General features: G+C 44.2%; 1 protein-coding gene and 1 pseudogene across 4 annotated transcripts in view; both read right to left on the reverse strand.

Annotated features, from left to right (window-relative positions):
• Positions 1–15717: 15717 nt before the first annotated feature.
• On the reverse strand, positions 15718–37481 carry PARP16 (poly(ADP-ribose) polymerase family member 16). 3 transcript variants are annotated; one of them, XM_080808461.1, is made up of 7 exons: positions 37422–37481; positions 36619–36925; positions 25613–25693; positions 23119–23325; positions 20306–20477; positions 18529–18670; positions 15718–17171 (listed from the first exon to the last, which is right to left on the reverse strand). In XM_080808461.1, the coding sequence occupies exons 2-7, from the start codon at positions 36790–36792 to the stop codon at positions 17036–17038; spliced, it is 912 nt and encodes a 303-aa protein (XP_080664587.1). In that variant the 5' UTR covers positions 36793–36925; positions 37422–37481; the 3' UTR covers positions 15718–17035. The 3 variants fall into 3 exon arrangements, with proteins under 3 accessions (XP_080664587.1, XP_080664586.1, XP_080664588.1); XM_080808460.1 differs by having other exon boundaries at positions 25556–25693; positions 37422–37459; XM_080808462.1 differs by lacking the exon at positions 37422–37481 and having other exon boundaries at positions 36619–37278.
• A 28099-nt stretch (positions 37482–65580) lies between these two features.
• Positions 65581–71518, reverse strand: part of LOC308346608 (prefoldin subunit 5-like) — a 10747-nt pseudogene continuing 4809 nt past the window's right edge. Inside the window, exon 2 of the transcript in view lies at positions 65581–66063. The product of the transcript in view is annotated as a prefoldin subunit 5-like (transcript). The remainder of the gene's footprint in view (positions 66064–71518) is intronic.

Raw genomic sequence — 71518 nt, forward strand, 5'->3', positions numbered from 1 at the left:
AAGCTGTAAACGTCAGGGAACGGATTGTCCTCTGAAGCCTTCAGAAGGAGTGTGGCCCTCATGACACCTTGATTTCAGCTGAGTGATCTGGTTTTTGAACTTCTGACTTCCAACACTGTGGAAGAATAAATTTCTGCCTATTTTAAGCCACACTTTGTGGTAACTTGTTACAACAGCCATAGGAAATGAATACAGTTGGGTACTTCTCTAGTTGTTCCTTCCTGACAGGCTTTACTGACTCCTTCAGGGATTTCCAAATGTTGAAATGCCCCAGGCTCAGTCCTCAGAGCTTTCTTTGTCTACTCTCTCTCCCTGTTTGATCTCATCCATTCACTTGACATCAAAATACCCCTTATTTGCTAAGACCCTCCAAATTTGATCTCTACCCATACCCTTCTTATGGAACCCAGCCATCTTCACAGGTAGAGGAAAAGAGAACTCTTGTTCTCTACCCTCTCCACTTTCCCACCCACAGATCTTCCTAGCCAGGTGTCCTCAGCCACTCAGTGCTCAAGATGGAAATGTCTAGCCATCCTAGATTTCTCCATTTCCCTCATGTCTTACATACAACTGCTAGCAAGTTAGTAAGTCTTGTTATTTAGGTCTCAAATGCTTCTTAAATCTGTCCACTCTCCTCCATTTCCACGATAAACACAGCTACCAGCATCTCTTACCCAGATGACTACCCCAGGCTTCTACACTTCTACACTTCTAAAGACTGCAGGCTTCTACACTTACCCCACACAGTCCCTTTTCACAGCAGGCAGAGTCAGTTTAAAAACAAATAGATGGGGGCACCTGGCTGGTTCAGTTAAACATTGGGCTCTTGATCTCAGCTCAGATCTTGATCTCGGGGTCTTGAGTTCAAGCCCCATGCTGGGCATGGAGCCTACTTAAAACACACACACACACACACACACACACACACAAACACACACAAATTAGACTGGATTGCAGAAGGTTTTTTTTGTTTTTTTGTTTTTTTAAAGATTTTATTTATTTATTTGACAGACAGAGATCACAAGTAGGCAGAGAGGCAGGCAGAGTAAGAGGGGGGGAAGCATGCTCCCTGCTAAGCAGAGAACCCGATATGGGGCTTGGTCCCAGGACCCTGGGATCATGACCTGAGCCAAAGGTAGAGGCTTTAACCCACTGAGCCACCCAGGTGCCCTTGGACTGCAGTTTTGAAAAGCAATTTTATTGAGGTATTGTTAACATAATTTTATTGCACATTTTCTTTGTCTATTCTCTCTCCCTATGTGACCTCATCCTTTCATTTGACAAGTATACACTTGGATAAGTTTGACATATGTATATACCCATGAAATTATCAGTACAAGAAACATAAAGCACATATTTATCGTCCCAAAAATTTTGTGCTTCTTAGAAATACAACCCTCCCTCCCCCACCTCCCATCCCCAGGCAACCACTGATCTGCTTTCCATCACTATAGACTAGTTGGCATTTTCTAGAATTTTATATAAATGGAATAATATAGTATATACTCTTTTTATATGTGGTTTAATGATTTTGACATTCATCCATGTTGTTCACTGTATCAATAATTTGTTTCTTTTTGTTGTTGAATAGTATTCCATGATATGGAATACAATTAACCATTTACCACAATTTAACCATTCACCTGATGATGGACATTTTGGTTGTTTCCAGTTTTCAGCTGTCATATATAAAGCTGCTATAAACATTCACATGTGGACTTAACAGTAAATACCTAGGGAAGGAATGACTGGATCATACAGGAGGTGTATGTTTAACTTTTTGAGAAATGGCCAAACTGTTTTCTGAAGTGTTTATACTATTTACATTCCCACAAGCAGTGTAAAAGAGTTACAGCTGCTCCACATGCTTGCCAGCACTTGGTATGGTCAGTCTCTTCATTGTAGCTTTTCTGACTAGTGTGTAATGCTATCTCATTGTGTTTTAATTCACATTTCCCTGATAACCAAGAAAACATCTTTTCCTGTGCTTATTTGCCATTTGTATATCTTCCTTGGAGAAATGTCTGTCCACAATTTTTGCTGAGCTGCATATACTTTTAAAATATATTTTAGATACAAATCCTTTGTTCTTTATATATTCTAGGAATATAAAGAGGTTTTTAAAAAGTATATTCTGGATACAAGTCCTTTGTTGAATATATGTTTTGCAAATATTTTCTCCTACTCGTGACTGTGTTTTCACTTTCCTAATGGTATCTTCTAGAAAGCAAAACTTTTAAATTTCAATGGATTTCGTTTGTCAACTTTTTCTTTTATTGCTAGCTTTTTTATGTGTGTCACATCTAAGAATTCTTTGCCCATCCCAAATTTATAAATATGTTTTCTTCTGGAAGTTTTATAGATTTGCTCTTACACTTAGGTTTGTGATCTGTTTTGAATTCGTTTTTGTGTGTGGTGTGAGGTAAGGGTGGAGGTTCCCCCACCCGGCCACAAACAGATACCCAGTTGTTCCAATGCCATTTGTTGAAAGGACGATCTTTTCCCCGAACTATTCAACCTTTTACCATTAACTACGGTGTTAGCCTTAAGTTTTTCACAGATATCAGGTTGAGGGTATTCAAATTGAGGGAGTCCCCTTCTTTTCCTACTTTGCTGAGGGTTTTTATCAAGAATAAATGTTGGAGGGTTGCCTGGGTGGCTCAGTGGGTTAAGCCGCTGCCTTCGGCTCAGGTCATGTTCCCAGGGTCCTGGGATCGAGTCCCACATCGGGTTCCTTGCTCAGCGGGGAACCTGCTTCTCCCTCTGCCTCTGCCTGCCACCTTGCCTGCTTGTGCTCTCTATCTGACAAATAAATAAATAATAAAAAATAAAATCTTTAAAAAAAAAGAATAAATGTTGGATTTTGTCAAATCCTTTTCCAGCATCTACTGAGGTGATCATATTTTTTTTTCGTTTTAAATTTGTTAATATGGTGAATTACATTACTTGATTTTCAAATTTTTCTCCAACCTGGCCTTTCTCAATAAGTCCCACTTATTTGATAAAAAATTTTTTTTGGCATTTGTGTTCATAAAGTGTATTATTCTGTAATTTTCTTTTCTTGGAATGTTTTTGTCTGATTTGCATTCTTAATTATCCAGTTATCATTAGTTGTCATGTGTATCAGAGTAATGTTGGCCTCATAGAATAACTTGGGAAGTATTCATTCCTCTTCACTTTTCTGGAAGATTTTATATAAAATTGGTATTTTTTTTTCTTCCTTAAATGTTTGGTAGAATTCACCAGTAAAGGCATCTAGGCCTGGAGTTTTCCCTGTGGAAAGATTTTTAGATTATTTATTTATTTACAGAGAGAGAGAGAGACAGCACAAGCAGGGGGAGCAGCAGGCAGAGAGAGAGGGAGAGGCAAACTCCCCACTGAGCAGGGCGCCCGACATGGGGCTCAATCCCAGGACCCAAGATCATGACCTGAGCCAAAGGCAGACACTTAGCAAACTGAGCTACCCAGGTGCCCCTATGGGAAGATTTTTAACTATAAATTTAATTTCTTTATTGGATATAGGGTTTTCATCTTATCTATTTCTTCCTGAATATGTGTCACACTTTTGCTTAAAGCCCTGGGTTTTACCCTGTACACCTACCTAAACTCTGGCTGTAGCTTATGAGGCTCTGTCTGGTCTGTCCCTGCCCTCCTTCCCAGCCTCATCTACAACAGTGGCTTCCCCTCACTCACCATGTTTCAGTCACGTTGGGTCTTCTGGGTATTCCAAGATTATGTCAAACTCTTCCTCAGCTCAAGGCCTTGGCATTGCTTTTCCCTCTCTGGAAAGCTCTTCTACAGGCTCTTCATTCTCAACCCTTAGGTCTCAGATTATGTGTCAAGGAGGTCTTCCCTGACTATTACATTCATGGTAGGGCCTGCTGGATACTCTGTCACACAGAATCCTGTTAACTTCCCATCCATAATATATTTATCACATTCTGTCACCATTCTTTGTGTTTGCTTATTGTTAGCTAAGAGCAGGGATTTTCCCTGTCTTGTTCACCACTGCATCCTCTGCACCCAGCATGAGATCTGACACAAGTGAGGTGGTCAATTACCATTTTTTGTATAGGCGGGCTCACTTAGAGGGTCGGTCAGGCAGTGAGGCAGGCAGTAAGTCTTCTGTGAGCCTGCCTATCAGGCTGAGGTCAGCCTGGAGTAGGTCAGGCAGGCACTGAGTGGGCCGTTTACTCTATGGAGAGGATCTGTGTGACTGATGAGCCACGCTGTGAAGTCAGGTCACGGTTCTGGGGTACACAAAAAAGTGAAAGGCCAAGGCCCACCCTCAAGAAGCTTCTGGCCCACCTGTCTAATTGGAGGCTCCCTGCTCCCTATTGCCCAACGAGAAGGTGAAATGGGGATGAGACAGGGCAAGTCAGGGAAGGCTGCAGAGTCTGGCCAGGCCACTGGCAGCTCCTCAGCTGCCCAGCCACAGGCCTTTCAAAGCCATAAAAATCTCACCTGGCGACTGCTGTGCTCAGGAAGAGCCTGTGCGGGAGACACAGAGAGACCTTTGTGGCTTCTTTCCCACCCCACCTCCCAACCTCCCCTGACCTGGGCCCTCTGGTCATGGAAAGTGCCCCACTGGACCTGGCCGCCTGGTCCCAGGAGACTGGTCATGGTGCATACTGGCCCTGCCTGCTCTCCACGGGGGCAGGACATTGGCCTGTACCTAGCTCCAGGGGCCACTCCTTGCAACTGAACCCATCCTTGGTGCCCCTCTTCATAGACCAGAGGAGGCTCAGCTCTCTGGGCGAGGAAGAGACCTTGCATGGAAGCTAGTGACTTCACAGTTAATCCAAATTTCCCAAAGAATATCCCCAGCTCTGGGTCATGGGTGGGGCTGGAATCCCATCGTTGATGAGTTTGTGTAGGAGGGAGAAGCAGCTGCTTGCAATAATTAGGCAGCAGCACCCAGGCTGCCAGGGATCACCGAGATTCACTCCTGCTCACCGACAAACTCCATGACTAGGAGGTCCTGCTCCGGTGACATCATCCTCCTCGCATACTGCTGAGGGAAATGAGCTCAGGGCGGCCATCAGAGGCAGTCTGTTTACTTACAGGGACCCTGGCTGTCAGCAGTGCTTTGACCAGACAGTCCCTGGCCTAGCCAGCATGAAGCAGAAATTTCCTTAAACATATTATTTTGGCCTCAACCCACCACTTGCTCCCTTGCTTTCAGTTTTTTGGTTTTTGTTTTTTTCAAGAGGAAAATTCCCAAGTCTAGCCCCAAATTGAGCAGCCCAGGAGTAGTGGGGGGGAGATCACAATGACCCCCAGAAGACCTTTTGGAGGTTAAGTTGCTCCCACCTCCCCAGTAATCCCTGGAGCTGGGAGAGCACCAAACCAATTCTCAGTCACCCATGTGTGCATGGGATCAGGGGGATGGCCAACATGACCTCCAGGGCAGACCCTCTCTTTCAGGCCTCCCTCATGGCCTCAGCCACCCTGAGCTCATACACAAAGCATTTCCCAACTCAGCAACCCTGGCTAGGCCCTAGACCCCTCCCTCATTCCCTTCGGGTCAGAGATATTTCAGGAGAGTCCAAGAGCCGCCAGTTTTCACAGGCTCCAGAGGATTCCCAAGATGGTCACCCCCCAGCCCTGGCTGAGAGGCACTGTCACTTGTCCCATCCCAACTCTCTTCATGTTGTTCCTGCTGGAACTTAGCCATTCTAGGGGCCTTGAGAGGACAGGGGTCACACAAAGGGCTCCTCAGTCTCCCCACTGCTCCAGGATCCTCAGGCTACCTGTGCCAGGCAGAGCCATGCCCTCTCAGGAGTATCAATCATGAGGAACAGGTGCCCTCTGCCTAGCTGGATCTGCCCACTGCTGGGGCTGGTCAGGCAGGCCCAGACATGTCGGGGAGCCTGAGGCCTTTCCTGACCCAGCTCTGTCGTGTGGCTTGATCCTACTTAGCTCGGCATCCTACAGCACCAGGGAGGGGCTCACGGGCAGAAAGGTCAGAAGAGGGCATTGAACCTGTACTTCATAGTGCTTTACCTAAAAGTGAGAAAATGTCAAGGGTCCATGTTAGAGAATGGGATAGAGGGCATGGCTCACACCCAGATCTGACTGGCAGCTTCTTAGAATACACTGATTTTTTCACCCAGCTGTCCTTTTCCCCCCAACAAGGCCAGAACTCTCTGAACATGTGGTCCCAATCATTGCCGTTAGTCAACATGTCTACTGAACCCAGAATTTATAAGGTATGGAAGCTGGAAAGAGCCTTGGTAAGGACAGAAGCTAGTATTTGTTGAACATCTATCGTGAGCCTGACAGTATTCAACACTCCACACACATTATTTTATTACTCTTCATAAATCTAAGGGAGATTAACTAACTCTAAAGGAGATACAGTGGGACCTCTGGGTGGCTCAGTTGGTTAATTCAGTTCAGGTCATGATCCTGGGGTCGTGGGCTGGAGCCCTGCGTAGGGCTCCACACTCAGCAGGGAGTCTGCTTCTCTCCTTCTCCCTCATCAACTCCCCCTCAAATAAATAAATAAATCTTTTTTAAAAATGAAGGAGATTCAGCTTGTATACAGCAGAGCTGGGATTCAAACCCAATTCTGTCTGAACCCACAGATTCTACACTTAGGCATTCCTCCATTTGACTTCTAGAAAATAATTAATTCAGGAAATCAGTCACACTCCTTCTCTAAACCAAGCAAGCAAGAGCTGTAAGTTAAAGATGTGGTCATGTAGCCCCTCCATTCTGTAGATGAGGAAAATGAGGCCAGACCATGGAGTGAGTCTTCAGTTGAGTCTAGGACAGTGGCTCAAACTCAGATCACTGCTCCTTGTTCTGTGTTGCTGAATTCCAGCAAAAAGTCAGAGGAGTTGGGAATTCAAAATCAAATCCACGCCTCTGTCTTACTGGGATTAAATATTTTATTTAGCAGTTTGTTGTTGTGACTTACAACATTTTAAATATTTTAGACCTATGAATTTAAGTCTTCATTTGTACTCTTGCCCTGGTTCTTGCAAACATTAGTAGCTGCCCTGGAAACCTCTCTAAACTCCCCCTGCCTGGTGCTCACAAAGTGCAAGCACTTTAAAGATGGCTGTTAGCAAATGAGAAAATCATTTTATGAATGAGTGAATAAAGTCTTCTGCACAAATGTAAATAGACAGGCATATACATGCTTTCAGGCACTCACCAACACATTATTGACAAAGATCTACCCAGAGACACACATGCCTAAACTTAAACCTAGAAGGAGTGGTATGTGTTATACCAAAGTAACCTAAATGCTCATATGCATACTCCCACAGAAGCATGTAGGCAGGTGTAGACCCACTCACCTAGGCAGAGGCCCCCATGTTCCCTTGAACATACCCACATACATGAGCTTGCACAGAGATGTGGACTCCTAGATAGGCTAGCTAGCAAACACACAAGTACATGCTTTCCCGCCAAGGAAGCCAGCTCCAACCAGAAATGCCGCCAGCCAGACATACAAACACGGAACAGTCCCATCAATTCATACTGATACACGCAGCTAGACAAAGACAAGGCTGTGGGCCTGAGACAGACTGGGAGGGAGACACCTGTCCACAGAGACCCCTGGGCTGCCCTGGGCTCCCACACTGTCTGCCTCCCTCCCCCTTCTGTCTACGGCCAGAGGGGGCTCCTAGAGGAATTCCTTTTGCAGACTTGCTGAGAAAGGCTGCTCTCTCTCCTCCCCCGCAATCCCAGGCCAGAGTCCTACAGGCAGAGAAGCAGATGGTGTGTGCTGGGGGTGCTCCCCTTTGCCAAGGACTCTGCCCTCCACAGATGGTGTGTGCTGGGGGTACTGCCCCTTGCCAAGGACTCTGCCCTCTGTCCCCTGGCACCACCCATAGCCTGCCAAGCCCAGGCTGGACAGTGGCCTCTAGACAGTAACAGAGCCCCACTCAGGTCCTGCTGCCCCAGCTCTGCTCCCAAAAGCATGATTGAGGAGGGGCTGGTGAACAGCGCTTTTCCAGAGGCCTTACTTCCTCAGGAAATGGCTCGGCCACAAGCCTGATCTCCAAAACAGGCGTAGGATGAAAACACCTCTGCTCCTCTCCAAAAACACGGACCGCCCCTCTCACTCAGAGCCCCTATGTCATTCCAGCCACAGCAGCCACGGCATCCCAAGGCAGTGCAGGGCAGTGAAAGGTCCAGCGTCTGGTCCTGCTTCTGCTGCTGACTTGCTATGTCCACCTCCGCATAACGAGCCATTTGGGCGTGATGCTTCGGGCGTAGCTAGAGTGATACAGGCGTCTCAGATTTCCTCGGGCAGTCTCTGGGTAAGGGTGAGGGGCTCCAGCCCTGGGGACAATGGCCTGGTGTGGGCCTCCTCTTAAGTCACAGGGTCATTATTACAAGCACAGAGCTTGTGCTAGGAGTGGCCTGAAACGGAGGTGCCTACGGTGAGGCAAAATGAGGACTCTGGCAGGGGAATGTCCTGTGTGGCCCAGAGACAGTGACCTCTCCTCCCCTTTTCCACCCTCCTGCCAGGTTCCTTAGGCCTCTGCTGGAGGTGGACACAGGGCTGCAGCCCCACCCAGCCGGGTGGGCCGAGAGACAGGAATGCTGCTCAGCACAGCTGGCCGGACAGGGGAGACTGTTTATTCTCTGCTGTCGGGAACATCCCAGACAATCAGGGGGATTTGGCTGCTGGCAGCCCCTGGATTGGAGGACTCCAAGTAGTCAGCTTAATCAGAGCAGGCTGGTGGCACCAGCTCTGAGAAGGCAGTGGAGGTGGAAGGGAGGGGCCACCCCTCCCTGCCCCACATTCCATGCCCTGTGTTTCTGAGCTCATCTCCTGGGTCTGCAGTGATGGGGTGGAAAGGTGAATGGAGCTGAACCCAGAGCTCTTGTTAATAGTGTGGCTGTCGGGAAGGACTTTCCATGGTCCCACGCCCAGCATCCCAGGTACCCCCTGATTAGGAGACACGGCAGAGCTCATGGCCTTAGCCCAGGAAGGGAGCTCATTTTGCATCCCCCAGACCCAGTATTGCCGGTTCCAACCTCCATACACCACCAGCCCAGATCCTTTTTGCTCTGGCAGCCCCTTGAGCTGCAGCCTTATGCTTGTCTGACTTATCATTACTCCAGCTTTAGGTTCAGCTTTGGCACTGTCTCTTTCAGGACTTTTCACCTTGGGCAAGTCACTTCTCCAGTATGTGTGTGTATATATATATATATATATATATATATATATATATATGTGTGTGTGTGTGTGTGTGTATGTATATATATATAATATTATAGTAATATATTATATTTATATATAATATAAAAATTATAGTGCCTGACTCACGAGGATATTATGAAGACTAAATCATTCTTTCAATATGCCCACAATGCAGGAAGCATGGAGAGATGGTTGTGCTTTTCTCTCCCAGCCTTTCTTTCTATTGGTGCAGAACCAACCTCTGGTCTGCCTAAGGGCCAGGCCTCTCCAGTGTAGCTTGTTACACCTGCCCTAGTCACATCTACCTATTTCTGCTCCCAGATCTCAGAGCACCTTGGGGCTCTATAGGTTGGAAGCCTTTCTTTCTTTCTTTCTTTCTTTTTTCTTTTTTAAGATTTTATTTATTTGACAGGCAGAGATCACAAGTAGGCAGAGAGCCAGGCAGAGAGAGAGGAGGAAGCAGGCTCCCTGCCGAGCAGAAAGCCCGATGTGGGGCTCGATCCCAGGACCCTGGGATCATGACCTGAGCTGAAGGCAGAGGCTTTAACCCACTGATCCACCCAGGCACCCCAGGTTGGAAGCCTTTCTGGAGAAGAATCCAAGTTCACCCAAGGAAGCCTTTGATGCTGAGGCTATAGAAGGCCCAGAACATGGTGGGGGTTTTGGTGTGTTTTACCCATTTCTCATTCTGCACAGGTTTGAGTGCCTTGTCCAAGGAGGGTGGGAGCCAGGAAAAACTCATCAATCCTGATTCATTTGTTTGGAATTCATCTTTCTATATATTTAATAAAGGGCTTACACCAAAAATAATTAAGTTCCAGGATGGCAAAGTGTATTAGTTAAGGACCCCTCCCCACTGTATCCCCACAAGATCCAATTTAAACTCTGTTAAATAAAAAGGAATTTCTTATGGCTTTAGGCATGACCGAACTTAGTCCTCAAACATCATCATCAAGACTCTGTTTCTCTTCCTCTTGTAAGGGCCTATTTAGCCAGAGCGATTCCATCTTGGATTAAACAGCCATTTTGTTGTTTATGCAGTAAAAACGTAAACTGTCCCTACCCCCCCTTACCCCCAGGGGACTTACTTAGAAACAAGTCCCAGAAACCAGTCCCAGGTAACAAAGCCCAAATACAAGGGTGGATCAGGCCAGGTGGAGACATCCAATCAGTGGGGGCTCGCGGGGCGCGGGGGGGGGGGGGACGCATACTGTCTCCCTAGCTACCAAGGAGTATGGGCCCCGCATTTTGGGCGCCAATTCTGACCAAGGTGATAGGCTAGTTCAAATGTCTACTATAGGGTAAATTGTAATTCAATTGGTCACTTATGTGTGACCTAGCATGACTGTGTAGCTTTCTCTGTGTGTTAACAATCTCATTGGACACCTGTGTGTGGCCAGGCCCAACCACATGGCCTTTGCCCTTAAAGGCTAGTCTGTGGGGCAGAGAGGGGTTGCGCTCTCTGTAAGAGGCACGGCCCCAGCCGGTCGGTTTGATTCTTGATGCTTGGCGCGGAATAAAGCTTTGCTTGACCTTCGCTTTGTATCAGTCTCGCTCCTTTAATCACGGACCCATTAGTGGGGGACCTTTCACTCTCTTGGCTCTGCTCTCCACTGTGATGTTTAACACCAGGACCAGTCTCCCACGCTGAGGACTTGGCGGGGTTGGGGGGGGGGCAGTGGGGATGAATGCAAGCACCTCTTTCCCAACAGTACTGGCGAAAACCTTATAGTCTCCTATTGGATCACATGTTAGTATCTCAACCAGTCATTAAGGTCAGCAGAATGCAGCTTGCTGATTGGCTCAGGCCTGAGCCACTGCTCTGCCCCTAGAGTGTGTGGGTAGAAGGGACGTCTGCCTTACCCAGAACCAATGAGGGTGGCAAAGAGGTCGGTGTCCCAGAGGGAAGGTGGGGTATGGGACCAGGAGGGTAAATGGATCGTGGGCTACGAGAACAACAGCTGTCATCCAAAGGTTCAAAGAGCTAACAAGACTAGTACTTTTCAAGCACTCCCAAGCCCTCTAAGAATAGATTGCCAGTTTTAAATCCCTACAGATCTCTGATAGGCAATGTGTTACTGGGCCCATTTGGGATAGCCTATATTTGCCTAGGATCAGTAAAACTACATTTTTTTTTAAGATTTTATTTATTTATTTGAGAGAGAGAGAGCATGAGAAATGGGAGGGTCAGAGGGAGAAGCAGACTCCCCGCCGAGCAGGAAACCTGATGCGGGACTCGATCCCCGGACTCCAGGATCATGACTGGAGCCGAAGGCAGTTGCCCAACCAACTGAGACACCCAGGCCTCCCAGTAAAACTACATCTTTAAGCCAATCTGTAATCCATACATCCCAGGAATCAGATTGGCCATGTCTTCTTCCTGCCCCCACTAGCAGGCAGTTTGACTGACCTGTCCAATGCTGTGGGGGCTGGAAGGCCCTGTCGGCCCCACAGACTGTTTGCACACGGGTATTCCCTTGGCTAAGTGGGCATTGAAAAAAGTTTGATGCTAACTGGGCATTGAAGGAAGTTTGATTCCAGTGGCCCCAGCCTTCCGTTTCTCCCCCTACCCCCTCAAATCTCTTGCCCTTTAATGTCCCATGGTTGCTTTTTCTCTACCACCACTCTCCCCAGCTTATTTCTAAAACCTGTTCTTAGAAAGGACTTTATCTTACGTGTGTATGAATAAGCATCATATAAATAGCTTAACCTTTCACTGGACAATTTGCATTTTAATTCAGCCTTTCCAGTGAAACAAAAGGCCCTGTCCTGCCCACCCCTGACTACTTGCAAAAGGTACAGAGAGCAAACGGGACTCTGAAACCAAGCATCAAATATCCACAACCTTCCCAGAAACCCTCACCCATGCACATGGCCTTGCCAATGGGTTTTTTCTCAAGTCTAACTTCAGTCATCTTTGCTGACATTCAGTCATTACTCTCTGCTATGGCAGGGAAGTTTCTTGCATGTTTTCATCCACTTATTCCCTCAACAAACTTTTCTTGAGTATCCACCATATTTGAGATTCTTGGGTATACCAAGATAGCCTGGGCCCTGCCCACAGCTTGCAGTTGATTTAAATGCAGGAAACGTCACCTTCACCATCGGATTTTTAAGGCACACAAAGCCAAGCCCAGTGGCTGGTATACAGTAGGTATTCAATAAGTGCTGTGTCCCCTTCTCAGGGCTGCATGATGTGGAAAACACTGGAAATTTTCTAAAACCCTTTCCAGGTGGACAAGAGTGCCAACAGGAGTGGGTGGAGATGGTGGTTTCTATCTTGCTTCAGAATGTCATGATTTGTTTTGGATGTTCCAAATGTCAGGTTGGAGATCATACAAAGGAGAGGGGCTTATTCTAACCAGATCAGGGCTAGAGGCAGCCCAGGACACTGTCTCCCTGGTACACAGCCCCAGACAGTTTGGAAACAAACACAAACCCATCCAGAGGAGGGAGACTGACAAAAGCAAAACAAACAAAGGCCAAGAGATGGAAAACTCACGAGGTGGGGCAGGGTGGAAAGGCGGGGAGCAGGGAGAGAGATGGGTGGGGGCTGTGAGGGAGCTTAAGGAAGAGAATGGTCCTGGGTGTGTGTGTGTGAGAGAGAGAGAGAAGCTGAACCCAGCTCCCTTCAACCAGCCCAAGAATCACCATGGCAATGGGGAAGGCGAGTGCAGCTGATTCCAAGCCAACACAAACCTCCAGGGCTCAGCAGCAGAAATGGTCTCAGATGGATGGGGTCATGTTCTAAAGTAAAAAATCTGAATTGGGCTCTTTAAGTCACAAACTCCTTACCCACTCCTGGTTTTGTTGGCAATCAGCGTTTAATGAAAGGAATTAATCAGAAACAACAGTGAACCACATTCCTCCTCCATGTCCCTCTCACATACACACATAACACTTATCCAAAAACCCCTTCCCTTTGTTGGGGGACCAACAGCTCATCGGATTCTTGGCACTTTCCAGAAGCAGGGCCCAAACCTGTGGGAGTTCTACTTGCCACCCCTCCCCAAACTGTCCCCCATGACAGTGGCATTAGTGACAGAGGGTTGATGGGGTTGCTTTCACAAGACCAAGGCAGCTGGGGCTCCCATGTGAGGTGGCTCCAAATGAACCACCATCTGGTCTTCTCTGCCATCAGCTGAAGCTCTTGGCCCAGAAGGGGTTTGTCAGCAAGGAGACCGCTTCTTCCCGCTCCATGAAAAAATGTCTGCAGCATGAGCCCCCCTGCGCTCCCAAACCTCAGCACCCAAACTTGTTCTTCCCTGGCACTGGCTGGTTTATGGGGTCTGCCTTGGATATCAGGTTGGAGCTAAACAAAACTGTAAGTCTTTGTCTCCGTCCTGTCTCTCCATTCCCAGCTACCCAGGGATCTCACACTATCCCCCATTACCCTAGTCTAGGGTTGACTCATTCATTAGCATAGTAGGCACAAGGCCTAGAGTCCACATTATAAAAATGTTTTAATTTCCTTTAAAATCAGAAGGAAAAAACAAGCTTATAAGTGGAAGCGAACATTTTAGTATTTAGCAGTAATATTCATCTTTATACCAACACAATCATAGAACAATTTAAAAAAATATTTTTTTTTCGTTTGAGAGAGAGAGAGAGAATGAGCAGGGGAGGGGCAGAGGGAGAGAGACAAGCAGACTCCCTGCTGAGTGTGATCCCAGGATCTGGAGATCATAACCTGAGCCAAAGTCAGATGTTTAACAGACTGAGCCACCCAGGCACCCCATAAAATATAATTTTAGATATTTTTTATTGAGGAAGGAGTCCAGGAAGGCAAAAGGGCCCATGAAATCTTGAAGTCATAATGTAGTTCTGCTCATTTCAACCCTCGAGACTCCAGGGATTTCCTTCTGCCATATTAAAATGTACCTGCCCAATGGCCCTCCACTAGCCTAGGAGGTCCTGGAGAATAGGACCATTCTTCATTCATCATGTCCCTGCCCTCCCCATATGCTCAATGCCTGCCCCGCACTCACATAAGGAATTGCGTTGACTCTGGGGAAGGCAGAAGAAGGGCAGAAACCTCAGAAAAAAAGAAAGGCTAGGTTTTTTGGTTTTTAAAGATTTTATTTATTTATTTGATAGACAGAGATCACAAGTAGGCAGAGAGGCAGGCAGGGGGGGGGGGAAGCAGGCTCCCTGCTGAGAAGAGAGCCTGATGTGGGGCTGGATCCCAGGACCCTGGATCCCAGGACCCTGACCTGAGCTGAAGGCAGAGGCTTTAACCCACTGAGCCACCCAGGCACCCCGAAAGGCTAGTTTTTAAAGAAATATTGCTTGCGAATTGCTGGAAATGGTGAACATTTCATGTCTATGCCATCAGACTTTGTCCACATCCCCTGTGCTGAACTCTACTGAAACTGTTCCCACCAAATTCACCAGTGATCTCCAACTGGGTAAATCCAAAGGATACCTCTCAGGTATAATCTTGACCATTCCGAAGCATTCGACAGAGCGCATCAAGACTTCCCTTTTGGTTTCCAGGACACTCTGCTGTCTTGGTTTCCTCCCATTTCCCTGGAGGTTGCTGCTAGGTCTCCTTTGCATTCTCATTCCCTCTACTGGGCCATTAAAAACTATTAATAGCCCCTGAAACTCACCAGCTATTTGCTCTTTGCTGTGCCCTACTGTGTCAGTCGTTAATCCTCAAAACCACGCTAAATCTAAATCTGCAACCACCAGCCAGAGGGGTCTTCCTGGAAAGCAAACCTGATCCTATCATTTCCTTGCTTAAAACCTAGTGGCTCTCCCTCAGTTCTGACGGTCTTGCATAACCTGGCCCCTGCATACCTCTCCAGCCCCACTGCTCACCACTGTATGGCCCTCCTGCTTTTAACTTCTCCAGTGAGAACTCTGGGTCTTTACATGTGCTGTTCCCACTGCCTGAAACACTCTTTCTCCCCTTCTTAGCCTAACACCCATGGCTCTGTCGGGTTTCAGTTGGACATCACCTTTGCCAGGAGCCCCTGGGGGCCGTCGAGGATACTGGTTATGACAGTCACACTGGAACCTGCCCAGCGCAGCTCCCAGCTCTGTACCACTTCCTATGACCACGTAGCCATGGGCAAGCTAGGAAACTCTGGGACTTCAATTTTTCATCTGGTGTCAGGATTAAATAAATCAGTACCCATAGGTGCTCTGCAGTGCCACACATGCCATCTCCATATTTCCTGACCCCAGATGAAGGTGAGGCTCCTGGCCAAGTATTTCCCAAAACTCCTTTGTAATATCATATAATCCAACCTCACTCCTGGGAATGCCTGCCCATACCCCACCTGGCCAGACCTCGGCTCCAGGAGGGCGGGGCATTTTGACCTTGATCCTACTCCTATTTCTAGTGCCTGGCACACAGCAGATGCTCATATTTGTTCAATCAGTGACCAGAAATCAAACACCTACTAGATAACCTGGGGATACACGCTGTCCAACAAACTGCTACCTTGAACAGGGAAGGGAGGAGAGGATAATATTTTTAGCATCAAGGCCTACAGGGCAGGCTCTCACTGAGGCTAAAAGCAGTCACAAAGACAGCTCAGTAATTAGGAAAATACCTTTATTATTTTTGAAATGTTGCCATACTCAATGTAAAAACCAAGATAGTGGCTTTTTCACAACTTCACAGATTATTGAAAGCTGACTTTCCACCATCTTTATAGAAATCTACCCCCCAAATCAGATGGGGCTCCATAATGGCTGTAACAGGGCAGGAAGGAAGGGCAGAGAATCAGCAAAGACAACTGAAGCTCCCGTGGGCAGCCAGAGGCTTCCTCGGCACTTTTAAAGCCCAGACAGAGTCCCAAAGACCTGCAACCCCTCTAAGGAAGGCTCAGTCCATGCACCTTTGCGGCAGACTGAGGCAGGCCTCTGTCCTGAAGGCCGGCAGCCCACAGAAGGCCTGCGACGTGGCACTTGTGGCTGGGAGGCCACAGTCAAGGCAGCTTCGTGAGAACGAGAAGAGGGGGCAGGCCTGTGGCTCTCTAAAACATGGCCAGGAAAGAGACTACAGGCACTGGCCAAAGAGTGCTCTAGGTTTAGAAATCTCCCTTTTACTCAGCTCCTGAAGATGAATTTGTCAAATAGCTATTAAAAAAAAAAAGAAAAGAAAAGAAAAGAAAAACAAAAAAACACAAACATGTGTTTCCATTTCAGCTGTAATCAGCAGTTGGTAATTTTTAGAAAAAGATGACATGAGTTGCTCATTGTCAAGTTTGTCTTTTTTATCAAGTCTCTGGCTCCTTCCTTTCTCTTCCATGGTTGGGGCAGGGTGGTGACAACTGTAGCAGGAGGCTGTTTGTGGATTTGAGAAAACTGCGAAAATGTTTTGCACTCACGTACAAAGGCTGATGGAATTCAGAAACGATCCCACCGATTTTTATGAGAAACATGACTGTTCCTCTTGGGTGTCTCAAGTCAAAACAAGGCAACCGCCTAGTGATTTATAGTCCCCACTACACATATTCCGCCTTCCAGAAGGCATTAGAGAAAGGGCCAACGTCTGCCAGGAGCAATTGTAAACATACCACTGACAGCTTGGACACTTTGTTTTTAAATGCAGCAGGATTTTTTCCTTTGGCCCTGGCGGAAAAGCCAACTCCCTAGGATTGTTTAGGAAGGAACAGACAGGAGGACTCCCCTGAAACCTCAGAGTGAGGAGACTCGTGGTCCCCACTGACTGGAGTGTGGCCAGGAGCATTGTCAAAGGCAATCAATACATTTATGGCATATGAAAATTGTCCTGTGGTCCCCAGCTGGCCCCCAGACTCCACCCAGTTGGACATGGGGCAAGGGAGGTACAGAACAGATTATATCGTAAGGCACGTGGTTGAGGTGGCCCCCACACCAGGCCCCAAGGGATTATCTCTTTGCACGATTCCAAAAGTGATGGAAAGCTGAGGAATTGATGGCACTCACAATAAGCAGCAGCAGCAGATACAGGGATATCATGACCATAAACCAATGGCTGGAAAACCAGGACAGCTGGCTGGAAGCCCTGCATAAGGGTGGGGTGGGGGGGGATGTTGGCAAGAAGAGAAAAACATTTTTTTTAAAGTGTATGCAACAACTTCTGGCTCAAAGAAGATGAAATGATGAATTTCATCCTCTGGGTAAGCCATGAAATGAAGCTTCGTGCATGCTCCTTTGCTCAAAAAATCTGGGGCTATTTGCCCTGGCACAGACACATCTTTCACCAGAACATTTTCTAAATGTGCAAAGACAGCTATGCAATGAGCTCATCCTGATCATCTCTCTTATGGCTCCTCTTGTACCTTTTATGACCTGTCTTTTCTTCAGTGAGGCTTTGGGATCTAGAAGGTTCTTGCTCAGGGTGTCTGCCCAGATGGCAGCAGGTGGCAGGTTACTAAGCAAAAGTCTCTTCACAGTGACACATGTACAGATATCAGTCAGAGCTGGGGGAGCCCTCTTTGGCCCACCAGGAGATGATCTAAAGCGTCCGAGTGTACACTAAGAGACACTCCAGGGAGAAGTGGGAGAGGAATGGAATTTTCAAGTAGAAAAAGCCAGATGGTTTGAAACCAAAGGATAATGTTCCTCAGACTCAGTAACCCTATCCAAATTTCCCCAAATGTGGGGGACAGCCGGGGGAGGGGAGGATTTTACTGGTTTATGAAGTCTTGAAGCGCGGAAACCAATGGAGTGGGGCGTATTAAAGGTGACCTCCTTTCCTATCTTACCTGCTTCTCTACTGCTTGTCCCCATCAGAAGCTCTGCCACAGACCCCAACAAGGCAACAGGATCTTAAAGCAACCCTTGACCCTAGAGACCCTCGCACATCCACCAACTACCACATTGCTAAGATGGGATGAGGCATCGGCCATGGCTATGAGGGGCTGAAAGGTCTCATCTGCTGTTGAATTCAACTCCCATTTTAGAGATAAAGAGGAAGCAGCTCAGGTGCAGAGAGCAGCAGGTGGTGGGTCCACACCACTGCAGGGAGTGACCGAGCAGGGCACACACATTCCCAGCTGCCGTCCAGGCACCACCCAGCCTCTCAGCTTCACCTCAGTCAGTGGGTGCCAGACCACAATCAGGAGTCCGGGTGGTGAGGGGGCCTCGTGCTCTGGGGCAGCCAATTTGGTTTCATTTAGTCCCTCATGTCATTTGTGTTTACAAGTCTCTATCTTCTTCATTAGGAACATACAGTTCCTCTTAGGGCCAGGACCCCATCTCCTCAGACCCGTCTTCCTCATCCCTCATGTTTTATATACTTCACACACTGCTTAAGTCTAAGGCCGGGGAGCAAGGGACGCTAGCAGCAGAGAACCGGCCACTCTGAATGCAGCTTTGCGGTGCTGCCCTGGGCCTCTCACGGGGACTGCCCGCCTTACCTGCTAGGCTGCCTCTGTGAGTACACCAGCAGGTACTTCACTCGCAGGAGCTGGTTATTTGTGACCACAAAGTACTTTGGGGGGACGTCTCCCCCTTCGCTGTGTTTGATTCTTGCTCTCCTGCGATCTATCTCCTTGGAATCTGAACAAGGAGAATGAAGCACAGCTTTACTGGGGGACATTCAGGAATAAGAGAAGCAAATCATGAATAGAAACAGGTCAAGCCTCCTGGTCATGAGGGTGGAGAAGCCCCAGCAGGCTGAGGAAGGGTCTGGGTACATAGAGGAGCACCAAAAAACCAGGAGAATCTGACAAACCAGATAAGAGGGGAAAACAAAAACAAAAACAAAAACAAACAAAACAAAACCCAGGAAAATAATAAGGGATACAAGGGCAAAAACACTGAGTTGGGAAAGCAGAGGGAAGAAGCGGACTGATGGCTATCACAAAAAAATGATCTGGGCTTAGGTACAGGACTTGACCTAAAATGAGTCCCTTAGCAGGCATTTTAAATTAACCATCCAGATTTTCGAGCTTCTTAGAACTCTTATGTTCCATCCTTTGTACCAAGACTTGTTTAAAAAACAAAACAAAAACCCCAAACTTTTTAATAACATGATGAAGCTTGATAAAAACAAACAAACAAAGTTATGTGACAGCAGACACTGCAAGATTTTGTTCTGTTGTTTAAGGTCAGAGTTTGCAAACTTCCTAAGAATTACAAATGCAGATATTCATGCTGCCTGCTTTGGAAGGGTGGCGTCAGACCTGGGCCCATTCCTCAGGATTCCAGTTGTTTTACATTAGAGGCCAGGAACAGACAGTTTTCTCAGTGGAACCAACCAGTCAGTTCTGGAGACTAGAGTAAGAGTTCTGGGACTCTTTTGCCACTAAGGGCAAAACAGCAGAGCACACAAGGTGGAGACTCGAAGGAATGGATCAGAGTGGACTGAGGTGGCTAGCTAATCATCTGCTCCCCAGACAGCCCAGGATTTACTCCCCACAGGTTCGGTTGCCTCTCACGTCCTCTGGGCACCTACCCGGGCACACACCAAAGTAGCCTGGAGGGACGGGTCTGGACACATGTCTTTAGCTTCAGTTGACCAAATACCAACTGAATGCCAAGTACGTTCCAGGTTCTCTGCAGATACCAGGTGCCCAACAGTGACTGAAACCCAGTTTCTGCCTTCAAGGAGCCCACATTCTGGCCTCACACCTTTGCTGTTATCTACTTTTTAAATTATTTATTTATTTGCGAGAGAGAGAGAGAGAGAGAGAGAGAGAGAGCGAGCGCGCGAGAGCGAGCACGCGCGCGCACAGAGTGGGAGGGAGAAGCAGACTCCCCACCAAGTGGAGAGCCTGATGTGGGGCTCGATCCCAGGACCCCGAGATCATGACCCAAGCCGAAGGCAGACACTTAACCGACTGAACCACCCAGGTGCCCCTTACCTATTGAAGCTCCCCTCTACCCCAGAGCTTTCCCTGAGCGCTTGGACATACTATGATTGCACCTTCCTCTCAGCTGCCCCTGTGGACCTCATCAGCCCCCTCCCCTGGTACGCTCTGCCCACCACCTTGTAGTAAGTGTATCTTTTTTTTATCACGTGTCCCCAAGGAGACTGCTCACTCTGTGAACTCAAGCTCCTGTCCCACGTTGCTTTGCACCCAGCCCATTCCTTGGCAGGCAATGGGTGTTCCACTCAACAGATGGGGCAACGGTAAGAGCCTGTACATTTAATAGGCCTGCAGCCCGGGCCCAAGCCAAGTGCTCACTCACCCTTCTTCTTCATTTGGCACTTGACATCTGGATGATCAATGACTTCACACACAGCCACGCAGCTGAGGATGGGGCCAAGGAGGCTGTGCTGCCATCCCAGGCCGTGGGGGCTATAAATGAGGGCCAGGCTCAAGTCACTGGTGAGGTAGGTCCCTTCCCCAAACAAGGACGTCTGGAATGGCAGAGGTTAACAAAGAAACAGGGATGACTGAATGTAAAGTTGGCACAGCAAGATGATATAGGTCTTTCTTCAATAAAACTGTAAACAACAAATTCTTAAGCCTTTTTCCCTCGGGAAAAGGTATATAATGTCAGCTCATTCTAAGACATCATCTCAGAGTTGTAGTTAAACACATTTCCATCTGATGACAGTTTAACTTGATTGTGGGTGTGCCCACCTAGCCTGGCAAATTAGTGGTCAAGTTTGAATGAGAAAAACATAGGTATAAGAGTCCCAACAGACCTGAGTTTGAATCCTGACTGTACCTCCAACAAACTGGCAAGTTATAGAAACTCTCTGGGTCTCAGTTTCTACATCTACAAAATGTTGATAAGTATATCTCCTTCACAACATCATAGAGGAGGATTCAATGAGTTAATGTACATAACACTGAGCAGGACCCGGCACATGAAAGGAGAGGGCATGTGTGTCGTAATATATTAGTCATTCCTGTTACACGAATGCATTTAGCATGGTCACACTGACAGCCGCCAGAAGCCAAGTCATGCACTTATGCACAGGGAGGAGGATCACACTTGAGGGTAGAAGGGACCTAAGTTGTCATGTGGAAAAGAAATGAATCTCAGACCAGAAACTGTTACCAAATAAGGCAGGCCTGTATTCGGGGCAGGGTAAGTATTACTCTTCGTGTTGGTGTCAACCAAGAAAACGTCCAAAATCTAGGAGGCAGGTCCCTAGTGGTAGGGGCTAACTTGATGTCCTCCATGAGGAAGCATGTCAGGTAAGAGAGAATGAGCCCAGGTGATATACCCATAGGCCGAGGCTACAGAAGGCGTAGCAAACTCATCTTTTGCCCACAAGTAGACCACAGCAAAGGGTCAATAGTCAACCATGATGGCCAGCAGAACAGTACCAGTCATTGCACTCAGTCATCCTGACTCAGAATCCTTCTCACTTCAGGTAGCTGCTACCAATGGATGGACTTTGAAGTTGAAATTCAATTGCTATCTTCGGGCTGCAGTGTCTGCATCTGTTGAGTGAACTCAAACTGCTTACTGAACATCCTAAGCTTGGGAACTGAGAGATGTCTTTTTCAGGGGCCCCAGGCTTCCACAATTCTAAGCTGGTTCAGTGAAGCTTAGGGGGAATGAAACTTGAGCCTTTGCTTTACCTTTGGGAAGCCCCTTGCCAACTTAGGCACTGTCCCTATGTCTCAGAAGCTGACACAGACCTTCTCCAAGGCCACTGGATGTCATCTGCTCTGACTCCACACCCACTCTCAGCTCTGGCTGCAATATGTACACAGACGAAACCCCCCTCAACTCAAGAACCTCAAGCAAGACTGCTCTGAGCAGAGAAACAAGAGTAGGAAAGATCGGGTATCTGTACTGTGAAAATAATCTCACAGCTTCAACGGGCAAGTGAGGTCCCTCCAGCAAGCCCCTCACTGGAAACCCAGACAGAAGTGGCCAATGGAGCATCCGCTTTACCAATGGACTCTGACGAGATGCCTCTACGCAGCGACTCCCCAGACAGTGAAGTGAAGGTTTGCTGTACAAGCCTGTAATCTGCAGGCAGCTTCTCCAGGCCGGCTCTGCCGTGAAGCAGAGGCCCCCTGGATTCCAGTAGCCTGGCCATAAAAATAAGCTGAGAGCCAGTATAAACAAGCCCGTCATCCTACGCAAAACCCAACTGCACTAATCAGCTACAGCAGTGCTGGAAAAGTCTCTCTAGCCCCGGGGCTGCATCAGCCACAGCTGAGCCCATGGCTCACAGAACCAGACCCTCTGATGAGGCAGAAGGCCGAAGCCCTCCAATTACCCCAGATTCCCTCTCCATCAGCCTATGAAAGCAGCCCTTGCTTTCTTGGAGTCTAGTATGGGAAGAGCCTTTTGCATATATGAACTGTTTGAATCCTCTCAGCACACCAGAAGGTGGGTAATGACATCCTATTTTACAGATGGGGACGCAGAGGCTCAGAGAGGTTAATGAAATCTGCCCAAGACACAGAGCTGCTAAAGTGGTCTTTTCTGGCTCCTAGGAGGCTCTCCTCCTAGGCAAGTGCTTCTCAAATTTTTACATGCCTACGAGTCACCTGGTGAGCTTGTTAAAGTGATCCCGTATCAGGTGATCTTGGGTGTGGCTGAGATTCCACAAGTCCAACAAGTTCTCAGGTGATGTGGATACGGCTGGGCCAGGGACCATGCTGAGTCACAAAGATTGCCTATACCCTGGAATCACCAGACTTTTAAAGCATATTGGTGTCTGGGCCCCATACCCAGAAATCCTGATTAAATTGGTTTGGGATGCAGCCAAGCACTGGGATTTTTAAAAGCTCCCCAAATGATTCCAAATGGGCAGCCAAGGTTGGGCACCATCTTCAAATCAATACTTTTCAAACTGTCATCAGTATAGGAATCACCCAGATAGCTTATTAAAAATCAGATTCTAATTCAGAAGGTCTAGGGTGGGCTCAAGATTCTGCATCTTCACAGGCTCCCAGGTGCTGGTGTTACTACTGGTCTGCAGACTATACTAGGAGGGGCAAGGCCTTAGTGAACCCCTCCCCCCCACCCTCTACCAGCAAATTCCCCAGGGTTCTGACCCCCACATCAGGAGGCTTAGGCCCCACCTTGTTCAGGTGGCAATGCAGCCCATTGTGGATGATGGAATGGAAGTTTTCGAGGCGGCTCCCATGGAAGGCGTAGATTAGGTCCCGTTCTCCTTTGGTCTCATAAAATTTGGCGTTCGCTGGGTTGGAGTATTCGATTTCAAACAGGAAGTCCGGCACGGGGACAGGCGTGTGAGGGGCACCAGTCAGCTTTTGGATCTTTTCGAACTTGAAAACACGTAGGAAGTGGCAGTTTTATTTGGGAACCTGGTAAGATGTGCTGCCAAAATGGCGTCCTAAAGCTTTGGGCTTACCTCCTATGGGCTCTGCTCATGAGAACAACTAGTTGCATGAGAATACAGACAACAGTTTATAAATAAGCTCAGAGCTTACAGCTCAAGACTGCTTCCCTCTAATACCGTTTTTCCCTACACCAAGCTGCAAAGCATGAACTCTTTCTTCTACCTAAAGACTACCTCTAATTTTCATAACACCATCACATCCATTTCCTGCATTCCATCTTTACAATAATCTCAGGAGGTAGAAAGGTGGGATCAAGTGCAAGAATGGCCAAAAATGTTTCCTCCCATCCTTGTCCATTTGCCCCTCTGTAACTGACTTTGCAGGTGGGAACTCCAGAACTCCACCAAGAGGTGGCATCTACTTCTCTGCCCCTTGAATCTGGGCTTGGCCATGTGACTTGCTCTGACCCTGGCCAATATATAGCAAGTAGAAACTTGAAAAGGGCCTGCTGCTGTGAACCCTTCACTGCCATGGGGACAAGCCCTGCTAGCCTTCAGTAGGATGAGGGCCTCACAGAGGAGGCCCCCACCACAGCAGCCATTCCAGCTCAAGACCCAGACCTGTGAGGCTACCCTAGATCACCCAGCCCCATCCAGAAGAACAACCCAACTAACCCACTGAATCCTGAGAAACAATCAATGTTGTTTTAAGCCACTAGGTTTTGGGAATGGTTCGTTATGCAACAAAACCAAATTGATATGGAAGAGTAAGCTCTTCCTGATGGGCAGTGATCCTTCTCAGGGCAGGGACCACATCATTTGGGTAATTTCTAAACAGTAAGTCATAGACCAAAACCAGTCTGTGGCAAAGTTTTCTCTGGGCTGTGATTAAATGAGGAAACTAAGGACAAAGTAACAAATATGTTTATATTGCTGTCAGGTTGCCATGATCCTGTCTTTGTCATTTTTTTGAGGCCATCCTCCTTTTTTGTACTAAAATATCTTTTTATAAAGTGATGATACATGGCAGTCTAATGTCCTTACTTGAGCTATAAAATAAAAATAAAAAGCTAATAATCCTCACTCCACTCCACATTTTAACGAAATTTAACTGACCCATAATTAAAAGTCAAGGAACCACTGTCTTATCTACTTTACCTCCAGCACCCAACATCTAGTAGATGCTTGAAGAGGAATAAATAAAGGAATGAATAAATCTCAACTTAGCAAATGACAGAAGTGAAACGGGGAGATCTTCTCTGAGTCAGGAACTCAGCCCAGACTTGATTATGGATCTCCTGACTCCCACTCCAGGGCTCTCTGTTACTGACCCTTTACCAACACAGGTGGACACCCCTAGACACCAGAATCCAAAACACCCAATTCTCTGCCACTTGAGGAGAGTTTTTGTCTTTGGCAGGAGCTTGTAAAAATTAAATGCTCTTAAATTGAAACTGATGAAGTAAAGAACAACACAGATAAACCCCTACTTCTGTTCTGAGGCAAGAGCACAAGGCCAGGGGGTCTGCCGTCCCATGCTCCGGTCCTTGTCCTCCCAGCCTGTCTCTGGGAGATCCTGGCCAGGCAAGGGAAACCAGATTACGGAATGTCTAGTCTGTGCCACAAACTATACTGGGGGTGCCATACATTCTACCATAGCTCCCCTCTGAGGTAACTATTGATATTCTCAATGTACAAATGGGGAAAAGGAGACTGAATGTTAGATGGAAGTGGGATTTGGCCCCAGTGCCTGAAGTGTTCCATGAACCAGGTTCTGCCTTTGTGTTTTCTGACAACTGGATGAGGCCAGTGTTTCTTAAGGTGTGGTCAAGGGTCCACCCTTGTGATACCCAACATTTCCTGAGCCCTTAGCATGTACCCTAAGGCATTCTTCTAGCTGGGAATATTCATGCCATTCTCACAGCCAGTTCCCTGATGGAAGTATACTATTGCTAGCCCCATTTTATAGATGAGGAGACGGAGATACTGAGATGTACCCAATGGCCTGCTCCAGGTTCACTGTAACGGGGAGAACACTGCTTCGCACTGCCAGTGTGCAAGTTCCTGAGCCCACTCCAGACACAGAATCAGCATCTCTCAGGGCAAGGTCCAGGAAGCTGCATTTTCAGCAAGCTTCCCAGGCCTTTCTGGTGCAGGAGGAGGTCCCAGAGCCCGTCAGCCCTAGGGATCTGCTGTCCTATAGACCAAAGTCTCACCTCTGACTTCCCTGCACTGTGGATTGTCAGGACCTTTGAGGATAAAATCCAGCTCACCAGATCCCTGGCCCGTACGTCTTTGTCTCCAGAAGACTGGAGAAGTTCTTTCAGGTTGGGTAACTTGCTGGCATCTGCAAGCTGAAGTGAGGAGAAAACCTCCATTAACAAGGATCCGGAACAAAATGATAACAGGGTGCCCTCTCGTGGTGAAGTAGGCAAACTGCACTTCTTTCGTGTTTCAAGGAATTTCCTAAGAGGGAAAGAAAGGTACAGCTCTGGGATCCCCCCCTTCCAAATACCAAACTCCAAAAGCTCTGAACACTGAAACATAGTCTCGTAACCCATTTGGTACAAAACCTGACCTGAGCTGCTTTGAGGTTAGTTTAATCTTTACTTATCCCACTTCCTGTTGCTGTTGATGTGATACATTTGGCTGCAGGAATATTAATGTCTGATTATGGGATACTGCCACCTCCCAGGAGGTGTTACCAAATACACGGTATATCCAAGTGTGGGTAGAGGGTGAACAAAGCCTTTTCCCTTCAGCATGAGTTAACTCCCTGTTAACACGTCTCTTGGAGTGTGGCAACTACATACAAGCAGGCAGCACTGCTTTGGAAAAAATGACCCAGAATGGTAAACTGTACCTGGACTGGAAGAATCTGAGTGGGGAATCCATGGCTTTGGGCTTCCCTGAGTGTGAGTGTGGTGACTTCTTTGAGGACCCCAGCAGCTATGTCTGTGGTGTTCTCACAAAAGAGGCCAGCCTCTGGGGCACATGGGGCTTCATTGAGGCACCCACCCACTCATCTCCTCACTCATCTCCTCACTCCCCATTGCTTCCACCTTGGGTTGCTGAGAAGATGAAAGAAGGTCCCAGGTCTATCTCTACACGTCCATTTCTTTTCCTTTCCATTTTTCTAGAAAGTTGGCTATTGCTGACCTTGGGGGTTTTATTTCCTAACTTGGCAAATGAAAATCAGAAACATTTCGGGGCTACTTTATTCCTATCTCTATTTCCAAAGAGTTGATCACTAGCCTTGAACTTCTTTTATTTATTTATTTATTTATTTGACAGACAGGGATCACAAGTAGGCAGAGAAGCAGGCAGAGAGAGAGGAGGAAGCAGGCTCCCTGCTGAGCAGAGAGCCCAATGCGGGGCTGGATCCCAGGACCCTGGAATCATGACCTGAGCCGAAGGCAGAGGCTTTAATCCACTGAGCCACCCAGGTGCCCCTAGCCTTGAATTTCTAATAGAACCCTCTCTACATGCCTTGTGGAGCGTCAGTGAGGATCCAGTTAAAAAACACAGATGACGGCGCCTGGGTGGCTCAGTCGGAGGATATTAAGTACTCCAATGTTAGTGGGACTGTCATGATGGTCGTCATCATGAGCTGTAGGAGGTTTCATGTGCCTGGGGCATGGAGGAAGGGTCGCCAAGAGGAGTGAGAAGGTAACAACAGTCTGTGAATAACCTTGACCCACCTTGGGGACTCTTGGCTTTGTTCTATAGACTGTAGGGAGCCACTGAGTATACTCTCCAGTGGCCGTCCCCACTGCCTGCTGCCTGCACAGAGAACACCCCCCAGCAGCCTGTGGCCTCTGTCCTTCTTTTCTTCTCCTGGTCCATTCTTGTTATCCCAGAGACAGAGCTGAGTATTCTCTCCCACAATGACTGTCCTCATCACTCCTATTCTCTAATCCCACCTGTGAGCCACAAACCCTTGCCAATAGTCCAGACCTGGGTACAGGGAGCCTGCAAAAGGCCAGTCAGGTAAGCCAGGCCCCTTTTAGGGGTTCAGCCTAAGAAACTGGGAGAGAACCCTCCTCGCTCCGGGCGGGACCTAGGCCCCCCTGAGACCTCCTTGGAGCCAGCCTTCTTCCAGAGCTCCGGCCCTCTCACTGCTACCTGCCCAGACAGGGCCCCTATGTGTCCTGCCAGGCTGCCTGCTTTATCCCCACTCTCTAACCCCTCAACTGACCTCCCTTAAGTCTCATTTCACTTTCACGCTACTCTGAAAAATAAATCTGCTCCAACAAGTTAACAGAATTCTTCCTCCTGAGTAAAACCTGTCTGCACTTGAGCAGGGCCTTTTGGGAACCAGGCATACAAGCAGGGTTGCCAGATAAACTACAGTCTCACCAGTTAAATTTGAATTTCAGATAAACAACAAAATTCATTCTTTCAGTATAAGTATAACCCATACAATATTTGGGGGCATACTTGCACTTTCAAAATTATCTGTTGCTTATCTGAAATTCAAATTTAACTAGGTGGCTTATACATAGTTCGCCAAAGCTAACAACACTTCCTTTAACAAGGCCCTTGGACATCTGGTCTGACCTGGCCTCTCTTCCTAACAGCGCCTCTTACCACAAACTTCCCACCCGCTACCCCCATGCTATTCCTCACCTGCCCTGTGTCTTTCCTTTATTATGCTTCTGCAGCTGCCCAGCATAACATTTCATGGGGTCTTCAAGGCCAGCCTAAAGTCACCTCCCTGCCCTTGACCACCCAGGATCTCTGTGTTCCCCCATCCTCTAGACAAAATCCCATGTTGGTACTTGACTCTCTGGAGTCACCTCAAATCTGGTTGGGACAAGCACTTCCTGAGGGCCAACCACATCTCATGTCTCCTGGAGACCCAGCAACTGGCCTAGAACTTGGCATGAGGTTCAGAACAAGACAGTAACAGCTACTATTTATTCAGGCCTTACCATATACCAGGCGCCAGGCTAAATGCTAGGCATGCATCATCATTTTAGCCTCCACACAGCCTGTGTTAAAGGGGGAGGGAACAGGTCTGGAGAAGTTCAGCTCTTTCCCAGGGTCACACTGCTATTCAGTGGTAGGGGAGAGACATGAAGCCAGGCGGCCTGACTTCAGAGTCCATTCTCTGGGATCCTCTCCCAACAAATCAATGGAGAAATGTATTTATTTGTTTGTTTTAAAGGTTTAAGTAATCTCTACACCCAACGTGGGGTTTGAACCCACAACCCCAAGATTAAGAGTTGCATGCTCCACAGACTGAGTCAACCAGGCACCATTCAATGGAGAAAAAATTTTTTTTGAAGATTTTATTTATTTATTAGAGGGAGAGGGGGAGAGAGAGAGAGAGAGAGAGAGAGAGAGAGAGAGCATGAGCAGGGAGGAGAGGGAGAAGCAGGCTCCCCGTGAGCTGGGAGGGAGCCCGATGCGGGGCTCGATCCCAGGACCCCGGGATCATGACCTGATCTGAAGGCAGACACTTAACAGACTGAGCCACCCAGGCGCCCCTCAATGGAGAATTTTTTAATGGATTCAGTATTTTAGCCCCAAGGAGCAACTCTGACAAAACTTTAAGAGGGTGCTTGGGAAGCTTATCTGGTATGTTCCTGGAGACACCCCCCACCCCACCACCACCACCAAATACAACAACCAAGACAGCTACTGGCTGAGCCTAAGCCCTGTCAAAGATACAGAGAAAGACATATGTCACCTGTACTATGGAGCAGGGTCAGGAATCAGAAAACCCTCCATGCGGATAAGAATTAGACAAATCGCAGCTCAAGACAGTGGAAGGCATTTCTCAAAAAATTGACTGAGGAGAAGAGTTCAGGAGGAAGGAAGGCATTTCTGGGGGTTCGGGGAGAAGGTGGAGGGAAGGGTTTGTGGAGTGGGTAGGACACAGTGGTGGGGAGGATTCTGAGAGGCAGAGCAGATGGCACTCCCAGTGGGACAGGCAAAAGGTGGTCCCAAGCTCAAATGCCTTCGGAGCCAAAGAGTCATGAAAATTAGCATGGGAGGTGTCTAGGAGAGAGTGGTGAGGACTGTGTTGAACTGGACATCCCTGGCCCAACCAAGGGCCCAGCCACCAACCCCCAGCTGGTTTCTGCCCAAGGGTGCCGGGTTCTAGCTGGGCTACGGAGGCTCAGATGTCTTTCTTTTCAAAAGAAATCAGCAAGCTGCTGCCTTTTTTTTGTTTTTGTTTTTAATTTCCCAATTTCTAGAAGGCAAAGGGAACAAATAGAGCCTGTTATCCCACAGACCCCACTTTCACAGCCTCTGCTCTGAGAAATAAAGAAGTATTCAGTTGGAGAAGGGGTCAAGGAGCCTAGGCAGGGCCTGACCGGTGACCAGCACTGGTCTCTCAGGAAAGAGGTGGTTTGGGTGCCTGAGAGATCAAGGGTAAGGAACCAGGAGGGGACACACAGAGGAAAGAGAAGACCAATAACCAAGCAACTCCTGTGCTTGCTTTGAGTCAGGAAGTGACAGCACAGCCCAGTGGATGGTCTGCGAACACCAAGATCACAATCTCCTGATGAGGAGGCCCAGGAATCTGTGTTTACAGATGTTCCCACAGGCGATTCTTAACACCAGGAAAAGGTGGGGAGACTCAGGTTTAGATATTAATTAATGTTGTTCTAAAAGGGCAGGCAGCAGGAAAGAAAGAACTCCTTGGGGAGGGCGGGATCCTTACCTAGAAAGATACCAGAGACTGTAATTACTAGATGTGGCGGAAGATGCTAGAAGGGAATGAACCAAGAGGTACAGCCAAGGTCACCAGCCTCAGGAGCCAAACCGATAAAGTGACACCTGGAAGAGCAGAGTGGGTGGGATAGGGGGAGCCACTGGGCTGCTGGGATGAAACCGGGAAAAGCAGCCACTGCTGTTATATGCAGGTATACCTTGCTTTGCACAAAAATCCAGATTCATGAAAACAGACGGAGGGTCAGAGTCTACTTTATAAGAGAACTCTTCACACAAGCAGTCATTGTGGGGTCCCTCTAAAGGAATGGTTCTCTGGCTGCAGGCCGCCATTATCTAGGACTGGAAGGTGGTGTAATGCCCGCAGGGAGACTGATTAGCTGAGGGTGACAGAGATGATAAGAGAACCCCTATCACTGAGTTGTTAAGATTAAATGAGTTCTATGTAGAAACAGTTCAAAAGAGTGCCAGGCAGGGAGTTCAGTGCTATTAGTATTATATAAACATTAGGTACTGTATTATTATTAATCAAATGCCTCCTCTCTCCTGCTCACCAATTCAATAAGGAAAAGCCTGCATTTCTGAGATGGTTGGAAAGGAAGGAGGTGGTCTGTACTGGAAGGATGATCCCACCCCTGGGTTCTCCATATTGTTATTCCACAGGCTGAGACACCTTTCTAGCCACACATCCACCAACGGTCACACCACATAACCTACGTCTGATCCAAATCTTTTTATATCTGTATACCTTTCTATATCTGTATATTCTATATTCTGAGGGAAGGGAACTAAATAGGTAATCTGAGACAGAATTTTACCTTGAGATATCACATATGTACCTAAATGGAAACTTACGGGCTGGATTGAATCCAATCATCATCATTTCCTCACTACCCAGCAGATGGGTGTTCATGAAAATGATCGATTAATAGGGAAATCTTAAAACTACATATTCTCAGACAACCCTTTGGGTCCCCTCCCTCTTTGGCAGCTTTGTGCTATCACTTTGCTATTGCTCAATAAACCTTGCTTTGCTGCTAAAAAACAAAACAAAACAAAAACAAAAACAAAAAAATTACATATTCAGGGGCGCCTGGGTGGCTCAGTGGGTTAAGCCTCTGTCTTCGGCTCTGGTCATGATCTCAGGGTCCTGGGATTGAGCCCCACATTGGGCTCTCTGCTCAGCAAGGAGCCTGCTTCCCTTCCCCTCTCTCTCTGCCTGCCTCTCTGCCTACTTGTGATCTCTCTCTCTCCCTCTCTCTCTGTCAAATAAATAAATAAATAAATAAAATCTTTTAAAAACCAACCAACCAAACAAACATATATATTCTCTGCAAATAAACACAATATCCCAATGCCCAGGCTCCACCTCAGAGATGAAATCAGAACCTCCAGGGATAGGGCCCAGACATCAGTATTTTTCAAAGCTTTCCAGGGGATTCTAATGCCAGCCAAAGTTGACAGTTTTATAGAGTGACCTCCCCCAGTAAATGTCAATATTCAATTTATAATCTGAAAATAAGCATTAAAAGCCTCACTTAGAGAGGTTGCTTACCCTTTTTTTTTTTTTTAAAGATTTTATTTATTTGACAGAGATCACAAGTAGGCAGAGAGGCAGGCAGAGAGAGGGGGAAGCAGGCTCCCTGCTAAGCAGAGAGCCCGATGCGGGGCCCGATCCCAGGACCCTGAGATCATGACCTGAGCCGAAGGCAGAGGCTCCAACCCACTGAGCCACCCAGGCACCCGGTTGCTTACCCTTTGAGCCAGCAATTTCACCCTTTGGAATTTATCTCAAGAAAATAACTAGAGATGTAAACAATGATTACTCTACAAGGTCATTTGTCATAGCAGCATTTAAAAGAGCAAAATTTTTTAAATTGTGAAGGCTCGCAAGGAAGGACTCCTAACTGCTGGGGGTAGGGGCTGAGAATAAGATGAGGTTCCAGCTATGTCCTAAAGGATTAAGAAAAGTTTGTCTGGACAAAGAGGGAGGTGGTGCGGAGAGGACAGGCATTCCCTAGAGTCAGCACAGAGAGAAGCTTATTCATAGTTTAACCCAGACATTGGGGACACAGCTTGGCTAGACAGCACAAGCCATAGACCAGAACCAGAAGAGTCGATTAGTGCAGTTTGGCCCCCAAAATAGTAGAAAGGAATGGGGTAGGCTAGATACAGTGCTTCTCAGACTTTACAATGCACACAAATGCCCAAGAATCTTACTAAAATGCAGGTATTGATTGGGTAGGTCTGGGGTGGAAGGGCCAACATTCTGCATTTCTAACTAGCTCCCAGGTGATGCTGATGTGGCTGGTCCTCAACCAGACTTTGGGTGGTAAAGGGCTGGAATTAATACAAAGGAGCCATTCCCCCCAACCTCCTACCCCTTGAAAGGGTCTTCAGGCTAACGGTGAACGGAGGCATGATGTTTTCCACTGGAAAAACAAAACAAAAAACATAACAGCTGTGATGCCAGTGACAAGATTCTGTGTAAAGTGACTCAGGGAATATGAACTGTGCCCAGGATAACTCAACCTTAAGTTCAGGGGTCAATTGTCAGGGCTACAGGACATCCCGAGAATCTTAGAGGGTCTCTTACCTGATAAGAGCTTAGCCAACCCTCTTCCCAAGGGAACAGGGTTAGAAACCCTCAGTCAGAGGCAATCAGCACATACCTAATTTGATTGCTCAAACATGTGATAAGCAAGTCTCAGGACAGGCCCTGGGAGTACAAAGAACTCCCAGTGCAAAACTGAAGAGCTGACTCAGAATGGAAATGTCCTCCAAACAAGGCACTGGAGAGATGATTTGGGACTGCAGGGACTGTGACAAAATAAGGCCAGAGCCATGTCTAAAGCCAAGAGCTTGGTTCAGTAGGGGATGTTCTCAGGAAGGCCACAGTCAATAAAGTAATTCAGCCAGAGCTCTAAGTTTTGGAAACAACACGTGTTATAGGTGTGTAATAACAGTGGAGAGAAAATTATTTAAAAGTGGCTGAAAATGGGCGCCTGAGTGGCTCAGTTGGTTAAGCAACTGCCTTCGGCTCAGGTCATGATCCTGGAGTCCCGGGATCGAGTCCCATATCAGGCTCCCAGCTCCATGGGGAGTCTGTTTCTCCCACTGACCTCTCTCCTCTCATGCTCTCTCTCTCTCATTCTCTCTCTCTCTCTCTCTCAAATAAATAGATAAAATCTTTTAAAAAATAAAATTAAATTTAAAATTTTTAAAAAAAGAAATTAAAAAAAAAGTGGCTGAAAATGATACACTGTTTCACATTATTTCCAAGAGCTCTTAGCTAACAATGAGAGACTTTTTAACAGCTCTATACCTTCCTTCTTCAGGTAACCACAAAATAATCCAGAAGGCCAAGTCCGGACCTGATTCCATTTTCTCTAAAAGCTAACTTTTGAGGGGGCACCTGGCTGGTTCAGTCAGTACAGCACGGGACTCCTGATCTCAGGGTCATGAGTTCAACCCCCATATTGGGGGTACAGTTTACTTAAAAATAATAAAAAGCTAAGCTTTGAGTCAGATACAGGTCCAGATACCAAGTTCTCTGCATCTTTTCTATAATTCATGTAACATGTGGCAAAATGAAACCTAAAATATATTTATTTAAGAATGTGTGCAGGCCCCCAGAAGTCATGGTGCAAGGCCCTGCCTGGTGAGTGGCCTTCTCCAGGGAACCTGCTTGTTAAAACCATGCCTACACACAGCCAAGAAGCTGTTGAGCCTGGGCTAGCTTCCCTCACAATGGTGCCCAATAAGGAATACGGCACCAGAACAGGATGGGAAGAACCCGTCCACGTTTCTCCAGTGGCACCTGGGAGCAAGGGTGCCCTGGCTAGAACTGGCACAAAGAGCCCCATGCCTAAACAGTCTGTCCCTACAAATGAGAGGCTGGCTATTTGGGGTTACCTTAATCGCCAATGCTCTCCTAAGAGGTTATAGATATGACGGGAAGGAAGAAAGTGCCTTCAACTGAGAGCACTGATACCTATGGGGAATGTGGAATAGGGTGAGCTCTGCCGGGGGCACTTTTACTTTATCCATATCATTTGTATATTTTATAACAAAAATATATTCAACCATTGCTTGCATAATTAAAATAAATTTTTATTATTTTAAAAATAAAACCCACTGGGTGGCTCAGTGGGTTAAAGCCTCTGCCTTCGGCTCAGGTCATGGCCCCAGGGTCCTGGGATTGAGCCCCGCATTGGGGTCTCCGCTCAGTGGGGAGCCTACCTCCCCCTCTCTGCCTGCCTCTCTGCCTGCTTGTGATCTCTCTCTCTGTCAAATAAATAAAATCTTTAAAAAATAATAAAAATAAAAATAAATTTTTAAAAAGCACGAGCACATCAAAATAATTCCAAAGCTCCCTTTGCTTTTATCCCGTATTTGTCAGACAAACCTCATTCTGTTTGCCAAGAAGACCTTCCAGCAGGAAAAGAATATAATGAACATTCTAGTCCATTTGGATGTTTCTTGGTCAGAATTAATAAGGTGCATTGCGGGGCACCATCTCTGTTGAGTTTGGTTCCTCTGACCCTAATCTCTCCTCCTCTGTCTACTCCTCCTGAACAGATTCCCTCTCTCACCCTGCCTCCTCAGGGGTCTTTCAGAAATGCATCCTGGGGGCACCTGGGTGGCTCAGTCAGTTAAGCGTCTGCTTTCAACTCAGATCATGATCTTGGGGTCCTGGAATAGAGCCCAACATCGGGCTCTCTGCTCAGAAGAGAATCTGCTTCTCCCTCTCTCTCTGCCCACCCCCACTTGTGCGCTCACTCTCAAATAAATAAAATCTTAAAACAAAACAAAACAACACATCCTGGATCTCACCAACGCCCTCCTCTGCCCAAGGGTAAAATCAACACATCTTTGGCAAAACATGCCCAGCTCTGTGTGCTCTGGTCAACCTCATCTCTTCCTGTTCCCCTTGGTAGCCACACTAAAGTATAGACTTGTCCTTCTCAATGAGCTCCTGGCTTTCTGCCCATCCTGCTACTCCTCCTGGAATACCTCTTCCCTGCTCTCTGCTCCTCAAAAATCCTCCATGTCCCTAGGGACTCAGCATGGCATCAGCCACAGCCCCTACTTAGTGCTCCCTGACCCTAGTCCACTGCCAAGGACTGGGATTCCAGCTCCAGACTTCTATGTTGTATATACAGACTTACTCCATAATACAGCTGAACACACTATTAATCTCTCCTTGGGTCTTTAATTCTGTACCCTTAGCACCTGGCCCACAGCAGACACTCCATAAATATCTCCTGACAAAACCGAAGGACATTTTATCCCCAAGGCTCTGATATCACAAACTCACAAAACTGAATATCTGAATTTTCAGAACAAACCATGAGGGAAGTCAGTTGGCTTATCTTTCTCCAACCCCCACTCCCTGTACCCTGAAATCCTATGCACTGTGGTCAAGGCCTGAGGTGCCCTCAACACATCCCTGGCCTGGGCTGTAATGGACCAGATAAGGGCCAGGAGGCTGGGCCTTTGTCCCTAGACCTCTTGAGAGTGATAGCAAAGAGGGAATCCAAACCTGACCACCTCATCAGAGAAAATTCTAAACATCTGTTGATTCAAAATATCTGCCTTAATCTGTTAACATGGTTCATAACATTCATTGATTTTTTTAATGTTTAACTAATTTTGATACCTGGAATAAATCCACCCTGTTCATGGGGAATTATTCTTTTTATACATTGCCAGAGTCAGGATGCTAGTTTTTTTGAGGATTTCTACATTTATACTCAAGAGTGACACTGGCCTATAATTTTTTTTTTCTTGTGTTATCCTTATCAGATTTAGATCAAGCTTACATTAGCCTCTTTTTCAATACTCTGAAAGAATTTTACACAAAATGAAATTGGAAGCACTTATTCTCTCAGTGTTTGGTAGAATTCGCCAAGGAAACCAGGTAGGTCAGGAGTTTTCTTTGAGGGAAAATCTTTGACTACTCACTCAATGCCTTTAATGATTATAGGCTATTTTGATTTTCTACTTCTTATAGAATTGATTTTTGTAAACTATATTTTTCTAAGTAATTCCAAACATTTGAATTACAAAGACAACTGGTATCTGGAATGCCGACCCTGAGGTGAACTCTGTAAGAAATTAAGTGCCTTGTGAGAGAAGTAACAGCTGACATGCAGACGGTATGTTACAATTCATAAAAGTACTGCCCACATATTACCTCATTTGAAGATCAAGGTATGGGTGGCTTTGGTGATTTTTAGTGTCTGATTACTTGCAAAGAGATGAATAACTTCTTACTTAGTAGAAGCATCTGATTCAGGTCAACCCCCCTACTGCTGGCCATGCTAGGAAATTTTGTGGAGGCTTATGCGACTATTGAATTCTGACTTCACTCCTGGGAGTTACTTGTCATTAACATGAAGGAGCAACCACAGAGGGCCTTGGAATTGTCGATATTAGGGTATGGGTGTTGTGAGTTCACGGAAACCTTCCTTAAGTCCCGGCTGGGAATGTTAAGTCTGGGGGCTGGCGTGTTCACTAATACGGGTCCACAGGCCACGTGGCCTGGGACGCAGAGGACAGAGCGGGAAGGGGTGGAGAGAAGCACACTCACCAGGGCCTCAAAGTCCTTGCAATCGTGGTGGGCATAGGACGCGGGAAAGGGCCGCAGCACCGAGTCGCGCTTGTAGCTCTGCAGCGCCGAGGCGAAGAGGCTGCACCGGAGGTCGGCGGCCAGCACGTCGCGGCCCGCCGCCTCCCTGACCGCCGCCCAGCCTGCCGGCTGCATCCCGGGTGGAGGCGCGTTGCCGGGGGAGACGCGCGGGTCAGGGGCTAGGGCCGAGCCTGCGGTCAGCGCGGAGCCGGGCCCAGGGACAATGGGCCAAGGACACCAAGGTTCCCAGGCCCGGGGTGGAGCTAGGCTGAGGGATGAGATGACAGGGGTAAGAACGTGTGTCGAGTGTCTTCGGCTAGGGGCCGGGCCGGGACGCTCGCTGTCTGGGTAGACCAGCCGGTGGAGGAAAAGGACCCGGCCGGGACCTCGGCTCTGCGTGGGAGGTTGGGCCTGGGAATAATGGGGCCGGGGGAGGGGGTGTCCCAGGCCCCAGGGAGGGGCTATGACATGGGAAGAGACGACAACGGCGGGAACGTGCTGACACGTGTCCTCTACAGGAGCCTGGGGCAGGGGTGGGGCGGGCACCCTCAGGGGGAAGCAGGGGAAGAGCCCCCTCTCCGCGCCGGGAGAAGCTGCTGCGCCGCCTGTGCCTTCCTGTTCCGCCTCCCGCCCTGCACCGCCGAAGCCCCGGCGCTCGCCCGGCTGCCCCTGGCGCCGCCTGCGTTCCGCAAGCAGTGCACGTCAGCCCGCGGTGCCCTGCCCGCGGGAGGAACTCCCGCGCCCGACTGCGCTCCCCGGCCTACCTCCCCTCGCGGCCGCGCTCCGCACGCTGCTCCGCCCTCCTCCCAGCCCAACCGAGGGCCCGCCCCTTCCCGCGCCCGCGCCCGCGCCCGCCCCCGCCCGGGTGATGGGTGTGTCCGCCCTGCCAGACCTGAGGGGACAGATACGCGAGGTGTGGGGCTCCGGTGGAGTCGCCCACGCCGCTGCACGCCGTCGTCGCAGAAGCCAGGGAAGGAACTACCCAGGCGCCCTTTGACCCACCCTTGGATTTGCCTTTGTCCCGGCTCCGCGGGCCGAGCCTGCGGGAATTGCTGAGCTGCGGCCTCCCTCCTGCACGTTTCCCTCCAAAACGGACTGCGCAGAGGGAACCATTGAACACCCAGGGAAACTGCATCTCAGCGTGCTGCACTGCTTGCCCAAGGTCCCACAGCCGGATCGGGTGAACCTGAAATTCACATCTAGATCTGAAAACCAAAAGACCTGCCCTCTGCTTCTCAGCCTTCGGAATTCACTGCATCGCTTTAGTCTCTGGCCTTTCAGACAGGGGTCAGCAAGATCCTTCTTTGGAGTCCTCTCAGAAAGAGAACCTGGAGAGACAAATAATGGGGGAGGCCAGAGGGGAAGTTGACCTAACTCTGCAGAAGGGAAGGGACTAGAGTCCCATGCCCTCTCCCAGTTAACAACCCCGTTAGAGAAAACCCCAGTTTGGCCTCATGGTCACCTGGAAATCGAAGCACAGGTAATTGCTAATTCCTAGACCAAGAAGCCCTTCAGTACCCTGGCCCGCACTCCCACACCCTAGCTTCCTCCAATAGAGGAGTTTCCCCTCCTTCCCCATCCAGGCTGAGTTGGGCTCTTGCTTCAGAGAAGAGGTGGTCCAAGACTTTGGATTGTATACATGACTTTGGGAGGAAGAGCAATACTGGACGCCCAGATACCACGGGCTTCCCAGGCCAGGCATTGAGTGCAGACTGCTCCCAGGAGTCACATCAAACCTCTGGTTGCTAGGAGGCCCAGACTGGTCCAGACGAAGGAACAAGTGTCTTAGAGCCTTACATCCTCAGACAAGACTCCTAGTGCCCAGGACCTCGTGGGATCCAGGAACTAACATAGCTGCTGAAGTTCAGGCCCAGAAGGGCAGGGCCAGCAACAGTGGGACAGGAGACCTGGAAACCCTCCTTCATTCCACCTCTTCACTGTGGGCCCTTAGACAAGACCAACTCCTTGGCCTCAAGGATTATTTGCTGGATGAAAACATGAAATTTGCTTTTCTGAATATGTTTTCTCATGCATGAAATGAGAATCACAGTGAAACATCCACAACCAAAGGGGGTGTGGTAACCGCTCTGGGGATGCAATTCTGAGTATCTGGGCGCTCTACAAAACAACTGAGTTATTGTGTTTATTTTCTTTCTTTCTTTTTTTTAAAGTTATTTATTTTTTAGTAATCTCTACCCCAACGTGGGCCTCAAACTCAGGACCCTGAGATCAACTGAGCTAGCCAGGAGCTGGCTATTTATTTACTTTTTATAATTTTTTTTTACTATCTATTTACTTTTTATATTCTTAAAAAACAGCTTTATTCACCTGAAATGAATATAACATTGCATATTAACTAACTGGAATTAAAATAAAAACTTTAAAAAGAAACAGCTTTGTTGAAGTATAATCTACAGTCCATAAAATTCACCCATTTAAAGTGTAAAATCTAATAGCTTTTAGTATCCCCACGGATACATTCGACCATTACCACAGTCAATTTGAAACATTTTTATCACATTCAAAAGAAACCCTATGTAGTTAGTACTTGTGGTACCTGGGCATGGAATGTCTTTCCATTTATTCAGATCTTTAAAAAAAATTTTTTCACCAATGTTTTGTAGTTTTCTGAGTATAAGTCTTGTGCTTCTTTAATTAAATGTATTCCTAAATATTTCATTCTTTCTCATGATATTGTGAGTGAGATAATTCCCTAATTTCATTTTAGATTGTTCATTGCCAATGTAGGGAAATATCATTGCTTTTTATATATCAATCCTATAGCCTCCAAATCTACTGAACTTGTTTACCAGTTCTAATAGTTTTTTTAAATAGACAGATCCTGTCATCTGTGAACAGAGATAAATTTGCTTCTTCCTTTCTAATTCAGATACTTTTTATTTATTTATCCTGCCTAATTGACTAGAACCTAGAACCTGACTAGAACCTCCAATACAATGTTGAATGGAAGAAGAGACAACATGTATTTTGTCTTGTTTCTGGTCTTACCAGGAAAGCATGAATACTTTTTTTAAAATCATAGCTGTGGGTTTTTCAGATATGCCCTTTGCTAGGTTGAGGAAGTTCCCTTCTATTTCTAGTTTGTTGAGTGTTTTTCTCGTGAAAGAGGGTTGTGCTTTGTCAAGTACTTTTTCTACATCTATTGGGATGATGATATGGGTTTTGTTTTTTATTCTATTGATATAGTGTATTGCATGATTTTCAGATGGTTAAACTAACCTTGCATTTTGGGGGCTAAATCCCACATACTTAGGTGCATGATTCTTTTTCTATGTCGCTGGATTTAGGTTTGTTAGTATTTTGTTGAGGACTTTTGCATTCATATTTATAAAAATATTGCTCTGTAGTTTTCTTGTGATGTCTCTGTATGGTGCTGATATCAGGGTAATACTGGCCTCAAGGAATGAGTTGGAAAGTGTTCACTCCTATTTTTTTCAAAGAGTTTGTGAAAAATTGGTATGAATTCTTGTTTAAATGTTTGGTAGAATTCAGCAGGAAAGCCAGGTCTGCCTGGGCTTTTTGTTGTGGGTAGTTTTTGGTTTGGGTTTTGGTTTGTTTTTTTACTAATTCAGTATCTTCCCTTGTAATGGGTCTATTCAGATTGTCTATTCTTGAGTCAGTTTTGATAGCATGACTCTTCAGGAATTTTTCTGTTTCATCTGTTATCTAATTTATTGAAATACAATTGTTTATAGTATTCTTCTATAATTCTTTTCATTTCCATAAGATAGGTAATAATGTCCCTTCCTTCATTTCTGATTTTAGTTGTTTTTTAAAGATTTTTTAAAAAATCTTTACCCAGTGTGGGGCTCAAACTCATGACCCTGAGATCAGGAGTCATATACTCTATCAACTGAGCCAGCCAGGCACCCCTGATTTTACTTTTTTTTGTTTTTTTTAAAGATTTTATTTATTTGAGAGAGAGAGCACAAATGGAGTGCAGGACAGGGGAGCAGCAGGCTCTCTGCTGAGCAGGGAACCCAATGTGGGACTCCATCCCGGGACTCTGGGATCATGACCTGAGCAGAAGGCAGATGTTCAACCGACTGAGCCACCCAGGTGACCGGCACCCCTGATTTTAAATGTTTTTTTGTTGTTGTTTAATTTAATTTAATTTTTTTTTTAATTTTAGAGATAGAGAGAGAGAGAGCATGAGTGGGGGAAGGGGCAAAGGGAGAGGGAGACTCCCAAACAGACTCTGAGCTGAGTTCTGGAGACTGATGTGAGACTCGATCCTCTGAGATCATGACCTAAGCTGATCTCAAGAGTCAGACACTTAACCAACTGAGCCACCCAGGCACCTCTTAAATGTTTGAGGTTTTTTTAAGATTTTATTTTTAAGTAATCTCTACACCCAACATGGGGCTTGAATTTGCAACCCTGAGATCAAGAGTGACATGCTCTTCCAACCAAGCCAGCCAGGCGCCAATGATTTAATTTTTTATTTTTTTTTTATTTTTTAGGATTTTGTTTATTTGACAGAGAGAGACACAGCAAGAGAGGGAACACAAGCTGGGGGAGTGGGAGAGGGAGAAGCAGGCCTCCTGCTGGTGAAGGAGCCCCATGCGGGGCTCGATCCCAGGACACTGGGATCATTACCTGAGCTGAAGGCAGCCTCCCAACGACCGAGCCAACCAGGCATGGGTCAGTCTAGCTAAAGGTTTGTCACTTTTGTTGGTGTTATCCATGAACCAGCTTTTGGTTTCATTGTTTGCTCTATTATTTAATAGTCTTTATTTCATTAAGTTCTGCTCTGATCTTTTTTATTTCCTTCTCTCTGCTTTTTCAGATTTAGTTTGTTTTTCCTTTTTAAGTGTGTTAAAATGAAAATTTATTATTTTGAGACCTGTTAGTTTATTGTTTTGAGACCGTTCTTTTTTCTTAATGTAGACATTTACACCTTTAAATTTTCCTCCAAGTACTGCTTTAAAAAATTTTTAAGTTATAAATTTATAAAATTTCCCTAAGCACTGCAGTACAGATGCATTACATGAGCTTTAATAGGTTGTATCTTCATTTTCATTCACCTCAAAGTGTTTTCTAATTTCTCTTTTGATCTCTTTCTTGACACATAGGTTATGTAGGAGTGTGTCATTTAATTTCTGCCTGTTTGTGAGTTTCTCAAATTTCTTCCTGTTACTGATTTCTAGTTTCATTTCATTGTGGTCAGAGAACACTGTTGTATTACTTCTATCCTTTTAAATTTATTGAGCTTTGTCTTATGGCCCACCATACCTCTATCCTAGAGAATGTTCCATGAGCACTTGAGAAAAATGTATATTCTGTTGTTGTTGGATCGAATGTTCTAAATAGATATCTCTTAGGTCTAGTTGGTTTATAATGTTTTCTTTCTCTTTCTTTTTTTATGATTTTGTTTATCATATTTGACAGAGCGAGAGACAGGGAAAGAGGGAACACAGGCAGGGGGAGGGGCAGAGGGAAAAGGAGACACAGGTTCCCCACTGAGCAAGGAGCCCAACTCAGGGCTCAATCCTAGGACCCTGGGATCATGACCTGAGGCAAAGGCAGACGCTTAACAACTGAGCCACCAGGGCACCTCTACAGTGTTTTCAAATCTTATATTTCCTTATTGATTGTCTAGTCGTTCTATCTAATTTTGAAAGTGGAATACTGAAGTCTCTGTTATTTTGAATTGTCCATTTTTGTTAGTTTTTCCTTCATGTGTATTTTGGTGCTTTCTTATTAGGTGCTTATTTATTTATAATTATTATATCTTCCTGATGGATTGGCCTTTTTTGAATTATAAAATGTCCCTCTCTCTAGTAACATTTTTTTGTTTTACAGTCTATTTTGTCTGAAATTAAGATAATCATTCCAGCTTTCTTTTGTTTGCTATATGCATGATATATCTTTTTCCAGCTTTTTTTTTTTTTTTAAGATTTTATCTATTTTGTTGAGAGAGAGAGAGAGAGAGAGCACACGCAGGGTGGGTGGCAGGCAGAGGGAGAGGGAGAAGCAGGCTCCCCTCTGAGCAGGGCGCCTGATGTGGGACTCCATCCCAGGACTCTGGGACCATGACCTAAGCCAAAGGTAGATGCTTAATCAACTGAGCCACCCAGGTGTACTCCTTTTATTTATTTTCAGTCTCTTTGTATCTGGAATCTAGTGTGTCTTCGGTAGGCAGAATATAGATGGATCTTGTTTGTTTGTTTTAAATCAAGTCTGACAATCGCTGCCTTTCAGTTGAATCGTTTAATCCATTCACATTTAATGTTATCATTGATATACTTGAAGATATACTCAACTTTTTGTTTTCTATGTGCTTCATATCTTTTATGTTCATCTATTCTTTTACTGGTTTCTTTTTGCACTACATGAATATTTTCTAGTTTAGCATTTTAAGTCCTCAAACAATTTTTTTTACAATTTTTTTTAGTAATTTCCCTTGTGATTTCTCTAGGGCTTACCATACACACCTTAACTTATCAGAATCAACTTCAGATTTTTACTTATTTCCTGCAATATATAGAAATGTTACTCCTATATAATTCTCTTTCCTATGCCCTTTTTGTAGTTTTATTGTTAGGTCACACCTATAAATGTTACAAGCTAAACAAAACATTGTTATCATTATTACTTTATATAATTTATGTCTTTTTAAAGAAGTGAGAGGAGAAAAGAGAGCAAGTATATATTTATCATTGTTATAATATTCTCTTATTATTATTTCTGGTTGTCTTTATTCTTCTGGATTTCAGTTACCATCTGGAGACATTTCTTTAGCTCAATGCAGCTTTGCTCCCACACAAACTCTATGTGCTCTTATTGACAAAAATGTTACATTTCTTTTTTTTTAACATTACATTTCTATGTGATAGACCCAACAATACATTATAAACAAATTGTTTTATATAATTGCTTTTTTAAAGATTTATTTATTTATTTGAGAGAGAGGGAGGGAGAAGGAGTATGAGCAGGGGGAAGGGCAGAAGGAGAGGGACAAGCAGACTCCCTGCTGAGAGGAGAGCCAGATGCCGGCTTGATACCAGGACCCAGAGATCATGACCTGAGCTGAAGTCAGACGCTTAACCAACTGAACCACCCAGGCACCCCTACAATTGCTTTTTAAATCAGTTAAGAAGGGTGCATGGGTGGCTCAGTCAGTTAAGCATCTGACTCTTGATTTCAGCTGAGGTGGTGATCTTTCACTTGGGGTCGTGAGATCGAGCATGGTGTCTGGCTCCATGCTGAACATCTGCCCCTCCTCCAGCTTCTCTCTCTCTAAAATGAATAAATAAATAAACTCTTCTTTAAAAAATCAGTTAAGAGAAAACAAGGACAGGGGCACCTGGGTGGCTCAGTGGGTTAAGCCGCTGCCTTCGGCTCAGGTCAGGATCTCAGGGTCCTGGGATCGAGTCCTGCATTGGGCTCTCTGCTCAGCAGGGAGCCTGCTTCCCTCTCTCTCTCTGCCTGCCTCTCTGTCTACTTGTGATCTCTCTCTGTCAAATAAATAAATAAAATCTTTAAAAAAGAGAGAGAGAGAGAAAACAAGGACAACAAAACTGCATTTATTCTATCTTTTGTAATTACATAATTACCTGGAAATTACATAATTATGGTTGCTCTTTGGTTTTTTTTGTGTGGACTCCCATTTACTCTCTGAGGTCACTTTTTTCAGCTTGATGAACTTCTTTTATTTCTTGTAAGGCAGGTTTGCTAGTAACAAATTTTCTCAGTTTTGTTTACACAAATTTGCCTTCATTTTTTCTATTTTTTATTTTTTTCAAAGCTGAGTGACCCCTTGACTTCTTTTTTTTTTTTTTTTCATTTATTTATTTGAGAGGGAGAGTGAGAGAGAGAGAGAGAGAGAGAGTACAAGTTAGGCAGAGAGGCAGAGGGAGAAGCAGACTCCCTACTGAGCAGGGAGCCTGGGCGGGGGGGGGGGACGACTGGTTTCAATCCCAGAATCCTGGGATCATGACCTGAGCCAAAGGCAGATGCTTAATTGACTGAGCCACCCAGGTTCCCCTCCTTCATTTTTAAAATAGTTTTTTGGGGTATAGGATTCTGGTTGGCAGTTTTTTCTTTGAGTACTTTTTCTAGAAAAGATTTATTTACTTATCTGAGAGAGAGAGAGAGAGAGAGAGAGAAAGCATGAGTGGAAGGTGCAGAAGGAGTCGGAGAGAAAATCACAAGCAGACTCCATGCTGAGCATGGGGCTGGGACTCAGGACTCAATCTCACAACCCTGAGATCATGCCTTGAGCCAGAACCAAGAGTTGGATGCTTAACCAGCTGCACCACCCAGATGCCTCTTCTTTGAGGATTTTGAACATGTTATCTCACACCTTCTGCCTGCCATTGTTGCTGTTAACTTCATTTGGGTTCTGTTGTAAGTGATGACTTATTTCTCTCTCACTGCCTTCAAGAGTCACTCCTTGGGGGGCGTCTGGGTGGCTCAGTCATTAGGCTTCTGCCTTTGGCTCAGGTCATGATCCTGGGGTCCTGGAATCGAGCCCCACATCAGGCTCCCTGCTCCACAAGAAGCCTGTTCTCCCTCTCTCACTTCCACTCCCCCTGCTTGTGTTCCCTCTCTTGCTGTGTCTCATTCTGTCAAATAAATATATAAAACTTAAAAAAAAAAAAGGATTCACTCCTTGGGGTGACTGGCTGCCTCTGTTGGTAGAGCATGTGACTCTTAATCTCAGAATTGTGAGCTCAAGCCCCATGTTGGGCATGGAGCTTACTTAAAAAAAAAACAAAACAAAACAAAACAAAAAACCACCCTCCTTGTCTTTGGCTTTTGGCATTTTTACTATGATGTGTCTGTTTGTGGATTTCTTTGAATGTATTCTATATGGAATTCATTGGGCTTCCTGAATATGAAAATCACTGTGTTTCTATAATTTGGGAAGTTTTCAGCTATCATTTCTTCAAATATTTTTTTCTGCTCCTTTCACTCTTCTGATACTCCCATTACACATATCCTGATGTGTTTAATGGTGTCCCACATTTCTCTGAGGCTCTATTAATTTTTCTTCATTATTTTCCTCTCTGTTCTTCGGATTATATAATCGCTATTGATCTATCTTCAAGTTTGCTAGTTCTTTCTTCTGCTAGTTAACATCTGTGAATCCCTGCGATGTATTTTTCATTTCAATTACTGTACTTTTCAACTCCAGCATTTTCACTTGTTTCTTTTTAAATAAATGTTATCCCTTTATTAATATTCTCTATTTGATGTGACATTGTCCTCATACCTTACTTTACTTCCTTAAATATATTTGTAATAGCTACTTTCAAGTCTTTGTTAAACTCAACATCTTGTTGCTTTCACAGGCAGTTTTTGTTGACTGCTTTTTTCCCCAACATATAGGTCATACTTCTTCTGTTTCTTTGCATCTCTCATAATTTTTTTGCTGCAACGGCAAATCCAGGCTCTCACCAGTTTCTCTGACCAACCAACTATAAATTGGAGGTTCTCATGATCCCCCTCCTCAGATTTTATTAACTTGCTAGAGCAACTCACAGAATTAAGGAAAACAGTTTACTCACTAGATTACTGGTTTATTATAAAAAGGTATAACTCAAGAACAACCATATGGAAGAGATACGTAGCCCAAAGTGTGTGGGAAAGGATGCTTTCCATACTCTCTCTGGGTACACTGCTCTCCCTGCATCTCCAGGCATTCATCAGTCCTGAAGCTCTGAACCTCATCCTTTTGGGTTTTTATGGAGACTTCATCATTTAGGCATGATTAATTAAATCACTGGCCATTGAGTCAACCTCCAGCCTCCTCTCCTCTCTGGAGGTGATTAGTATCATCCTATAACCAGTAATGATAAATCATGTAGATGTATGTACTCTTGAAATGAGGTGATGAAAAATGCAAAATATCTATGTAGTTTTCCTCTCAAAAACATATTACTCCAGTCTAATCATAAGAAAAATATCAGATGAGTCCTAGTAGAGGGACGTTCTACAAAATATCTTACCACTATGCCTGGGGCCTTATGAGCACAGAGCTGGGGCCTTATGAGCACAGGGTAACTGCATAGACAGCCTGCCCATGAAACCCCACCTGTCTACAACAAACCTCACACTTAATGGTGGTCCAGTGAAAGCTATGATTAGAAGAAGAAAAAGATGCCCACTATAATTGCTTCAGTCCAATGTCTCTATTAGATTTCCCACCCAGTTAAATCAATCAAGAAAAAGAAATAATAAAAAGTATGGATTTATAAGGAGAAAACAACATTGTCACTTTCAGATTATATGCTTGTATACATACAACATCCAATAGAATCTACAATCATTAGAACAAGAGTTTAAGATTGTTGAATGCAAGAGTGATAAATAAAAGTCAATTGTGTTACTATATACCAATAATAAGCAATTATAAATTGTAATTCAAAAAATCTATACTAGTCGAGTTGGTGGCTCAGTTGGTGGAGCAAACAACTCTTGATCTCAGGGTTGGAAATTCAGGCCCCACCTTGGTATAGAGATTACTTGAGAATAAAATCTTTAGAGGCACCTGGGTGGCTCAGATGGTTAAGTGTCAGACTCTTGATTTTGGCTCAGATCATGATCTCAGGTTCATGGAATCGAGTCCTGCCAGGGTACCAGTCTCAGCAGGGGTGTCTGCTTCTCCTTCTTCCTCTGCTCCTCCACCCCCTGGAATAAATAAATAAAATACTATACCTTGGCTAATTAAATATAAATTAAAAAATAAAATCTTTTTTAAAAATAAAATAAATTATACTCAAAGTCCCAATGTAGGAACGGAGAAAATCAGAATGTGTCTAGTTGACCAGGACAAAATTTAGATGTCAGGCAGCTGAGTCTCTGCGTTGGCCCTTAAAGGTTGCCCCAGAGCAACCTTTGGAACACTATTTCCGGAGTCTGTAGGGTCATTAGTCAGCATCATTTGCATACCCATAATACATTGCAAACAGTATAATTGTTTTTCAAGTAAAAAAAAAAAATCCTTATTTGACTTTTCTAAGTGTGGGGATGTTTTTTTCAGAATTCCTGGAATAAATTTCTGCGGCACTAACTCTTGTAATAAGGAGCCACCCTCGGTGTATTAGGAGTCACATGTACCTGAAGAGTGAGTTAGGGGCATTGTGTTATATACTCTGGTTTCTCTTCAGATCGTATAAATCTTTCGCCTTTTACTAAAGATTTCCGTGGAGAGAAACAATTCTGAGTTTTAACCCAATTTTTTGAGACCTTGTTAGTTAACAAGGTTACTTATGAAGTTTAAAGAAGAGATGTATAATGTGATTCTGGTATAAAATTCAACAGATGAGTAGTTTCAGCAGAGGAGTATTACTGGAAAGTAGTAAACTTGCTTGGGTGTTTTGTATAGAATGTGGTTCATTAGATGGCTTTTGTTCTTGGTCAATGCAGTAAGTATAACTTTATGTTTTTATTTTGTATCGTTTTACTGAAATAAGTTTTCTTTTTTTTTTAACAATTGCATTGACCTTAAGTTGGTGCATTGAGTTGGTGTGTTGTCTTCTACCTTAGTCTCTTGATCGTAGTATGATTTTTTATTTTTTAATTTCATTTATTTATTTATTTAACAGAGAAATCACAAGCAGGCAGAGAGGCAGGCAGAGAAAGAGGGGCAAGCCGGCTCCCCGCTCAGCAGAGAGCCCAATGCCGGGTTCGATCCCAGCATACTGAAATCATGACCTGAGTTGAAGGCAGAGGCTTAACCCACTGAGCCACCCAGGCCCTCCAGTATGGTTTTTTCCTGGCCTTTCGTGGTACTTTATTCTGCGAAAAGTGAATAACTTTTTCTGCACCTAAGGGGTTCTGAATATGCCGTGTGCATACCACAGGGTCCAGGACTTTTCAGTATCCTATCTTCTTTAGCCCATGGAGTCAGACACTAAAGCTCACTTTCGTGTTAAGGAACTGACACAAGGAGGCTGAGAAGAGATCTTATGATCTGCGGTCTTCAAGTTGGAGGCCCAGGAAAGCGGGTGTGCAGTTTCAGTTCAAACGAAAAACTGAGAACCAGGGGAGCCGGTGCTGTAAGTCTGGGTCCAAGGCCCAAGAACCAGGAGTGCCAAAGACCAAGAACAGTAGAAAATGTGTCTCCCAGGGACGCCTCCCTGGCTCAGTTGTTAAGCGGCTGCCTTTAGCTCCGGTCATGATCCCAGGGTCCTAGGATGGAATCGGGCTCCCTGATCCGTGAGCGTGCTTCTCCCTTTGCCGTCTGCTTCCCTCCTTGTGCTCTCTCTTTCTCTATCTCTCTGTCAAATAAATAAAATCTGTAAAAAATAAAAAATGTGCCTCCCAGTTCAAGCACAGAGAGTAAATTTGCTCTTCTGCCTTTTTGTTTTCTGTTTGGGCCTTCTGTTCATTGGATGATGCCCACTGCAGTGATGAGGGTGTTCTTTCCTCACTCTGCTAATTCAAATGCTAATCTGTTCCAGACACACCCAGAAATGATGTTTATGACCTATCAACTATCTGAGCTTCCCTTAGCTGACATACAAAATGAACCATCACAGGGGCACCTGGGTGGCTCAGTCCTTAAGCATCTGCCTTTGGCTCAGGTCATGAACCCAGGGTCCTGGGATGGAGCCCTGCATCAGGCTCCCTGCTCAATCGGAAGCCTGCTTCTCAACCTCTCCCACTTGCCCTGCTTCTGTTCCCTCTCTAGCTGTGTCTCTCTCTGTCAAATAAATAAATAAAATCTTAAAAAAATAAAATAAAATAAAATGAACCATCACAGGGGCATCTCGATGGGTCCATCAGTTAAGCTTCTGCCTTCAGCTCAGGTCATGATCTCAGGGTCCTGGGATCGAGCCCCACATCAGGCTCTCTGCTCAGGAGGAAGCCTGCTTCCCTTCCTCTCTCTCTGCCTGCCTCTCTGCCTACTTGTGATCTCTCTCTGTCAAATAAATAAATAAAATCTTAAAAAAAAAAAAAAAGAAGAAGAAACTCCCAACATCCACGCCCCAAGGCAGGAGTCACTAAACCACCTCACTTCCACAGGGCAGCTGAGCTGGGCTGGGCTTAAAAGAGAGGTGGCCAGGGTGACTGACTTTAAGAGATCTAGAGAAGACCCCTTTCCTGCCTCATTTTCACTTTATCGCACTTCTCCCATTTCACAAAGTAAACATTTTCCTGTCATCCACCCTAAACTTTACCAAGGAACAATGCTGGAGTATGTAAAAACTTCTGGGGCTCCCAGTAAAGGTCAGCTTGAAATATTTATATCAATTTGGAGGAGGGAGATGAATCTGGACAGCAAATTCTTTTGTAAATTAAAAAATTTCCATATCTTTTCTTCCAATAAAATTTGAGGATTTAATTTGTCATTAATAGTTCATTATATGGTAGTGAGTGACATTGTTGAAACTCCTTCCATCCACTGACTTATGGGAACAAGATTTCTCAGGTTACAGCTTTTAATAAAAATGAAAAAAAATGGGGTGCCTGGGTGGCTCAGTGGGTTAAGCGTCTGCCTTTGGCTCAGGTCATGATCTCAGGGTCCTGGGATTGAGCCCCACATGGGACTCTCTGCTCAGCCGGGAGCCTGCTTCCCTTCCTCTCTCTCTGCCTGCTGCTGTGCCTACTTATGAGCTCTCCCTCTCTGTCAAATGAATAAATAAAATCTTTAAAAAAAAAAAAAGGATTGGAAAGAAACTTGTATTTTCTGGCAATAAGCAACATGCATCCATTTAATTAAGAAATGTATTTCCAATAAAATGATACCTTTATGTTTAATAATTATCAAAATTATGGAGTGTGTTTATGTAGTATGTTATGTTTATGATCAAGTGTGTAGTACTAATAATTACAATAATAAATTAATCCAGAAGAAAAACATTAATGCATAGAATTTTAAGTCCAAACAATTTGGAAAACGTTTTAAAATTCAACTAAGGTACTTATTTTGTCATAGTGAAATACGATTGAGTAATCAATAAAACACTTACAGGTATAAAAATATTTGCATTAAATTCTTGGTGAAATGGAAGTAGAAAAACAAGTTTGAGGGTCACCTGTGTGGCTCACTCATTAGGGATCTGCCTTGGGCTCAGGTCATGATGATGTCAGGGTCCCTGTTCAGCGGGGAGCCTGCTTCTCCCTCTCCCACTCCCCCTGCTTGTGTTCCCTCTCTCACTGTGTCTCTGTCAAATAAGTAAAATCTTTTTTAAAAAGAAAAAAGAAAAACAAGTTTGAGAAGAGAAAAAGTAATTAGGTAAACAAACAATTTTTAAATTTTTTTAAATTAAAAAATATTTAATTTTTTAAAATAGGGGACCCCTGGCCCTGGGTGCCACAGTTGGTTTGGCAACCGACTCTTGGTTTTGGCTCCAGTCAAGATTTTGGGGCCGTAGGATCAAGTCATCCTGGGCTGTGCACTCAGCGTGGAGCCTCCTTGAGATTCTCTTTCTTTCTCTCTCTGCCCCTTCCGCTCAAGCGTGCTCTCTCTCTCAAATGAAAAAATAAATCTTTTTTAAAAAATTATGATGGTAGTTATCAAATCTCTTGGGCATTTATCTTCCAATGATTACATTTTACACTTGATCTTAGCCAAAAGGCCGAGAAGTGATCCAATGATTACATTTTAAAGTGATGCAAGAGCTTAGCGTATCAATATTTACAATGTACAGGGCGCCTGGGTGGCTCAGTGGGTTAAGCCGCTGCCTTCGGCTCAGGTCATGATCTCAGGGCCATGGGATCGAGTCCTGCATTGGGCTCTCTGCTCAGCAGGGAGCCTGCTTCCCTCTCTCTCTCTCTGCCTGCCCCTCTGTCTGCTGTGATCTCTCTCTGTCAAATAAGTAAATAAAATCTTAAAAAAAAAAATTTACCATGTACAAAATATCCATCCTTTGCATCGATTTAAATGTATGATATTGTAAGTTATCTTATGGAAGCTATACATATGATTTTTTAAAAAAATATTTTATTTATTTATTTGACAGAGAGATCACAAGTAGGCAGAGAGGCAGGCAGTGAGAAGCAGGCTTCCTGCTTAGCAGAAAGCCGGACTTGGGACTTGATCCCAGGACCCTGAGAACATGACCTGAGCTGAAGGCAGAGGCTTAACCCACTGAGCCACCCAGGTGCCCCTATACATACGATCTTTAAGGTGTGCACAAGGAATATATATTTTCAAAATTCTTTAGGAGCTGTAAGAGCAAAATATTGGACTCCCTGACCTTAACAACTAGCCTGTGGCAGGAACTGAGCACCAACGAGAAGCAGCGCCCCTTCGTGGCCAGAAGAGAGGCTGCAGCAAAAATGAGCAAGGAGTCCTAGAAAGAAGGTAAATCTGGGGATGAGAGCTGAGACCTAGAGGTTTAATCCACCTCCATAGGAGTCTCTCTCCACTGCAGAATCTGTAAGAGTTAGGTGTTGCTCCTATGCTCGGACCTCCCACTTGCAACTGTGGCCCCTGGGCTCTAACCACAACAAATAGGAACCAGAGAACAATCTATAAGAACACGCAAGGATGATTTAACAATCTCTAGAGGAAGATATCCACTGGAAGAGATTGGAGCAAAATAATCCCATGAATAATAATAATAATCCCATGAATGCAGAAAAAGCAATAAACTTGAATACTCATTCATTATACATATGTACATATATATTAATCTGAACATACTAGAAATAGAAGGGAATCTGCCCAAGCTAATGAAGAATACCAACCAAAACACCACATGTAAACAACATGTTGTAAATTTTCCCTTTGGAGTCAGAAAGAAGGCAAGAATAAAAATTTCAATCAAAAATTCCAATTAGGGGCGCCTAGGTGGCTCAGTGGGTTAAAGCCTCTGCCTTCTGCTCAGGTCATGGTCTCAGGGTCCTGGGATCGAGCCCCGCATCGGGCTCTCTGCGCAGTGGGGAGCCTGCTTCCTCCTCTCTCTCTGCCTCTCGGCCTACTTGTGATCTCTGTCTGTCAAATAAATAAAAAAATCTTTAAAAAAAAATTCCAATTAAAGTGGCACCTGGGTGGCTCAGTGGGTTAAAGCCTCTGCCTTTGGCTCAGGTCATGATCCCAGGGTCCCGGAATCGAGCCCCACATCCGGCTCTCTGCTTGGCAAGGAGCCTGCTTCTCCCTCTCTTTCTCTCTTCCTGCCTCTCTGCCCACTTGTGATCTCTGTCAAATAAATAAATAAAATCTTTTTAAAAAATCCCAATTAAAGGTTTCTATGATCTTTTTGTTGTTTTTTTTTTTAGGGTATATCTTCTATTAAATATCAGTATGAATTGTTGCCAGGAATGGAAGGGCCAGCCCCATCACAAACTAATGAAATTGAAACTCCACCTTTGCATGGGTTCACGCTTTGGATTCAGAAGCCCTGGGAACTCCATGACTCTATGGAGCCTGGAATGCTAAAAACAAAAGTTAACCTTCCTTTTGGTTCTCTAACCAGTGAAAGCTGCTCAAGACCTTTCCATAATGAAGCAGAGAAATGTCCAGAAGGTGAATGTCCTCTAAAGCTTAGGAGCAGGAAACGCTCTTCAAAGCATTCAGATTTGCTCCTTTCCTGTTCCATCAGTGCCTTAGCCCCTGGACAATGCCTGTGAGCCTAGCTATTACCATGGGGGGAACTTTGCATGTCCATGGAACTCTAACTTCCCATTACATTGAGAAATATAAAAAACATGCAAAAAGTATTAAAGCAAATGTATGCACAGATGAACCCAGCAGACATGACTCTAAGTGAAAGCAGCCAGTTACAGGGGCTACATGTTGTCTACTTCCATTTATATGAAATATCCAGAATAGGTACTTTAGAGACAGAAAGTAGAATAGTGGTTTCCAGAGGCTGGGGAGCAGGGAGTATTTATGTGTGTGTGTGCTGCTAATGGGTAGAGTTTCTCTCTGAGGGGACAAAAATGTTCTAAAATTAGATTGTGGTGATGATTGCACAACTCTGGATAGAGTAAAAACCATTGAATTATACACTTTAAATGGATGAATTGTATGGCAAGTAAATCATATCCCATAAAGCTGTTTTTAAATTGTAATAACTTTTTTATTTTTATTTTTTATTTTTAATTATTTATTAAAGATTTTATTTATTTGACAGAGAGAGGGAGGGAGGGCGCAAGCAGGGGGATGGACAGGCAGAGGGAGAGGGAGAAGCAGGCTCCTGACCTAGCAACACCCAGGGATCATGACTTGAGCAGACGTTTAACTGATTGAGCCACCCAGGTACCCCTATAATAGACTTTTTAAAAAATTAAGATGTAAAATTTAAAATATATGTCACATCTGATTGACAGGTTATAAGCAAAGGAACCAGGAAAGTGAGGAAAAAGGTGCCAATTTAAAGAAGGTGTCAAAGTTGGGAAGGAAAATGTTCATATATATATATATATATATATTCAGCTAGAAGAAAACAAAAAGAGCCGTAATTTCCTTCCTCGAGGTTGCTCAGTTGCCACAATAGTTAGGGAACCCTTGCAAGCAGTTCAGATCTAGTAACAGCACTGCAGAAGAAAGAACAGCACATTTTTTTTCTTGGGGGGGGATGTCTTTTTTTTTTAATTTAAGTTCAACTAATTAACATATCATGTCTTGTTAATTTCACGGGCAGAGTTCTGTGCTTCATCAGCTGTCTGGAACACCAAGTGTTCATTCCATCCAGTGCCCTCCTTAATGCTCATCATCCAGATACCCCATCCCCCCACTCTCCCCTCCAGTAAGCCTCAGTTTGTTTCCTATGATTAAGAGCCCCTTATGGTTTGTCTCCCTCTCTGATTTCATCTTGTTTTATTTCTCTCAGGTTTGTTTCTTCTGCTAACCAGAATCAACAAGCACATCAAAGAACAATACATAGGGAACAACACATTTTAAAATCCTAATAAGGGTGGGGTGCCTGGCTAGTTCAGTCCAAAAAGCACCTGGCTCTTGATCCTGGGGTCATGAGTTCAAGCCCCAGATTGGGTAGAGATTACTTTATTTTTTTAAAAAAGAGTTTATTTATTTATTTGACAGACGGAGATCACAAGTAGGCAGAGAGGCAGGCAGGGGCGGGGGGGGGAGGGGAAGCAGGCTCCCCGCTGAGCAGAGAGCCGGATGCAGGGCTCGATCCCAAGATCAAGCATGACCTAAGCCGAAGGCAGAGGCTTTAACCCACTGAGCCACCCAGGCGCCCCTAGAGATTACTTTTAAAAAAATAGATAAACTTAGGGGCGCCTGGGTGGCTCAGTGGGTTAAAGCCTCTGCCTTCGGCTCAGGTCCTGATCCCAGAGTCCTCAGCGGGGAGACGGCTTCCTCCCTGTCTCTCTCTGCCTCCCTCTCTGCCTACTTGTGATCTTTGTCTGTCAAATAAATAAATAAAATCTTAAAAAATAAATAAATAAATAAACTTAAGAAAAAAAAAAAGTAAAAGCATGGGATAAAGAGACCTGGGATCTGAAATTGGAATACGAGATTTCATCTCCCAAAGCAGAAGCAGCAGCAGAAGCAGGTGGGGCAGGAAACCTGAGGCCAAGCACGCAGGCTCCAGTTTTAAACAGGATACTGACAGGAATTTTTCTCAAACGGCAGACGAAAATGCAGAATGGTGAAGAGTGTATACCCTGCAGGTGCACGGTTAAACCAGGACAAACGAACACCCGTCTGCCTACCACGCAGCTTGGGAAAGAAATACAACTCTCGCGTGCTCTTCTCAACCTGACCTCTCCCTCCCCACTGAAGGGAGGAACCACTGCCCTGAATTTTGTATCAGTCTCTTATTTGCTAATTTTCTCTTATTCGATTTAATGACAAAGTCTTTACTCGACAGAAAACAAACTCAGCTGTACAAATACATCAAACATAAAGACAGAGTCCCTTATCAATAGGCGTTTAAGTCCCAGTCAATCCTCTTCTTCGCCCCCTAATGGAGACGCCGAGGTACAGTGTGAATACTAACCTATTTTCCGAACCCAAAGAGCGGTGGCTCGATTATTTGCATACCCACAGTGCACTGCACACGGTACAAATTTAAAACAATAAGACTTAAAAATTCTTCCACCTGTGTGTTTTAACGTTAGATCTCTAATTACAGAATGACCTAAAAATTTTTATTCAGGCGATGAATCTTGCTATTAACCAGCCACCATCATTGTACTAGGAGTTTTTTTTACCCGAGGTGTGAGTTAGAGGTCTTCATTGTATACTCTGGTTTCTCTTCAGATCGCATAAATCTTTCGCCTTTTACTAAAGATTTCCGTGGAGAGGAACAATTCTGAGTCTTAACCCAATTTTTTGAGGCCTTGCTTTGGCGAGGCTAACTTCTGTGGTTGAAAAATAGATGTGCTTGTTGTTGTTTTTGTGGGAGTTTTTCCTGCAAGTGCTCGCGGTGTTGCATTACAGCGTTGAAAGCTTATTCTACCAACAAATTCTTACTCTGTACAGGATCTTTTCGGGTTGTTTTTCATTTACCGCTTCGTAGAGGGGTCAGGTGATTCTAGGTGTTGGAACGTATCCAAATATGAATGTTTATGTATGTGTTTGGTTTTGAGAATTCAGTTGTTTAGTTGCAGGTGCTGGTCCTTACTTTTTATTTATGGTTCTCTTGTCCACAAGAAACAGGGTGGTTTAAAAACTTAACCCTGTGTTTGTCTTAATTTTGTTTCTTTTCCCCTATGTGTGTGTTTTGTTTGTTGACTTCCACTTATGAGCTAAGTCATATGGTATTTTTGTTTTTGGTTTATTTTGCTTAGCGTAATACCTTCTATCTAGTTCCATCCACGTGTTTGCAAATGACAAGATTTCATTCGGGTTTAACGTTTTACAAGTCAGTTACTTGCTCTCTTGTCAAGTAGAAGCAGGGGGTTTGAAGTTTTGTTTTTGTTGTGTTTTTTTTTTTGTTTGTTTGTTTTTTTAAAGCTGGTTAAATAACTAAGAAGAAAAGGGTATGAGGTTGATTTTTTTTTAATCTAGTCCAAGATCTGCTTTCATCGTGAAACCAGTATAGAAGACTAAAAGTGCTTGTATCATCTTTTTTGGTGTTAAATCTTCTAAATCCAGTGTGTATTTGCACTTTGTGTATTTCAGCTGGGGCCAGCTGCTCTACAAGTGCTCAACCAGTACATGAAACTAATGACAGTATTGGGCAGCACAGGTCTTGTATTAATTACATTGCCCCAACAGCCCAGTTTAATAGATCCTTTCTTTCTTCTTGGAGGTTTGGTTTCTTTCCCTAGATTTTGGTTATTAGAATGATTTTACTCACAATGAGTGTATGCAAGATTTTCTTTTCCTAAAGTGTGGAATGGAACCGCTGGGTCAGGGCAGGTAAATGTAATAATTTGTTCCAGGAGTGAATGTACCCATTTCCACTTCCATCAGCGGCATTTGTATATTCCCATAGCTTCTTGTCCTCACCAGTCATTGGTTCGCTGACTTTAATTTTTGCCCATCTGGTAGACATGAAGTAGTACCTGACAGTAGTTTTAATGTGCATTTCTCTATTACTACTGAGGTTGAATATCTTTTCGAAGATTTTTTTAGCCATCATGGTTTATCTTCGCTAAAGTGCCTATATGTGTCTTTTGCACATTTCCGCCCCCTTATATTTTGAATCTTTGTCTTAGTAAACACAACCTCTAGCCTCTAGAGCTTTTTAATTTTTTTAAAGATTTATCTATTTTAGGGTTGCCTGGGTGGCTCAATGGGTTAAGCCTCTGCCTTCGGCTCAGGTCATGATCCCAGGGTCCTGGGATTGAGCCCCACATCAGGCTCTCTGCTCAGCGGGGAGTCTGCTCCTTCTCTCTCTCTCTGCCTGTCTCTCTGCCTACTTGTGATCTGTCAAATAAATGAATAAATGAATAAAATCTTTTAAAAAAAAGTTTAAAGATTTATCTGTTTTAGAGAGAGAGAGCACATGCGAGGGTGAGGAGTAGAGGGAGAGGGAGAGAGAATCCTCAAGCAGATTCCACGCTGAGTACAGCGCCTGACTCTCGATCCCACAACCTTGAAATCAGAACCTGAGCTGAAACCAAGAGTCTGACACTTAACCTACTGAGCCACCCAGGCACCCCTATAGAGGTTGTAAATAGTAATTCGTTGTTGGTTATATGATGCAGTTAACTTCTTTCTGTTTATAGCTTCCCTTTCCATTCTTCTTATAGTATGTCTTGGTGAACTGGTCTTAATTTTAATGTCAGATCGATTTTTTAAAAATTCTAATTTGTGCTTTTTTGGTGTGTTTTAATCACTACCTCAAGTTATTAAGGAAATTCTGTCTTTTAAAGTTAGGTCTTTCATATTTTAAGTCTTTGATTCTTCTGGAACTGAATTCTTGTGCATAGCGTGAAGTGTGGATCAATTTTTATCCACTCTTCCCCCACCCCCACCAACTGACAGTTGTCCCGGCACTGTTTATTTATCAGCTGGTGTCTCCTTTCCCACTGATCTTCAGTGACAACTTTGACATATATCAGCTTTCCTTATGTACATGGCAATGTTTCTGAGCTCTATTTTTTCTTAAACCAGTCTACTGAAGTATGACTGAATACGAAATCTGTACTATTTAATGTTTACAACTTGATAAGTTTAGAGGTAAATGTGCACATTCATGAAACTGTCACCACAGTCAATGCCATAAACATTGTGGGTTCTCTATTCTGTTCCTTTCAGTACCATACATCCTACTTGCTATGGATTTATAATAACATAAAACTCAAAATCCTATAGGCTTAGTTCCTCTTGTTTTCTTTTCAGGGGTAATTTGGCTATCCTTTGGTCTTTCAAAAATGTTTAAAATTGCCTTGTCAATTTTCCTGAAAAATCCCTGCTGGATCTATATTAAACCCATAAATTAATTAAGGAGAATCGAATCTTGTTAATGGACAGGATTTGTCTCTCCATATGTTTAAGTCTTCTTTATTATTTTTCAGTAAAATGTTAAAAATGTCTACTAAAGATCTTATACCCTTTGCTTATTTTGAAAGTTGCATTTCCTAACTCTACAGTGCTCTTGTAGCTAAATGTAGTTGACTCTTGGGGCGCCTGGCTGGCTCAGTTGGTAGAGCATGTGACTCTTGATCTCAGGGTTCTGAATTCAAGCCCCGTGTTGCGGGGTAGAGCCATTAAAAAAAAAAAAAAGTTAATTCTTTTTTTTTTAATTTTTAAATTTTTTAATTTTTTTAAAAGATTTTATTTGGGGCACCTGGGTGGCTCCGTGGGTTAAAGCCTCTGCCTTCGCCTCAGGTCAGGATCCCAGGGTCCTGGGATCCTGACCCGCATGGGGCTCTCTGCTCAGCAGGGAGCCTGCTCTCCCCGCTTCTCTCTGCCTACTTGTGATCTCTGTCTGTCAAATAAATAAATAAAATCTTTAAAAAATTTAAAAAAAAAGATTTTATTTATTCATTTGGCAGACAGAGATCACAAGTAGGCAGAGAGGCAGGCAGAGAGAGAGAGGAGGAAGCAGGCTCCCTGCCAAGCAGAGCCCGATGGCGGGGCTCAATCCCAGGACCCTGAGACCATGACCCGAGCCAAAGGCAGAGGCTTAACCCACTGAGCCACCCAGGTGCCCCAAAGTAGTTGATTCTTATATAGAACCTTATATCTGGCAATCTCACCTACTCTTTCATTAACTCCAATAAATTGTGTGTAGATTCTTTTGAATTTTCTATTTACAAAATCATATTATCTGGGACCTTTTCATTTCTTCCTTTCTACTATTTAGATTTATTTTTTTTCTTATTGAGCAGTCAGCCTGTACAATGTTTATTATATAATAAGTAGAAATGAGTTCAGTGGACCCTTTTTTCTGAAGCCTGATTTTAAAAGAATGCTTTCAAATGCTTCTCCATTGAGTTTGATGTGCCCTGTAGGTATTATATACCTTTTATGAAGTGAAGGATGTTTACTTATATTTTCAGTTTACTAAGAACTTCTACTGAATCTATTAAGATACGATCACGTGGTTTTTCTTTTATTTAAAAAAAAATTTTTTTAAGATTTTTTTTTAAGATTTTATTTATTTATTTGACAGATAGAGATCACAAGTATGCAGAGAGGCAGGCAGAGACAGAGAGGAGGAAGCAGGCTCCCTGCTGAGCAGAGAGCCCAATGTGGGGCTCAATCCCAGGACCCTGAGATCATGACCCGAGCCGAAGGCAGAGGCTTAACCCACTGAGCCACTCAGGTGCCCCAATATTTTATTTTTTTATTTGAGAGCGAGCACGAGCAGGGGGAGGAGCAGTGGAAGAAGCAGACTCCTCGCTAAGCAGGGAGCCTGACTTGGGGCTTGATCTGGGACTCTGGGATCTGACCAGAGCCCAAAGCAGATGCTTAACTGCTTAACACATTGAGCCACCCTGGTGCCACTTTTTTTTTTTTAAGATTTTATTTATTGATTTTTTTTCCTTTAGGTTGTTAATGTGATGGATGGCATTGTGTGATCCAAATGTTGAGCCAGTCTTGCATTTCTAGAATAAATATGTTTTAGACAAAATAACATAAACTGGGTTGTTCAAACAACAAAAATTTATTTCTCACAGTTCTAGAGGCTGAAAGCCTGAGATCAAGGTGCCAAATGATAGCTGCTGCCCTTGCCCCTCCCCTAGGTTGCAGACAGCTGGCTTTTTTTTTTTTCTTTATTTTTTATGAATTCTTATTTATTTATTTGAGAGAGAGTGAGCGAGAGCGGGAGAGCAGAAGCAGGGGGAGAGGCAGAGGGAGAAGCAGGCTCCCCGCCCAGCCGGGACCCTGGGATCATGACCTGAGCTGAAGGCAGACACTTAATGACGAAGCCACCCAGGAGTTCCTCAACAAAGGAATTTTAGGGGGCACACAAACACTCAAGCCACTGAAAAACACAACTTGATCACACTGTATTTTTTAAACATTCTTGGACTCAGTTTGTTGACACTGTTACTAGACTTTTTCTTTTTTTTAGACTTTTACATTTAATTTCTCTAGTGTGATTTGCCAATGAAAATATTACTTTATTGTTCTCTCCTTGTCTTATTTTATTATCAAGGATGTAGAAACTCCCAATGAGCTGGAAAGTATTTTTTTCCTCCACTGGCCCTCCTTTTTTTTTTTTTTAAACCTCTAAATGATTTTGTATCAGGCTGGAATGATCTAGATGTTACTTGAATGTTTGCCAGCAAAGCCATCAAGTCCTGATGTTTTGCTAGCGATTCTTGTCTTTTATAACTTGTCTTTTCTTTTTTTAAGATTTTATTTATTTATTCGACAGACAGAGATCACAAGTAAGCAGAGAGGCAGGCAGAGAGAGGAAGGGAAGCAGGATCCCTGCTGAGCAGAGATCCTGATGCAGGGCTTGATCCCAGGACTCTGGGATCATGACCTAAGCGGAAGGCAGAGGCTTTAACCCACTGAGCCACCCAGGCGCCCCTTGTCTTGTCTTTTTATGACTATCAGGTTTTCTATTTTTTCATGAGACACTTTTAAGTTATATATACACATATATGTGTGTATATATAAGTTATATACACACATATATGTGTATATATAAGTTATATACACACATATATGTGTATATATAAGTTATATACACACATATATGTGTGTATATATAAGTTATATACACACATATATGTGTATATATAAGTTATATACACACATATATGTGTATATATAAGTTATATACACACATATATGTGTATATATAAGTTATATACTTATATCTAAGTTATATCTAGGTTTTATATGTTATATATGTACAATATATATGAACATTTTCTGCAGTTTTAAAATTTATTGGCACACAGTTCATATTCTCTATCATTTGACGCTGCTCTGTTGTCCTTTTTTTCATTCCCAATATTATTTATTTATACCATCTTTTTTTTGACCTTATAAATCTTGTCAGAAGTTGTCAATTTTATTAGTTTTCTTTTCCAAAGAACCACAGTTGGAGTTTAATGATCCTCTCTAGTGTATCTTTTATCCCCCCACTATTTTCTGGTTATATCTTAAGTATCCTCTTCTATACTTTTTTGGTAGTTTTTCTATTGTTTTAAGAGAAATTCTTGTGGCATTCAGCAAGGTGATTTAAAAATTAATTTTGGGGGAACCTGGGTGGCCCAGTTGGTTAAGCCTCTGACTTTTCTTTTTTTTTTAAGATTTTATGTATTTGACAGAGGGAACACAAGCAGGGGTAGTAGGAGAAGAAGCAGCAGACTCCCCACTGAGCAGGAAGCCCAATGCGGGGCTCCATCCCACGACCCTGGGATCATGACCTGACCAAAGACAGATGCTCAACAACTGAGCCACCCAGGCACCCCCGCATCTGACTCTTGATTTTGGCTGAGGTCATGATCTTGGTGTCTTGAGATCGAGCCCTGTGTCAGGCTCTGTGCTCAGCGTGGAGTCTGCTTCAGATTCTCTCTCCCTCTCCCTCTGCCCTTTCCCCTTCTCTCTTTCGTTCTCTCAAATAAATAAATAAATAAATAATAATAAAAAACAATAAAAATTCATTTGGAAAAGAAAATGGTCTATTACAGTGATGCTTTGTTACTATACCTAGTTTCTCATGTCCCACTTGATTTTATTCTTATTTTGCTTTTCCTCCCAGACTAGAAGCTTCTAACAGTCTCCGCCTCATCTTTTCTTGTATGCCCTGGCCTGAGCCATGGAATAGTACTTCCCAGGAAATGTGGAAGGAAGCAGGAGGAGGAAGACTGTCTTCCATTAAGTGGTCTCAAGAGGAGCCAGTCTTCTCTGTGAGGAAACAGAGGTTTCTCCCTGCCTGCCTCACAGGGTTTGGTGAGAAGCAGATGAAAGGATGATAGAAAAGGAAAATGTTTAAAAGTGATATGTAAAATAAAGCGTTGCTCTAATCTTCCCAAACTAGCCAGTAACACAGAGGCTCCCTGCAGAGCTCCTCCCTGTGTCTTCAGGACAGAGAGGACCTCCTCTAGAAAGGCAGAGGCAGATAAGACACGAACACATGCGCACACACACACCCCAGCATCTGCTCCATACTGGAGGCTTGAGGTAACTTGTGCCTTCCACACTCAAGAAACCCCATTGCCCAGCCAGTCCCTGCAGCCAGAACTGTGGGTACTGCTCTAGCCATACCATGTCACGGTGCAAACGGCACCTCAAGGAGGCCAAGGATGGGGCCCACCGGTTAGTGAGGACACCTCACTTTGGGTCTTCAGAGCGTGAAGAGATCACTCCCTTGTGCTTAGCCTAGCACAGAGCTGAGAAAGCAAGGCCGGGCACTCACTTCTCTTTCCTCAGTGTCTGAATCAGCCCCGCTGGGGGTAAAGTCCCCTCACAGCCCAGAACCTCGGCCCCAGCCCTTCTTGGGATCCCCCACCAGCAAGCGCTGGCTGCCTCTCCTTCCAAAGGACTCCCTACAAGATCCCTGTAGCATCCAGCCTTTCTAAGAAAGTCCTGGAGGGTCTCCAGAACACATAGGAATTCAAATTACACTCCCTTTCCAGGACATTGGGACTGTTGTCTAGGGGAGCCCCTTTCCTGTCAATGGAGCCTCTTCATTTTCTCAAGGGCATTTTACCTTCTGTGGGGATGCAGGGGACTTTCTGATCCTTTCTCTCTCTCTCTCTTTTAACAGATGTGTTCAGCCATTAGGAGATATTTATTTGGGGCATTTTTTCAAAGTTCTTATTTAAATTCCAGTTAGTTGGGGCACCTGGGTGGCTCAGTTGGTTAAGCATCCGACTCTTGGTTTTGGCTTGGGTCATGATGTCAGGGTCCTGGGATGGAGCCCCACATCGGTCTCTATGATCAGCGGGGAGTCTGCTTGAGATTCTCTCCCTCTGCTCCTCCCGCTGCTCGCTGCTGCTCGTCTACTCTCTCTCTCTCTCAAATAAATAATCTTTTTTTAAATTTCCAGTTAAGGGGTGCCTGGGTGGCTCAGTGGGTTAAAGCCTCTGCCTTCGGCTCAGGTCATGATCCCAGGGTCCTGGGATCGAGCCCTGCATCGGGCTCTCTGCTCAGCGGGGAGCCTGCTTCCTCTTCTCTCTCTGCCTGCCTCTCTGCCTACTTGTAATCTCTGTCTGTGAAATAAATAAATAAAATCTTTAAAAAAAATTCCAGTTAATATACAGTGTCATATTAGTTTCAGCTCTACAAATAGTGATTCAGACTTCCATACATTACCCAGTGCTCATCACAAGTGTCCTCCTTAATCCCTGTCACCTACTTAACCCATCTCCATCCCTCCTCACCTCCCTTGATAACCATCAGTTCTCTATAGTTAAGAGTTTATTTCTTGGTTTGCCTTTCTCTCACGTGCTCTCTTTTTTTTCCCTTCGCTCATTTGTTTTGTTTCTTAAATTCCGCATGTGAGTGAAATCATATGGTATTTGTCTTTCTCTGACTTATTTCACCTAGCAGAATACACTCTAGCTCCTTCCATGTCATTGCAAGTGGCAAGATTTCATTCTTCTTTATGGCTGAATGATATTTTTTTAAAAAAATATTTTATTCATTTGACAGAGATCACAAGTAGGCAGAGAGAGAGAGAGAGAGAGAGAGAGAGAGAGGAGGAAGCAGGCTCCCCACGGAGCAGAGAGCCCAATGAGGGGCTCGACCCCAGGACCCTGAGATCATGACCTGAGCCGAAGGCAGAGGCTTAACCCACTGAGCCACCCAGGTGCCCCTTTCTGCCCATTTTTAAATTGGATTATTTGTTTTTGGGGTATTGAGGGTTTTTTTTTTATTAAAGATTTTATTTATTTGAGAGAGAATGAGAGAATGAGAGCACATGAGCAGGGGGAGGGGCAGAGGGAGAAGCAGATTCCCTGCGGAGAGGCAAGCCCAAGCAGGGCTGGATCCCAGGACCCTGGCATCATGACCTGAGCCAAAGGCAGCCATTTAACCAACTGAGCCACCCAGGCGCCCTGGATGTTGAGTTTTATAGGTCTTTTATATATTTTGGATGCTAACCCTTTATCAGATGTCATTTGCGAATATCTTTCTCCCACCAGTAGGTTGCCTCTCAGTTTTGTTGAGCGTTTCCTTTGCTGTGCAGAAGTTTCTTATTTTGATGTAGTCCCAATAGATTGTTTTTGCTTTTGTTTCCCTTGCCCCAGGAGACCTATCTAGAAAAAAAGTTGCTGCAGCTGATGTCAGAGAAATTACTGCCTGTGCTTTCTTCAAGAATTTTTATGATTTCAAGTCTCACATTTAGGTCTTGAATCCATGTTGAGTTTACTTTTGTGTATGGGGAAAGAGTATTTTCATTCTTCTTTCATTAACTTTCATTCTTCTGCATGTTGTTTTCCAGTTTTCCCAACACCATTTGTTGGAGAGACTGTCTTTTTCCCATTGGATATTCTTTCCCACTTTGTCTAAGCTTCATTGACCATATAACTGTGGGTTCATTTCTGAGTTCTGTTCTGTACTGTTGATCTTTTCTTATGCCAGTACCATACTGCTTTGAAAACTGCAGCTTTGTAATATAACTTGAAGTCTGAAATTGTGACGCCTCCAGCTTTGCTTTGCTTTTTCAAGGTTGCTTTGGCTATTTGAGGTCTTTTGTGGTTCCATACAAATTTAGTCTTGTGAAAAATGCTGTTGGTATTTTAAAAGAGATTGCATTAAATGTATAGATGGCTTTGGGTAGTATGGACGTTCTAATATTTGTTCTTCCAATCCGTGAGCATGGAGAGTCTTTCCATTTCTTTCTGTCGTCTTCAATTTCATTCATCAGTGTTTTGTAGTTTTCAGAGTACAGGTCTTTCACCTCTTTGGTTGGGTTTATTCCTAGGGTTTTTAAAATTTATTTTTAAAAATTTTAAAAAGATTTTGTTGGGGCGTCTGGGTGGCTCAGTGGGTTTAAGCCTCTGCCTTCGGCTCAGGTCATGATCCCAGGGTCTTGGGATCGAGCCCCGCCGAGTCGGGCTCTCTGCTCAGCTGGGAGCCTGCTTCCCCCTCTCTCTCTCTGCCTACTTGTGATCTTTGTCTGTAAAATAATAATAATAATAATAATAATAATAATAATATTTTGTTTATTTATTTGAGAAAGAGAACGCAAAAACAAGCTCTCGGGCCTTGGCAGGAGCCTGAGTTGCACCCAGGTCTGTGAGCTGCCGAATCTTCTGGCTCCTGATCTCCATGACAGCCCATTTCATGGCTTGCTTCGCCTGCAGAGCTGGCTGTATTTTCTCCATTTGCTTGCTGAGGGAGTCTTTCTTCCTCTCACAGAAGTCCTTGGCATCCTCAGGCATCCTTTCTACATAGTAGCCTAGTCCATAAATGAGTACACATTCCACATCGTGTAGCTTCCCAGAGACACACATAGAACTTGTCAGTGGGATGAGTGATGCTTTCCCCTTTTTCTTAGCACATTCACAGTTCCCGGCTTCCACGTACTTTGTCTGTATCCCATGACCTGGACAATGGACGTGGACAAGAACTCCACTTCCTGTTTGGCTCATTCTTGAGCATCTCTAGCTGTGGCAAGATTGGTTTGGTGATGTTAACTGACTGCCCTATTTGGGGCAGGAGGACTAACTATCTTATTTATTTATTTTTTTGGTGCAGCTGTAATGGGATTGATTACTTCATTTCTTCTTGTTCTGCTCCTTGGTTATTAGTATAGAAATGCAACAGAGCAGCACTTGGGTGGTGCTGTCAGTTGGACATGTGACTCTTGGTTTCAGCTCAGGTCTGATCTCAGGGTGGTGAGATCGAGCCCCACATTGGGCTCTGCATTCAGAGGGGAGTCCGCTTGAGCTTCTCTCTCTCTCTTCCTGGGCGCCTCCCCACAGTGTGCTCTCTCTCTGAAACGGATAAATCTTAAAAGAAATGCTGAAGATTTCTGTACATTGATTTTGTATTCTGCAACTTTACTGAATTTGTGTTTCTAGAAGTTTTTTGGGGGCGTCCTTCAGGTTTTCTATGTAGAGTATCATGTCATCTGCAAATAGTGAAGGTTTTATTTCTTCCTGCAGATTTGGATGCCTATATTACTTTTTGCTGTCTGATTGCTGTGGCTAGGAGTTCCACTACTATGTTGAAGGAAAGTGGTGAGAGTGGACATCCTGTTTTGTTCCTCACCAAAGAGGAAAACTCATCTTTTCCCCATATAGAATGATATTAACTCTGGGTTTTTCATGTATGGCCTTTATTATGTTAAGATAACCTACTTTGTTGAAGGTTTTTACCGGGAATGGATGTTGTATTTTGTCAAATGCTTTTTCTTTTTCTTTTTTTTTTTTAAGATTTTATTTATTTATTTGACAGACAGAGATCACAAGTAGGCAGAGAGGCAGGCAGAGAGAGAGGAGGAAGCAGGCTCCCTGCTCAGCAGAGAGCCCGATGCGGGGCTCGATCCCAGGACCCTGGGATCATGACCTGAGCTGAAGGCAGAGGCTTTAACCCACTGAGCCACCCAGGCGCCCCTCAAATGCTTTTTCTGCATCTGTTGAAATGATCACATAGTTCTTTTTTTTTTTTTCTTTTTTAAGATTTATTTATTTATTTTAGAGAAAGTGTGTGTGCATGAGTAGGGGGAGGGGCAGAGGGAGAGAACAGATGCCATCCTGAGTGCAGAACCTGATGCAGGGCTCAATCTCATGACCTCAAGATCATGACCTGAACCGAAACAAGAGCTGGACATTTAACAGCTGAGCCAACCAAGCCCCATGAAATGAGCATCATTTCTTATCCTTTCTCTTACTGATGTGATCTATTATGTTGATGATTTGCAAATATTGAACCACCTGGCAGCCCAAGAATAAATCCCACTTGGTCATGGTGACTGGTGTTTTTAATGTATTATTGGATTCAGTTTGCTAGTATTTTATTGAGGATTTTTGCATCTATGTTCCTCAGAGATATTGGTCTGTAGTTCTTTTTTTTTTTTTTTTTTTTTTTTTTGTGGTGTCTTCATCTGATTTTGGTATCAGGGTCATGCTGGCCTCATAGAATGAATTTGGGAGTTTTCCTTCCTTTTCTATTTTTTGGAATAATTTGAGAAGAATAGGTATTAATTCTTCTTTAAATGTTTGGTAGAATTTGCCGTGAAGCCATCTAATCCTGGATTTTTTTTTTTTTTTATGTACTCTCTTGACCCCAAGATCAAGAGTCATGCACTTTTACAACTGCATCAGATGCCAGAAATTTGTTCTTCCTAGTTTTATTTTATTATTTATTTATTAAATATTGTATTTTATTTTTCAAGATTTTATTTATTTGACACAGAGAGAGTGAGCACAAGTAGGGGAGTGGGAGAGGGAGAAGCAGGTTCCCCACTGAGCAGGGAGCCTGATGAAGAACTCGATTCCAGGACCCTGGGATCATGACCTTAGCCAAATGCAGATGCTTAACTGACTGAGCCATGCAGGCACGCTAAAGATTTTATTTTTAAGTAATCTCTAAAGCCAAAGTAAGGCTCAAACTTACAACCCCAAGATCAAGAGTTGCATGCTGTAACTGACTGAGCGAGCCAGGTGCCCCATGGTCCTGGAGTTTAGTTTGTTGGGAGTTTTTGGTTACTGATTCAATTTCTGCTAGTTATCAGTCTGTTCAAATTTTCTATTTCAGTTTTGGTAATTTATATGTTTTTAGGAATTTATCCATTTTTTCTGTGTTGTCCAATTTGTTGGCATATAGTTTTTCATAATAATCTCTCATAACTGTTTGTATTTCTATGGTGCTGGTTGTTATTTCTCCTCTCTCGTTTGTGATTTTATTTATTCAAAAGGTCCTTTCTCTTTTATTTCTGATAGTCTGCTTAATGTTTTTCAATTTTATTAATTTTTTTCAAAGAGCAAACTCCTAGTTTAATTGATCTGTTCTATTGTTTTCTCTTGTTGTGTATGTATGTATATCTGTAACCTCTGTGCCCAACATGGGTCTTGAACTCATGACCCCAAGGTCAAGAGTTGCCTGCTCTACCAACCGAGCCCGCCAGGCTCCCCTGAGCCCACAAGGCTCCCCTGTTCCAGTGCTTTTTCAGTTTCTAAATCATTTATTTCTGCTCTAATCTTTATTATGTCTTTCCTTCTGCTGGCTTTAGGTTCTGTTTGTTGTGATTTTCCTAGCTTTTTTAGGTAGAAGGTTAGGTTGTTTATGTGAGATTTCTTTGGCTTCTTGAGGTAGGTCTGTATTACTATATACTTCCGTCTTAGAACCACTTTCGTGGGGGCGCCTGGGTGGCTGAATCAGTTAAGAATCCAACTCTTGATTTTGTCTCAGGCCTTGATCTCAGGTTTGTGAAATTGAACCCCATGCGGGGCCTGCACTGATGTGGAGCCTGCTTGCGATTCTCTCCCTCTCCCACCACCCCTCTCCACAACCACCCCACTGGCTCACATGCTCTCTTTCTCAAACAACAACAAAAACACTTTTGCTGCATCCTAAGGCTTTATTTGTGTTTTCATTTTCATTTATTTCCATGTATTTTTATATCTCTTCTTTTATTTCCCGATTGACCCATTCATTGTTTAGTAGCATGTTATTTAACCTCTATGTATTTGTGGGCTTTCCAGATTTTTTCTTGTGGTTGACTTCTACTTTCATACCAGTGTGGTCAGAAAAGCTGCATGGTTTGACTTTGGTTTTCTTGAATTTGTTGAGACCTGTTTTGTGGCCTAATATAAGATCTGTTCTGGAGAATGTTCCATACGCACTTGAAAAGAATCAAGTATTCTGTTGTTTCAGGATGGAATGTTCTGAATATATCTGTTAAATCCATCTGGTCTAGTGTGTCATTCAAAGCCATTGTTTCCTTATTGATTTTCTGTTTAGGTGATCTGCCCATTAATGTAAGTGGGGTGTTAAAGTCCCCTACTGTTATTGTATTATTATCGATTAGTTCCTTTATGTTTGTTATTGTTTTATGTATTTGGGTGCCCCCATGTTGGGCGCATGTATATTTATAATTGTTAGATTTTCTTGTTGGATTGTGCCCTTTATTATTATGTAGTGTCTTTCTTTGTCTCTTTTTACAGTCTTTGTTTTAAAGTCTATTTTGTCCAATACAGGTATTGCTACTCCATCTTTCTTTTAACACCCATTTGCATGGTAGACGTTTCTCCATCCCTTCACTTTCAACTTGCATGTGTCTTTAGGTCTAAAATGAGTCTCTTATAAACAGCATATAGATGGGTCTTGTTGTTTTTTTTTTTTTTAATGTGTTCTGACACTCTCTTTTGATTAGGGCATGGAGTCCATTTACATTCAAGTAATTATTGATTTTAAAAAGGTAGTTATTGATAGATAACTATTTATTGCCATTTTATTACTTGTTTTGTGATTGTTTCCAGAGATTTTCTCTGATCCTTTTATATCTTTCTTTCATGGTTTGCTGGTTTTCTTTAGTGATATATTTGGATTACTTTCTCTTTATTCTTTGCCTATTTATTTGTAGTTTTTACACTTGATCTTAGCCAAAAGGCCAAGAAGTGATTATTTGTAGTTTTTTATTTGTGGTTACCATTAGGTTTGTATGTAACATCTTCTGCATACAGCAGTCTGTATTATGTTGATGTGATTTAAGCTTGCACACATTCTTTACTCCTGTCCTCCCCATGTTTTAGATATATGTTGTCGTATTTTACATCCTTTTTACAAGTGAGTTCCTTGACTGATTTTTTAATAGAAATATTCATTCTTACTGCTTTTATGTTTCCTACCTTCATACTGTCACTTTTGGTCCTTCTTTTCCATTCAAAGAGCCCCCTGTAGTATTTCTTGCAGGCCTGTTTCCATGGTCATGAACTCCGTTAATTTTTTGTTTATCTGTGAAACGTGTTTTTTCTCCTTCTACTTTGAATGTTAGCCTTGTTGGATAGAGTATTCTTGGCTGCAGATTTTTCCCACTCAGCACTTTGAATATATTATGCCACTTTCTTCTGGATTGAAGAGTTTCTACTGAAAAATCTCCTACCTTATGGGTTTTCCCTTTAAAGTAACTGCCTTCTTTTGTCTTGTTGCTTTCAAGATTTTTTTCCTAATCACTCTATTTTGCCAGTTTAATGATAATATGTCTTGGTGTGGGTCTGCTTTTCTTGATTTTGATGGCAGTTCTCTGTGCCTCCTAGATCTGGATATCTGTTTCCTTCCCCAGATGAGGGAATTTTTCAGCTATTATTTCTTCAGATAAGTTTTCTGCCTCCTTTTCTCTGTCTTCTTGTTCTGGGATGCCTATAATATGAACGTTACTACGTTTGATGGAATTACTGAGTTCCCTAAGTCTATTTTCATATCCTCTGATTCTCTCTTTTGTTCAGCTTCATTATTTTCCATTATTTTGTCTTCTTTGTCACTAATTCATTCCTCTGCTTCTTCTTGCCTACTGTTCTATGCATCAAGCCTATTACCAATCTCATTTATTACATTTTTCATCTCTGATTCTTTTTTACCTTTTTTATTTCTAAAAAACTAAGTAGTAAGTATTTCACTAATGTGTTCTATTCTTTTCTCAAGTCCAATGAGTAACCTTTTGATTTTGCTTTAAATTCTCCATCAGGCATGTTACTTTTATCTGCCTCACTTAGCTCTCTGGTCATGGCCTTATCTTGTTCTTTCATTTGGGATAAATTCTTCCACCTTGGCATTTGGTCTAACTCTGCCTTCCTCTCTGTGTTAAAAAAGCCAGTTGTATCTCCTGCTCCTGAAAGTAATAACTTTATGAAGAAGAGATCATGTAGTGCCCAGGGCCTGGTGCTTCAGGGAGTGTCTCTGGTATGTGTTGTATGTGATCTGCTGTTGTGTTTTGACTGCTCTATCCTTCAGGCCCATCATCTGCCAAGGCTCTACTTCACTGCAGTTGGTCCCTGGCCTGAATGTGTTGGGTTTTAACTAGGTGTGTTCTGGCCTGCTTGTGAAATGAGACCTGTCACCACCTCCACCAGAACTGAGGCCCTGCAGAATTCTGGTTGGGAGATGTGGTGTGGACAGGGGTTTGTGCTGGTCTTCTGGGGAATGGGCCTGCTGGGC

This window comes from Martes martes (genome assembly GCF_963455335.1).
Source record: "Martes martes genome assembly, chromosome: 7".
Taxonomy (NCBI): Eukaryota; Metazoa; Chordata; class Mammalia; order Carnivora; family Mustelidae; genus Martes; species Martes martes.

Bases quoted from the DNA above. Each gene is read 5' to 3' on its own strand.
- PARP16 (XM_080808460.1), bottom strand. From the start codon at position 36,792: ATGCAGCCGGCAGGCTGGGCGGCGGTCAGGGAGGCGGCGGGCCGCGAC. The intron at 23,326-25,555 runs GTGAGACTTTGG...CGTGTTTTCAAG, and splicing joins ACAGTGCAGGGAAGTCAGAG to TTCGAAAAGATCCAAAAGCT. The intron at 18,671-20,305 runs GTGAGTGAGCAC...CTCCTTGTTCAG, and splicing joins GTGCCAAATGAAGAAGAAGG to ATTCCAAGGAGATAGATCGC.